The following is a 72,089-nucleotide window of genomic DNA, read 5'->3' on the forward strand; positions in this document are numbered from 1 at the left end:
GCTGTTTTTTAGCTAAATAAGCCCACAGATGACATTTATAAGCCCACATTAGGAATCGTGCAGACGCCCTGAACATCAGCATATTTTTAGCTGACAGGGGTGAAACCTGGTGACAGAATCCCTTTAATGTGTTATGTTATTTAGACACAGCTCTCAGCATGCTTAGCCAGCCTTCTATCTGACTGGCTAAGCATGCTGAGTGATGTGTCCATAAATCATAACACAGCTCTATGAAAATTACTGTTTCTAGCTGCTGTTGTCCACAGTCCACAGCAGCTAGAAAACAGTAATCTTCATAGTCATGTTAAATGATCACTATAGTGTCAGGAAAACAAAGCGGTTTTCCTGACACTATAGTGCCCTGAGGGTGCCCCACCCTCAGGGTCCCTCTCCCGTGGTCCCCCTCCATGTTGCCAAGATAGACGCCAAATGAAGGGGTAGTTGCAGGAAAAAAATACTTTAATGGTATCGATAAAATATATATGTAATTAAGACACTGAGTGCAGTTCCATAAAAAGGCCCAGCAAAATCCTCAGCACCAGGCCCATGATGCTCTTAATCCGGCCCTGCCAGCAGGATAATGCACCATGACACAAAGCTCGAATCATTTCAAATTGGTTTCTTGAACATGACAATGAGTTCACTGTACTAAAATGGCCCCCACAGTCACCAGATCTCAACCCAATAGAGCATCTTTGGGATGTGGTGGAACGGGAGCTTCATGCCCTGGATGTGCATCCCTCAAATCTCCATCAACTGCAAGATGCTATCCTATCAATATGGGCCAACATTTCTAAAGAATGCTATCAGCACCTTGTGGAATCAATGCCACGTAGAATTAAGGCAGTTCTGAAGGCAAAAGGGGGTCCAACACCATATTAGTATGGTGTTCCTAATAATTCTTTAGGTGAGTGTATATATATATTGTAGGAAAGCGCAAGGGGCCGTCATTGACGGAAGATATGTGTTCCTGGCCTCGGTGAGGTAAGAGCCGGTAATTTTAAGTGTCAGCGGCAGCTAGTGCTGACTGAGAGTATTGGTTATTTAGTGTGGCTGTAAAACCAATCCGAGCCGACTCTTACTGGGAACAGCAAAAGTGCAGGGTGAGTGGCTGTTCCCCACGTTCCAGGCCGGGTTTTGGTTAGGGATATAAAACCCAGCCAGCAGTCTCAGCTGGGGGTGGATTATTCTCCATCTGACAGTGCAGCTTTGCCAGTCTCTGTGTTGGGGCCTGAGAGTTTAGGCCCGGATTAAGGCCTGCTATCTTGTTTGGATGAAAGCATGTGGACTTCTGTTTCGCCCAAAGACTTATGTGTTTCTGCCTGGTGTGAACAAACACCAGAAGCAAGGTGACAGTTTTTTTCTTGAAACTGACTTTTTGTTGTCACTTTCCTTATGTGTGAATAAAACACTGAACTGTTTAAGTTAAAGACGTTGTTGTTGCCTCTATACTGCGTCCACAAGCCTGTCTACCAGAGCAAATCCCCACAATTGGTATCGGATGCAAGCAAACTCAGTGAGGCAGGCCTTAAGGCCGAAAATATTTTGTTTTTCCCCAGCACAAGTGCATGTCCTACATTAAGCCAGCAAGGTTACGACCCGTGTCCCCTGACAAAATGGAGGCGTCGTTTAAGCCCTCGTGGAGGCTAACTTGCAGCAGTGGGAGGCTAACAAGCAGCAACAAGAAACTAACCAGCTGCTATTACAACATGTAATGGCATTGCAAGCGGCAGGAGCGTCCCAGAACATCCACGATGCCCGGAAAGCTGTCCGCGCGGCGATTCCTAAGATAACCACCTCGGATGACGTCAAGACCTATCTGGCGGTCTTCGAAAAGGTGGCCGTGAGGGAAAAGTTACCCCGAGACCAGTGGGCTTAAGGTCGTCGCTCCGTTCCTGGCGTCTGGTCCCCAGCAAGTATTTTTTGAACTTCCCGATGATCAAGCGGCCGACTACCCGACAGTAAAAGGTGAGATCCTGGCGAGACTTGGGCTGAATGTATTGGTCCGGGCCCAGCGGGTGCATGAGTGGGAATTTAACCCGGCTGAACCCGCCAGACCACAATATTATGATCTACTGCACCGATTGCAAAAATGTTGGATCGGCTTTTGGCAGTGTGTTTTGGAGGGCTTTTCCATACCCTCTCCAGCACTGGATCGGCCAGGTGTCTCCAGATAATGCCTTGGAGATGGTCGACCTGGTGGAGCGCTACGAGGCCACCAGAAATCTGCAGGGGAGTTCTTTTGGGAGGGGCCAGTCTGTGACAATCCCACTGATTGTGTTACACTCAGGAGATAATCCCATCACATGTGTCTCCTCTCTCCATATTCATTCATTATGGAGAGGGTGAAGATGTCCGTTTGCATGTTGTTCATGGTTGATTGATTTATGTTGTTAGACTTCTTGAATTGTATATATACTGAGTTGATCTTCAATAAAGTGAGTTCCTGTTTTGGCCTACAACATTGAGCCTCGTCTCATGTGTGTGGGGATTGCTATACGCTGTATACTCCCCTGGCTATAACCCCTAGCTCTTGTAAGAGCTGTTTTCCTGTTCCTTGTTCCTATGGTGGTTACGATGTCGAGCGGAGTGCTTGGAACTCTCAGGAAGCACTAGGAGCATCCATCAACGGAGGTACCCAGTCGGGGTGCCAGGAGATCTGTTACACAGTCAAACCCCGGAAATATCCACTCCAAATCCGGCCGAGACATACCCTCTGAAGACCCAGCCCTGGTGGTCTGCTGGTTGTGTCATGAGCCTGGACAAATAAGAGCCAACTGTCCCCATAGGGGTGAACCCATGGATACCAACTATGGCTACCGCCACTCATTGTATGCCAGGAAGCTGTGCGCCACAGGTACCTCCGAGACTGTAGACAATAGTCACCTGTGCCAGGTGGAAGTGGGGGACACTCTGGTGGTGGCACTGCTGGATTTAGGGAGCCTGGTGTCCCCAGTAACAGCTGCCCTGGTGCAGCCCGCCGAGTATACTGTCCAAAAAGTTGGCGTTGTCTGCATTCATGCGGATTTAAAGGACTATCCCACCGCCCTGGTCTCTCAGTTAAAGGTGGCCGGCAGGTGGACACATGAGGTGGCTGTCGCCACAAAGTTACCGTATGAGTTAATAATTGGGAGATACTTCCCCGGTTTCCCCAACTATGGCCGCATACGAAAGTTACCGATACCCGGGAGACAGATGTAACCCTAGCAGAGTGGCCCGGCTCAGGGGGGAGACCATAACCTTGGGAACCTGAGTCAGAATGCCCAGCGGTAGGGGTGACCGCCACTTTGGAAGAGGGGGAGACAACCCCGCTAAGTGTGATGGTGGGAGACATGGAGGACTTGCCGCCGGGTCCTGAGCTGGCAGACCTCAATGTCTCTGGGTATCATTTTGGTACAGCACAGCACCAGGACCTGACTCTGTCTCAAGCCTGGGAAAATGTGGTAATAGTTGAGGGTGAGCCGCAACAACCGGTGGCCGAGTCTATGTTCCCCCGTTTTGTGGTTTAACAAGAGATGCTGTATTGGATAAATCAACTACGGGGTGAATATATTGAACAGCTGGTGGTGCCCAAGGCGTATCGCAAGCTCGTGTTGGAGTTAGCCCACCAACATGTTCTTGGGGGACACCTGGGCCAGCAGAAAACGCAGGACCGGATTCTACAGCGGTTCTACTAGCCCAGTGTGTTTAGAGAGGTGAAATAGTATTGCAAGTCTTGCCCAACCTGGAAGATAACCAGCCCCCAGCCACATTTCCATAGTCCCCTGGTCCCTTTCTCAATTATTGAGGTTCCATTCGAGCGGATCGCTATGGATCTCATAGGCCCAGTACCGAAGTCCGCTAAAGGGCACCAACACATCTTGGTCGTCCTTGACTATGCCACTCGGTACCCAGAGGCGTTGCCACTGCGTCATACATCAGCCAAACTCATAGCTAAGGAGTTAATGGAGATGTTTTCTCGAGTGGGTCTGCCTAAAGAGGTTCTGACTGACTAAGCAACCCCTTTTATGTCCAAGATCATGAGAGAACTCTGTAAGTTGCTCCACATAAAACAGCTATGGATGTGCTTGTATCACCCGCAAACGGACGGCCTGGTGGAGAGGTTTAATCAAACATTAAAAAATATGTTAAAAAGAGTGGTGTCTAAGTATGGGAGGGATTGGGACCTTCTTCTGCCCTATCTCATGTTCGCAGTGCAAGAGGTGGCCCAGGCCTCTACTGGGTTCTCGCCCTTCGAACTGCTATACAGCAGACACCCTCGTGGTCTGTTGGACGTGGCCAAAGAGGCGTGGGAACAACAACCCACACCGCACAAGAGTGTTATTGAGTAAGTCACTTAGATGCAAGGACGGATGGAAACAGTGTTTCCTCTGGTTAGGGAGCATATGGAGGCAGCGCAGCGAACCCATATTAGGGTCTATAATCTGTAGGCTCGAGTCCAGAACTTTAACCCGGGTAATCGGGTATTGGTGCTGGTACCAACCGTAGACAGTAAGTTCCTAGTTAGGTGGCAGGGGCCCTACGAGGTACTTGAAAAAATTGGAAAGGTAGATTACAAGGTACATAAGCCGGGAAGGTGAAAGCTGGAGCAGGTGTACCATGTGAATCTGCTCAAACCCTGGAAAGATAGGAAAACCTGTACAGAAGAAAGCCCACATCCAGGGTTTCTAGGGGAAGCGGATTCGATCCCTCTGTCTGAAGCAAGAAAAGCGGCTGCCACAGTGAAAATTGCTGACAGCCTCTCCTCTAAACAGGCTCAGGAAGCCATGGAGTTCGTTAGTCGGAACACAGATGTGTTCTCGGACCATTCTGGACGCACTTCCATAATCCGACATGACATTATCACTGAGCCTCAGGCAAAAGTCTGGTTAAAACCATACCGGGTACCCGAGGCTCGGTGACAAGCTATCGCGGAGCAAGTTCAGCTAATGCTACAGCTAGGTGTCATCGAGGAGTCAAAAATTGAATGGGCCAGTCCGATAGTCTTAATACCCAACTGGATGGGACATTGCGCTTTTGTAACGACTTCCGCAAACTGAATGAGGTGTCCAAGTTTGACTCATATCCCATGCCCCGAGTAGATGAGCTTATTGAGAAGTTAGGCCAAGCCCGGTATTTTTCTGTGTTGGACCTCACCAAAGGGTACTGGCAGGTGCCCTTGACGGAGGCTGCCAAGGAAAAAACGGCTTACATCACACCAGAGGGGCTGTATCAGTACAAGGCTAATGGACATTGTACTCCGTCCACATCGTCGGTATGCTTCGGCGTACCTGGACGATATCGTTATCCACAGCACTGACTGGGAAAGTCAACTACTTAAAGTACAGGCTATAGTGGACTTCCTTAGGAAGGCTGGTGTGACAGATCCATCTGTATAGACCTATATTGCTGGTTCGTCTGTTTGCCTTCATTTCACTGGATTTCCTGTCCGTAGGCCCCTGTTCGTGTGTTTCCCCAAATACCGATTGGAACTACTGAACGGACGGCCACCCAGGAGAGGGGTGTGCTGCTAGTTAACCTAAATGGCCTCATTGTTCACAAAGGACTTGAACTAACTTGAACTCCTGGTCTAATGCGTGCCATTTTGGGATGTTAAATGTCTGTGTATTGAAAAGGGTTGTGACATTGTATGTTTAAATGGTGATGTCTGTTCTGTTGTCCCCACATGTGTATTGTGGTTTCCCTCTGTCTTGAGAGATAATGGGATTACTCCTCGGGTGTCTCCAGGGCAGAGAGGAGGAGACCATGATGCATTGTGGGGATGTATTGTCTCTGTAGTGCTGCATGTCTGTACTGTGTCAGTCTCCATTCTGGTCCCCTAGGGGCGTGTCCACCAGATGGAGACCTGCATAAATACGGGCGGGTAGCCCTCAATAAAATTTTCCTGTTTGACTTTCAAGACGGAGCTTGGTCTCGTTTGTGGAGGGATTTATTATTGGGACAGCGCTTTCGTATATTGCTAGCTGTAGAAGGAGTTCGACTGAATTGCTGATCGGGAGTTGCCACTTCGTATGCTCCATTCGGGAGTTTGACGATCGGCTGGATTAAAAACTGCATTTCTGGAGAAAGGGGCTTATTCACTAAACGGCGGCTTCATCTACCTGGCGGTGAGTGTCGTAACAATTGGTGGCAAGCAACGGGATGAATCCCACCGCCCAGAAGGCCAGCTACAAATCCCAGGGTGGAAATGCAGTATGAGGAATTAAGGCGTGCTACCCTTAAAGATATATTGGAACGCAGAGGACGATCAGCGAGTAATCTCAAGAAGAGAGAGATTATTTCTATATTATTGGAGATGGATGCAGCACAGGGAACGGAGAGAGCTAATGTGCCTGGCATACTGGATTTAACACCCGAGGAGGTACAATTTAACCGGGCAGTCCAGATAAGGCTGGCACACCTTGGCCCCAACCCTGCAGCAGATATTGTGGTCCAGGTGCAAGCAGCAGTAGCAGCACAACAAGCGCTCCAGGGAAGAGGAGCTGCAGCAGCAGAGGTACCCCATAATAATAATGGAAGGAGAAAGGTACCTTTTGCTGCATTTAGACATTTTGTGGAAACGGAGGGAGAGATTGACGGGTTCCTGGCCGATTTTGAAAAGCAGTGTGCCTTACACCAGGTACCCGCAGAGGAATGGGTCACTATCCTCTCTGGGAAATTATCCGGCCGGGCCAGTGAGCCTTTTCGGGCCATCCCAGAGGAGGAAATTACAAGTTACCGGGCAGTAAAAGATGCCCTTTTGGCCAGATACGCTGTCACCCCTGAGGCGTACCGGCAGCGATTCCGGGACACTAACAAGCAGGCTGGCGATTCTTATGTGGAGTGGGCATGCAGGGTACACCGCACCGCAGCCCACTGGATGGCAGGGTGTCAAGCGGTAACTGGGGAAGAGGTGCTGCAAGTATTTTTGTTGGAGCACTGCTTTGATCGGTTACCTGCAGGAGTCAGAGAGTGGGTTAGGGACCGCAAACCCGCTACCTTACCTGAAGCTGCTCGTCTGGCCGATGAATACACAGATGCACGAAGGCTAGACCAGACAGCAGCCAAGGTCCCTACCCGAGTGGAGTACAAACTGGAAGCACCTCCAACCACTACTGTGTATCACCCCCCAGCGCAACGCACCCCCACAATACCACCAGCGAACAATTATGTTCAGCCAGCTCGGTTCAACGCCCGGGATTACTCTCAGCCTATCCGGTGCTATGGGTGCAAACAGTTGGGGCACAAGAGACCGGAGTGCCCATTGAACAATACCAACCAAGCGCAGTCGTGGAGAAAACCAGCCGGGGGACATCAGCAGCCATCCCAGCCTTCCGCTCACTGTCTTGAGCAGGAGGAATTTTGGGGTATACTACATGAGGCGGATCCAGTACAAGCAGCCCAGCAGGATAACCGGCAGCAGCACAGGCAGACCGTTAGACTAAATGGCAAAGTGGTCACTGGTCTGAGAGACACCGGAGCCACTATGACCCTGCTCCAAAAGAACCTTGTTTCGGAACACCAACACACTGGAGATACTGTGGCAGTGAGGGTAGCAGGAGGCGCCGTGTTCCGTCTACCTGTTGCCCGGGTTCATTTGGATTGGGGAGTGGGCTCTGGACATGTGAATGTGGGGGTTATGAAAGACTTGCCTGCTGATGTCTTGCTCGGGAATGACCTGGCCCCTTTGGTTTCTGCTTATGCTCCAATGGGACCTGCTGATGTCAACCCAGTGACTACCCGGGCCCAGACCCGTGCTGCTGGAACCAGCCCACCTGCTGCTGAGACCCAGGTAAGACCCGATTCCCCGACTGATACCCTAGGACAGACCTTTGCTAGCTGGGATTCCCCAGAGGAGTTTGGGAGGGAAACTCAGGCAGATCCGACTCTCCAGAAGTATAGAGACAGAGCAGATACTGGAGAGGTAGGAGTAGATGGGGAGCGGTATGAATGGGTGGGGGACAGGTTATATAGGATCCCTAAACCGTCCCAGAAAAGGGTTGCCCATCCGCCGAATCGACAGCTGGTGGTGCCCGCAAAATACCGGCAGGAGATTCTGTGGATAGGGAATGATGTTCCCTTAGCCGGACATCTAGGGTCCCGCCGCACAGCCTATAGGATCATGCAGAACTTCTTTTGGCCAAATTTTAATCAGGCTGTGCGGATATATTGTAGTACGTGTGACACTTGTCAACGGGTAGGAAAGCGGGGGGACCACCCAAGAGCTAGGCTTATGTCTATGCCTATCATTGGGGAGCCCTTTGCCCGCATAGCCGTTGACATTGTGGGTCCACTGGCCAGGGCTAGTCCATCCGGTAAGAAGTATATTCTCACCGTGGTGGACTATGCCACTCACTATCCAGAGGCAGTAGCGCTGTCTAATATAGAGGCAGAGACAGTTGCTGATGCCCTGGTTAGAATTTTTACTAGGGTCGGGTTCCCTAAGGAGATTCTCACTGACCAGGGAACCCAATTTACCGCTGTGCTCACCCAGCAACTGTGGAGGGTGTGCGGCATTAAACCGATACTTAGTTCCCCGTACCATCCACAGACTAACGGCCTCTGCGAGCGATTTAATGGCACCCTCAAACAGATGTTGATGACCTTTTCTGACACTTGCAGAGACTGGGAGCGATTCCTGCCTCATCTGTTGTTTTCTTACAGAGAGGTGCCCCAGGAATCTACTGGGTTCTCCCCCTTTGAGTTGCTCTATGGGAGGAGGGTCCGCAGACCCCTAGATCTCATTAGAGGCCACTGGGAGGGGGAGACAGAGCAGGAAGGGACCCCCATAGTACCGTATGTCCTGGAACTCCGGGACCGCATGGAGAAACTGTCCCTGATGGTAAGAGAGAATCTCCAGGTGGCCCAGGGGAGACAGAAGAGGTGGTACGATCGGGGTGCCCGGCAGCGAGTCTTCCAGGTTGGGCAGAAAGTGCTAGTGCTCAAACCTGTGAAGGCGAACAAGATGCAAGCATCTTGGCAGGGCCCGTATAAGGTGGTAGCTCAGGTGTGTGATACTACCTACCTCATAGCCAGCTGTTCAGATGAAAGGATCCAGCGATCCTTTCATGTGAACATGCTAAAGGAGTATCAGGAGAGACCGGAGGATGTCGCTGCAGTATGTGCCCCTGCTGCAGACGATACAGAGAGTTTACCCTTATCCGATTTGTTAGAGAGGGACTCCCAGACTGACCTTACTAGTCTTGTACAGCTAGGGGATAGATTAAGCCCCACAGAGAAGGGACAGGCAAGACAGCTTCTGTGGGAGAAGCAGGCGACGTTCTCCCAAGAGCCTGGCTACACTACCCTAACTGTACATAAGGTAGAGACCCCTGGACAGAACCCCCTGCGACAGCCCCCTTACCGTATCCCTGAAGCAGTCCGAGAAGGAATGCGGAAGGAGATACAGGAGATGACCCAGCTTGGGGTCATCGAACACTCCGATAGCCCTTGGGCTTCGCCTGTAGTCCTGGTGCCTAGGAAAGATGGGACCACGCGGTTCTGTGTAGACTACAGGCGGCTCAACGAGCGGACCACCACTGACGCCTACCCGATGCTCCGGGTAGACGAATTATTAGATCGTATTGCCAGGGGACGCTATCTGACCACCATAGACCTGTGTAAAGGCTATTGGCAGATTCCCCTGGCCGAGGATGCTATCCCCAAGTCGGCCTTCGTCACCCCATTTGGCTTGTACCAATTTAAGGTCATGCCATTTGGGATGAAGAATGCCCCGGCTACCTTTCAGCGTATGGTGGATAGACTTCTCGATGGATTCCAGGAATTTGCGTGTGCATACCTGGATGACATTGCGATCTACAGTGGGTCCTGGGAGGAACACCTAGTACATGTAGGGGTAGTTTTGGACAAAATTCGGGCTGCTGGCCTGACATTGAAGCCAGAGAAGTGCCATCTAGGCATGGCTGAAGTGCAATACCTGGGTCACAGAGTGGGGTGTGGGAGCCAGAGACCGGAGCCGGCTAAGATAGAGGCAGTAGCTAACTGGCCCACACCTATCACTAAGACCCAGGTGTTAGCCTTCCTAGGGACAGCAGGGTATTACAGACGCTTTGTCCCAGACTACAGCACTATTGCTAAGCCCCTGACTGACCTGACTAAGAAAAATCTCCCTAAGCAGGTCCTGTGGTCTCCGGCTTGTAAAGCTGCGTTTCAAGCACTCAAACAGGCTCTTGTAAATGCCCCTGTCCTGGCTGCCCCAGTCCCTAACAAATGTTTTCTCGTCCATACAGATGCTTCCATGTATGGACTGGGGGCTGTGCTGAGCCAGGTCGGGGAAGATGGAGGAGAGCACCCTGTCGCATATCTCAGTAGAAAGCTGTTACCCCGAGAAGTGAGTTATGCGGCAGTGGAGAAGGAATGCTTGGCCCTGGTCTGGGCATTGAAAAAGTTAAGCCCTTATTTGTATGGACAGGAATTTTCCCTTGTGACGGACCACAATCCCCTTGTCTGGCTTAACCGGGTCTCAGGAGACAATGGTAGACTGCTGCGGTGGAGTTTAGCTTTACAACCGTATAACTTCACCATCAGCTACCAACCCGGTAAGCAGAATGGGAATGCAGATGGATTGTCCCGGCAAACCGACGTTCTTGCTACCTCCTAGTCCGGTCATCCCCAAGTTGACCCGCTAAAGGGTCAAGCCGGGTCTGCCGCAGTGTCCCACAAGGGGGGAGCCGTGTGACAGATCCATCTGTATAGACCTATATTGCTGGTTCGTCTGTTTGCCTTCATTTCGCTGGATTTCCTGTCCGTAGGCCCCTGTTTGTGTGTTTCCCCAAATACCGATTGGAACTACTGAACGGACGGCCACCCAGGAGAGGAGTGTGCTGCTAGTTAACCTAAATGGCCTCAATGTTCACAAAGGACTTGAACTAACTTGAACTCCTGGTCTAATGCGTGCCATTTTGGGATGTTAAATGTCTGTGTATTGAAAAGGGTTGTGACATTGTATGTTTAAATGGTGATGTCTGTTCTGTTGTCCCCACATGTGTATTGTGGTTTCCCTCTGTCTTGAGAGATAATGGGATTACTCCTCGGTGTCTCCAGGGCAGAGAGGAGGAGACCATGATGCATTGTGGGGATGTATTGTCTCTGTAGTGCTGCATGTCTGTACTGTGTCAGTCTCCATTCTGGTCCCCTAGGGGCGTGTCCACCAGATGGAGACCTGCATAAATACGGGCGGGTAGCCCTCAATAAAATTTTCCTGTTTGACTTTCAAGACGGAGCTTGGTCTCGTTTGTGGAGGGATTTATTATTGGGACAGCGCTTTCGTATATTGCTAGCTGTGGAAGGAGTTCGACTGAATTGCTGATCGGGAGTTGCCACTTCGTATGCTCCATTCGGGAGTTTGACGATCGGCTGGATTAAAAACTGCATTTCTGGAGAAAGGGGCTTATTCACTAAATGGCGGCTTCATCTACCTGGCGGTGAGTGTCGTAACAGCTGGCTAAACCGCTAACCTAAAAAAGTGCACAATAGGGTTAGAAGAGACCAAGTACCTGGGGTATGTAATTGGGCGCGGAATTATTAAACCTCAGGTAAACAAAATTGAGGCAATTCGGATTTGGCCACGACCGGTCATTACTCGGCAAGTAAAGTCGTTCCTGGGAATGGTGGGATACTATATGAGGTTTGCCTCAGTCGCTGCACCATTGACAGGCTTTTTAAAGGGACCAATTCAGTGACGGTCCAGTGGAATGAGCAGGCGTAAAAGGCTTTCTCCGCTTTAAAGTCGGCCCTGTGTGGGTCCCCGGTGTTGGGTACGCCCGACTTAAAGAGGGAGTTTGTGGTACAGACAGATGCCTCTGAAGTAGGCCTCGGAGCTGTACTCTCTCAGGACATCAATGGGGAGGAACATCTCGTTGTTTTCCCGAGCCGCAAACTTACCCCAGCCGAGACTAGGTACAGTATAGTGGAGAGAGAGAGTGCCTGGCCATCAAGTGGGCACTCGAGTCTCTTCGCTATTGTCTGTTGGGGAGAAAGTTCTGTCTGGCAACCGACCACTCCCCTCTCAATTGGAAGAGAGGAATGCTTGGGTCACCAGGTGGTTTTTGTCTCTACAGAACTTTAAGTTTTCCGTCGAACATAGGGCAGGCAGGTTACAGGGAAATGCAGATGCCCTGTCCCAGGTACACTGTCTGGCGGGTGTTCACCCCCTCAGGGTTGAACAAAGGGGGGATGTATGTAGAAAAGCGCTAGTGGCCGTCATTGACGGAAGAAATGTGTCACCGAGGTTCCTGGCCTCGGTGAGGTAAGAGCCGGTAATTTTAAGTTTCAACGGCAGCTAGTGCTGACTGACACTATTGGTTATTTAGCGTGGCTGTAAAGCTGATCCGGGCCGGCTCTTACTGGGAACAGCCAAAGTGCAGGGTGGGTGGCTGTTCCCCATGTTCCAGGCCGGGTTTTGGTTAGGGATATAAAACCCAGCCAGCAGTCCCAGCTGGGGGTGGATTATCCTCCATCTGACAGTGGAGCTTTGCCAGTCTCTGTGTTGGGGCCTGAGAGTTTGGGCTGGGATTAAGGCCTGCTATTTGTTTGGATGAAAGCACGTTTAACTTCTGTTTAAACCAAGGACATATGTGTTGCTGCCTGGTGTGAACAAACACCACACTCAAGGAGACAGTTTTTTTTCTTGAAACTGACTTTTTGTTGTCACTTTCCTTATGTGTGAATAAAACACTGAACTGTTTAAGTTAAAGACGTTGTCATTGCCTCTATACTGCGTCCGCAAGCCTGTCTACCTGTCTAATATATTTATATATACAATTGCAAAAAAAAGTATGTGAACCCTTTGGAATGATATGGATTTCTGCACAAATTGGCCATAAAATGTGATCTGATCTTCATATAAGTCACAACAATAGACATTCACAGTCTGCTTAAACTAATAACACACAAAGAATTAAATGTTACCATGTTTTTATTGAACACACCATGTAATCATTCACAGTGCAGGTGGAAAAAGTATGTGAACCCTTGGATTTAATAACTGGTTGAACCTCCTTTGGCAGCAATAACTTCAACCAAACGTTTCCTGTAGTTGCAGATCAGATGTGCACAACGTTCAGGAGTAATTCTTGACCATTCCTCTTTACAGAACTATTTCAGTTCAGCAATATTCTTGGGATGTCTGGTGTGAATCGCTTTCTTGAGGTCATGCCACAGCATCTCAATCGGGTTGAGGTCAGGACTCTGACTGGGCCACTCCAGAAGGCGTATTTTCTTCTGTTTAAGCCATTCTGTTGTTGATTTACTTCTGTGCTTTGGGTCGTTGTCTTGTTGCAACACCCATCTTCTGTTGAGCTTCAGCTGGTGGACAGATGGCCTTAAAGGGGTTATCCGAGTTATGAAAAAAAAATATATCGCACTGAATATCTGATATATAACTGAGCTAAGCAAGTTTTATGCAAAAAAATATATATATATTTCCTAATTTCCCTGGTTCTTTTCTGGCCCTTTGTTTACATGCAATAAAAACAATCTCTGCCCCTCCCCCTGCTCTGCTAAGGGAGTGGATACAAGAGCTGCCCTGAGTGACATGTCTGCCTGCTGGGAGACTCTGCAGCTTGTTGTATGTGTAGGACTACAAGTCCCAGCTGTATAATGACACTGCTAAGGGAGTGGATACAAGAGCTGCCCTGAGTGCTGGGAGAAAACAGCAACTTGTAAGTGTAGAACTACAAGTTCCACTTATATAAGACACTGCTAATACACACAGGATCTTCCCCCTACCTGTAATGCTCTGCAGAACTTTTCTTTCAGCTCCTGTGCCCAGCATTTGTCTCCTCACTGCCTGCAGCTACACAGTAAACACTTCAGCCCTGAGTCTGTGCAGCTGAAGGGGTTAAGATTCCTAGGCTAGAGCACACAGCCGGCAGTGAAGGGGGCATGGCCAGCACAGTGACATTTCGTTTACAGGCTTGTAAACGACCTTTATCAGAGCAGAGAGAGAAGCTGACATCACAGGTCATGTGACCCTCAGTGAAATCTGAGAAACCGGCCACTGGAGATAAAGTGAGTGAATTGGAAAGCTGTTACATTTGCCCAGTTAGGAACATAGAAAGAACAAAAAAATAACTCGGATAACCCCTTTAAGTTCTCCTGCAAAATGTCTTGATAAACTTGGGAATTCATTTTTCCTTCGATGATAGCAATCCGTCCAGGCCCTGATGCCGCAAAGCAGCCCCAAACCATGATGCCCCACCACCATACTTCACAGTTGGGATGAGGTTTTGATGTTGGTGTGCTGTGCCTCTTTTTTCCACACATAGTGTTGTGTGTTTCTTCCAAACAACTCAACTTTGGTTTCATCTGTCCACAGAATATTTTGCCATTACTGCTATGGAACATCCACGTGCTCCTGTGCAAACTGTAAACGTGCAGCAATGTTTTTTTTGGACAGCAGTGGCTTCCTCTGTGGTATCCTCCCATGAAATCCATTCTTGTTTAGTGTTTTACGTATCGTAGATTCGCTAACAGGGATGTTAGCATATGCCAGAGACTTTGGTAAGTCTTTAGCTGACACTCTAGAATTCTTCTTCACCTCATTGAGCAGTCTGCACTGTGCTCTTGCAGTCATCTTTACAGGATGGCCACTCCTAGGAAGAGTAGCAGCAGTGCTGAACTTTCTCCATTTATAGACAATTTGTCTTACCGTGGACTGATGAACAGCAAGGCTTTTGGAGATACTTTTATAACCCTTTCCAGCTTTATGAAAGTCAACAATTCTTAATCGTAGGTCTTCTGAGAGCTCTTTTGTGCGAGGCATCATTCACATCAGGCAATGCTTCTTGTTAAAAGCAAACCCAGAACTGGTGTGTGTTTTTTTTAGGGCAGGGCAGCTGTAACCAACACATCTCATGTCATTGATTGGACTCCAGTTGGCTGACACCTGACTCCAATTAGCTCTTGGAGATGTCATTAGTCTAGGGGTTCACATACTTTTTCCACCTGCACTGTGAATGTTTACATGGTGTGTTCAATAAAAACATGGTAACATTTAATTCTTTGCGTGTTATTAGTTTAAGCAGACTGTTATTGTCTATTGTTGTGACTTCGATGAAGATCCATATCATTCCAAAGGGTTCACATACTTTTTCTTGCAACTGTATATGTAAAAATATGTAGTGAAACTTCCATGTCAGTTTTTGCAGTAACACAAAAGAAAATGACAGGATTAAATGACAGACCACGCGGTTCTGTGTAGACTACAGGCGGCTCAACGAGCGGACCACCACTGACGCCTACCCGATGCTCCGGGTAGACGAATTATTAGATCGTATTGCCAGGGGACGCTATCTGACCACCATAGACCTGTGTAAAGGCTATTGGCAGATTCCCCTGGCCGAGGATGCTATCCCCAAGTCGGCCTTCGTCACCCCATTTGGCTTGTACCAATTTAAGGTCATGCCATTTGGGATGAAGAATGCCCCGGCTACCTTTCAGCGTATGGTGGATAGACTTCTCGATGGATTCCAGGAATTTGCGTGTGCATACCTGGATGACATTGCGATCTACAGTGGGTCCTGGGAGGAACACCTAGTACATGTAGGGGTAGTTTTGGACAAAATTCGGGCTGCTGGCCTGACATTGAAGCCAGAGAAGTGCCATCTAGGCATGGCTGAAGTGCAATACCTGGGTCACAGAGTGGGGTGTGGGAGCCAGAGACCGGAGCCGGCTAAGATAGAGGCAGTAGCTAACTGGCCCACACCTATCACTAAGACCCAGGTGTTAGCCTTCCTAGGGACAGCAGGGTATTACAGACGCTTTGTCCCAGACTACAGCACTATTGCTAAGCCCCTGACTGACCTGACTAAGAAAAATCTCCCTAAGCAGGTCCTGTGGTCTCCGGCTTGTAAAGCTGCGTTTCAAGCACTCAAACAGGCTCTTGTAAATGCCCCTGTCCTGGCTGCCCCAGTCCCTAACAAATGTTTTCTCGTCCATACAGATGCTTCCATGTATGGACTGGGGGCTGTGCTGAGCCAGGTCGGGGAAGATGGAGGAGAGCACCCTGTCGCATATCTCAGTAGAAAGCTGTTACCCCGAGAAGTGAGTTATGCGGCAGTGGAGAAGGAATGCTTGGCCCTGGTCTGGGCATTGAAAAAGTTAAGCCCTTATTTGTATGGACAGGAATTTTCCCTTGTGACGGACCACAATCCCCTTGTCTGGCTTAACCGGGTCTCAGGAGACAATGGTAGACTGCTGCGGTGGAGTTTAGCTTTACAACCGTATAACTTCACCATCAGCTACCAACCCGGTAAGCAGAATGGGAATGCAGATGGATTGTCCCGGCAAACCGACGTTCTTGCTACCTCCTAGTCCGGTCATCCCCAAGTTGACCCGCTAAAGGGTCAAGCCGGGTCTGCCGCAGTGTCCCACAAGGGGGGAGCCGTGTGACAGATCCATCTGTATAGACCTATATTGCTGGTTCGTCTGTTTGCCTTCATTTCGCTGGATTTCCTGTCCGTAGGCCCCTGTTTGTGTGTTTCCCCAAATACCGATTGGAACTACTGAACGGACGGCCACCCAGGAGAGGAGTGTGCTGCTAGTTAACCTAAATGGCCTCAATGTTCACAAAGGACTTGAACTAACTTGAACTCCTGGTCTAATGCGTGCCATTTTGGGATGTTAAATGTCTGTGTATTGAAAAGGGTTGTGACATTGTATGTTTAAATGGTGATGTCTGTTCTGTTGTCCCCACATGTGTATTGTGGTTTCCCTCTGTCTTGAGAGATAATGGGATTACTCCTCGGGTGTCTCCAGGGCAGAGAGGAGGAGACCATGATGCATTGTGGGGATGTATTGTCTCTGTAGTGCTGCATGTCTGTACTGTGTCAGTCTCCATTCTGGTCCCCTAGGGGCGTGTCCACCAGATGGAGACCTGCATAAATACGGGCGGGTAGCCCTCAATAAAATTTTCCTGTTTGACTTTCAAGACGGAGCTTGGTCTCGTTTGTGGAGGGATTTATTATTGGGACAGCGCTTTCGTATATTGCTAGCTGTGGAAGGAGTTCGACTGAATTGCTGATCGGGAGTTGCCACTTCGTATGCTCCATTCGGGAGTTTGACGATCGGCTGGATTAAAAACTGCATTTCTGGAGAAAGGGGCTTATTCACTAAATGGCGGCTTCATCTACCTGGCGGTGAGTGTCGTAACAGCTGGCTAAACCGCTAACCTAAAAAAGTGCACAATAGGGTTAGAAGAGACCAAGTACCTGGGGTATGTAATTGGGCGCGGAATTATTAAACCTCAGGTAAACAAAATTGAGGCAATTCGGATTTGGCCACGACCGGTCATTACTCGGCAAGTAAAGTCGTTCCTGGGAATGGTGGGATACTATATGAGGTTTGCCTCAGTCGCTGCACCATTGACAGGCTTTTTAAAGGGACCAATTCAGTGACGGTCCAGTGGAATGAGCAGGCGTAAAAGGCTTTCTCCGCTTTAAAGTCGGCCCTGTGTGGGTCCCCGGTGTTGGGTACGCCCGACTTAAAGAGGGAGTTTGTGGTACAGACAGATGCCTCTGAAGTAGGCCTCGGAGCTGTACTCTCTCAGGACATCAATGGGGAGGAACATCTCGTTGTTTTCCCGAGCCGCAAACTTACCCCAGCCGAGACTAGGTACAGTATAGTGGAGAGAGAGAGTGCCTGGCCATCAAGTGGGCACTCGAGTCTCTTCGCTATTGTCTGTTGGGGAGAAAGTTCTGTCTGGCAACCGACCACTCCCCTCTCAATTGGAAGAGAGGAATGCTTGGGTCACCAGGTGGTTTTTGTCTCTACAGAACTTTAAGTTTTCCGTCGAACATAGGGCAGGCAGGTTACAGGGAAATGCAGATGCCCTGTCCCAGGTACACTGTCTGGCGGGTGTTCACCCCCTCAGGGTTGAACAAAGGGGGGATGTATGTAGAAAAGCGCTAGTGGCCGTCATTGACGGAAGAAATGTGTCACCGAGGTTCCTGGCCTCGGTGAGGTAAGAGCCGGTAATTTTAAGTTTCAACGGCAGCTAGTGCTGACTGACACTATTGGTTATTTAGCGTGGCTGTAAAGCTGATCCGGGCCGGCTCTTACTGGGAACAGCCAAAGTGCAGGGTGGGTGGCTGTTCCCCATGTTCCAGGCCGGGTTTTGGTTAGGGATATAAAACCCAGCCAGCAGTCCCAGCTGGGGGTGGATTATCCTCCATCTGACAGTGGAGCTTTGCCAGTCTCTGTGTTGGGGCCTGAGAGTTTGGGCTGGGATTAAGGCCTGCTATTTGTTTGGATGAAAGCACGTTTAACTTCTGTTTAAACCAAGGACATATGTGTTGCTGCCTGGTGTGAACAAACACCACACTCAAGGAGACAGTTTTTTTTCTTGAAACTGACTTTTTGTTGTCACTTTCCTTATGTGTGAATAAAACACTGAACTGTTTAAGTTAAAGACGTTGTCATTGCCTCTATACTGCGTCCGCAAGCCTGTCTACCTGTCTAATATATTTATATATACAATTGCAAAAAAAAGTATGTGAACCCTTTGGAATGATATGGATTTCTGCACAAATTGGCCATAAAATGTGATCTGATCTTCATATAAGTCACAACAATAGACATTCACAGTCTGCTTAAACTAATAACACACAAAGAATTAAATGTTACCATGTTTTTATTGAACACACCATGTAATCATTCACAGTGCAGGTGGAAAAAGTATGTGAACCCTTGGATTTAATAACTGGTTGAACCTCCTTTGGCAGCAATAACTTCAACCAAACGTTTCCTGTAGTTGCAGATCAGATGTGCACAACGTTCAGGAGTAATTCTTGACCATTCCTCTTTACAGAACTATTTCAGTTCAGCAATATTCTTGGGATGTCTGGTGTGAATCGCTTTCTTGAGGTCATGCCACAGCATCTCAATCGGGTTGAGGTCAGGACTCTGACTGGGCCACTCCAGAAGGCGTATTTTCTTCTGTTTAAGCCATTCTGTTGTTGATTTACTTCTGTGCTTTGGGTCGTTGTCTTGTTGCAACACCCATCTTCTGTTGAGCTTCAGCTGGTGGACAGATGGCCTTAAAGGGGTTATCCGAGTTATGAAAAAAAAATATATCGCACTGAATATCTGATATATAACTGAGCTAAGCAAGTTTTATGCAAAAAAATATATATATATTTCCTAATTTCCCTGGTTCTTTTCTGGCCCTTTGTTTACATGCAATAAAAACAATCTCTGCCCCTCCCCCTGCTCTGCTAAGGGAGTGGATACAAGAGCTGCCCTGAGTGACATGTCTGCCTGCTGGGAGACTCTGCAGCTTGTTGTATGTGTAGGACTACAAGTCCCAGCTGTATAATGACACTGCTAAGGGAGTGGATACAAGAGCTGCCCTGAGTGCTGGGAGAAAACAGCAACTTGTAAGTGTAGAACTACAAGTTCCACTTATATAAGACACTGCTAATACACACAGGATCTTCCCCCTACCTGTAATGCTCTGCAGAACTTTTCTTTCAGCTCCTGTGCCCAGCATTTGTCTCCTCACTGCCTGCAGCTACACAGTAAACACTTCAGCCCTGAGTCTGTGCAGCTGAAGGGGTTAAGATTCCTAGGCTAGAGCACACAGCCGGCAGTGAAGGGGGCATGGCCAGCACAGTGACATTTCGTTTACAGGCTTGTAAACGACCTTTATCAGAGCAGAGAGAGAAGCTGACATCACAGGTCATGTGACCCTCAGTGAAATCTGAGAAACCGGCCACTGGAGATAAAGTGAGTGAATTGGAAAGCTGTTACATTTGCCCAGTTAGGAACATAGAAAGAACAAAAAAATAACTCGGATAACCCCTTTAAGTTCTCCTGCAAAATGTCTTGATAAACTTGGGAATTCATTTTTCCTTCGATGATAGCAATCCGTCCAGGCCCTGATGCCGCAAAGCAGCCCCAAACCATGATGCCCCACCACCATACTTCACAGTTGGGATGAGGTTTTGATGTTGGTGTGCTGTGCCTCTTTTTTCCACACATAGTGTTGTGTGTTTCTTCCAAACAACTCAACTTTGGTTTCATCTGTCCACAGAATATTTTGCCATTACTGCTATGGAACATCCACGTGCTCCTGTGCAAACTGTAAACGTGCAGCAATGTTTTTTTTGGACAGCAGTGGCTTCCTCTGTGGTATCCTCCCATGAAATCCATTCTTGTTTAGTGTTTTACGTATCGTAGATTCGCTAACAGGGATGTTAGCATATGCCAGAGACTTTGGTAAGTCTTTAGCTGACACTCTAGAATTCTTCTTCACCTCATTGAGCAGTCTGCACTGTGCTCTTGCAGTCATCTTTACAGGATGGCCACTCCTAGGAAGAGTAGCAGCAGTGCTGAACTTTCTCCATTTATAGACAATTTGTCTTACCGTGGACTGATGAACAGCAAGGCTTTTGGAGATACTTTTATAACCCTTTCCAGCTTTATGAAAGTCAACAATTCTTAATCGTAGGTCTTCTGAGAGCTCTTTTGTGCGAGGCATCATTCACATCAGGCAATGCTTCTTGTTAAAAGCAAACCCAGAACTGGTGTGTGTTTTTTTTAGGGCAGGGCAGCTGTAACCAACACATCTCATGTCATTGATTGGACTCCAGTTGGCTGACACCTGACTCCAATTAGCTCTTGGAGATGTCATTAGTCTAGGGGTTCACATACTTTTTCCACCTGCACTGTGAATGTTTACATGGTGTGTTCAATAAAAACATGGTAACATTTAATTCTTTGCGTGTTATTAGTTTAAGCAGACTGTTATTGTCTATTGTTGTGACTTCGATGAAGATCCATATCATTCCAAAGGGTTCACATACTTTTTCTTGCAACTGTATATGTAAAAATATGTAGTGAAACTTCCATGTCAGTTTTTGCAGTAACACAAAAGAAAATGACAGGATTAAATGACAGACATCAGGCATTCATAATAAACAGTTTGAACTGTTCCTGCCTACACATTTCCAAGAATTTTCCTATTCATTGGCCCAGATAACAAACGTAACCATTTATTATGTACCGTGCTACAAACAGGCAAGTGAAGAATTATACAAAAAACACAATGAGGCACATTTATCAAGACCGCGTTCCCATATACCAGTTTTGGTCCCTCTGCCTTGGTGTGAGATCCGCCTAATTTATTAATATAATTTTTTTAAATTATAATTATTAATATTAATAAATTAGCCGCATCTCTGGCGGTCCATGCGCCAGAAACTGAATTCTATGCTAGCTAGGGGCTGGCTTATTCTACTGTTATAACTTACCCCAATTTCTGTCTGTAAGTTAATAGTGATGAGTAGAGTTGAGCGAACCCGAACTGTAAAGTTCGGGTTCGTACTGAACTTTAGGTTTTTCGGCACCCGGACCCGAACCCGAACATTTACGTAAAAGTTCAGGTTCGGTGTTCGGCTATTTGTTTGGCGCTTTTTGAAAGGCTGCAAAACAGCCAATCAACAAGCGTCATACTCAGGGCTGGGACAAGGCCATTTGGTGCCCAGGGCGAAGATGGCAAACTGCGCCCCCCCCCCCCCCCCCGTTTTTAAGAAAGAACCAATGTTGTTTCAAAACAAGAATATACTTAAAGCAATAGAACAAAGGACTGTGGGACTTTGAAAGTCACAGACACTATAAAGTTCCCCCCCATCATCATGTGCCAGTATAAAGTCCCCCCCATCATCATGTGCCAGTTTTGTAATAAGCCCCCCCAATGTGCCAGTAACACTATTGTAAAAAAAAAAAAAAAAAAAACACTTATACTTACCTAAGTGTCAGCGATGCGATGCAGCCTCTTCCTGTGTCCCACGCTGTAATGTAAGGCTCAGGCGGCACGATGACGTCATTGCGCCGGCCTCTGATAGGCTGCCGGCCTAGTGCCTGCAGCCAGGGGCGTACATAAAAATCACTGGGCCCCATAGCAGGAATCTAAATTGGGCCCCCATTCCCCTTTTATAGCCCCTCCCTTTGTTCCATGAACTATTCTTGCTGCTGCGTTTTATAATTTATGCCATCAGGGCCGGAATGGGATTACAAAACAGCCCTGGCACACAAAAGAGGTATAATAGATGCAGATGTATATTATATACAGCAGTGTACAGTTATGTGAGGTACGCGGTATAATAGATGCAGTGTGTACAGGTATATAGTATATTCCCTAGTGTTCTGATATGTGAGGTACAGGGTATAATAGATGCAGTGTGTACAGGTATATAGTATATACAGCAGTGTACTGATATGTGAGGTACGGGGTATAATATATGCAGTGTATACAGTATATACAGTAGTGTAATATGTGAGGTACGAGGTATAATAGATGCAGTGTGTACAGGTATATAGTAAATACAGCAGTGTATTGACACCTCGTACCTCACATATCAGTACACTGCTGTATATACTATATATCTGTACACACTGCATCTATTATACCTCGTACCTCACATATATAGTATATACAGAAGTGTACTGATATCTGTACACACAGCATCTATTATACCTCATACCTCACATATCAGTGCACTGCGGTATATACTATATATCTGTACATATTGCATGTATAATACTGTGTAATATATGCAGTGTGTGTGCATGTATGTGTGTGTGTATATATATATATATATATATATACAGAGCAGTGTATTGATGTGACACATAGAAGGTATAATACTGTAGATGCAGTGTTTATAGAAATATGTGGTCAGTTATGCATTATAGTCACTGTGAGGTACATGAGGTAGTGGTAACTGTCTGAAGTAGTATACATGAGTGAGCAATGAGTAAAAACAGGGCGTGGGGGGGGGGGGGGGTAAATGATGAAAAGTGGAGGACCTCCTCTTACCTCTCCATTCCAGTCTGTATGGATCAATACAGAGCTGCTTGTGAACTTTTAATACTTGCTGTTAGGGGTTGAAGGACCTGTGATGATGTCATCACAGGTCCTGGCAGATGTACCTTTGAAACCTAGGAACTACACCATTTTTGGTGCAGTTCCTTTGCTAGATTCTGCAGGACCTGTGATGTTGAAGATGATGTCATCACAGGTCCTGGCAGATGCACTGTTCTAACCTGGGAACTACACTTTACACTGTGCAGTTCCCTTACAGGACCTGTGATGACATCATCAAAGGTCCTTTAGCTTTAGAAAGGTAAACAGGAGTAATTAAGGGGCGGGGCCTCTCCTCCACTTCGGTGCCTGCCTGCAGCCTATCAGAGGAAAGGGAAGGGACACGCCTCTCCCTCCCCTGCACCTCCGCTGGCACAGACAGTTTACAATGGAGATGAGCGCAATGGAAGCGCTCATCTCCCTGTGCCCGGCGGCGGCTGCTCACTTGGGGGGGGGGGGGTCATTTTAGTTGGGGGGGCACAGCATGATGTAGGGGGGGCCGTGGCTGGCACTTCACCTGCGCCCCCCTCCTGTCCGCAAATGGTAGCGCCCAGGGCACCCGCTCCTTCGGCCCCTGCCTTGTACCGGCCCTGGTCATACTACTTGCCCCAAAAGGCCATCACAGCCATGCCTACTATTGGCATGGCTGTGATTGACCAACTGCAGCATGTGACCCAGCCTCTATTTAAGCTGGAGTCACTTAGCGCTGCCCGTCACTCTGCTCGGATCAGTGTAGGGAGAGGCTGCAGCTGCTGTAAAGGGAGAGATCAGGGAGCGATCTTATCAAGAACTGGTTTATGTACTCAGCGATCTACAGAGAAAGTGTTTTGTGGGTGCAGTGCACAAGTTTTTTAAGACTGCCCTGAGCCAACTACTGCTAGAAAAGAACATTTTTTTCTTCATTTCATCAATATCAATACCTGATCGGCAGACATTTTATGCAACGATAGTGCACCAGCATAGGTTATCTGCAAGTCCAGAAATACAGTTTTGGAATACTGGGGTGAAAAACCCTCTAATATACTGCACATCTGGGATTAGACAAGCGTAAGTGACTGTCACATTTAGGACAGAAACACAGCTTTTTGGTTAGGGTGAAAAAAGCCTCTAATATACTGCACATCTGTGATTACATGTGCATAAGTCACTGTCACATTTAGAAAAGAAATACAGCTTTTTGGTTACTAGGGTGAAAAAAGCCTGTAATATACTGCACATCTGTGATTACACGTGCATAAGTCACTGTCACATTTAGGACAGAAATACAGCTTTTTGGTTACATACTGCACATCTGTGATTGCACGTGCATAAGTCACTGTCACATTTAGGACAGAAATACAGCTTTTTTCTTACTGGGGTGAAAAAACCCTCTGATATACTGCACATCTGTGATTTCACATGCATAAGTGACTGTCACATTTAGGACAGAAATTGTAACGGTCACGTCCACACACACACACAGGGGGAAGGATAGTGACCACTGCGCTCCACCCTCACCCCTGGCCCTGCCTACTTGCCTCACGAGTCCTGATGACAGGGGACAACTGGACAACAGTCCCTAACTTAGGATATGTGCAGGGAAGACAGACAAGACAAAATACGGAACATGAACAGACCGGGTCAGAACCAAGAAAGCTACGCAGTACAAAGGATTAAGCAAAGAATGGTCAGGAGAAGCCGGGGTCAAATACCAGGAGAGCAGAGAAGTACAAGAGAAGTCCTAAGAGAGTAGTCAGGTGGGAGCCGAGGTCACAATACCAGGACAGATGCGCAGTACAGGAGGAGCAGGCAAAGGATCGTCAGGGAACAGGATCAGGTAAGTATTCAGTAGTCCAACAAATAGCCAGGAACCTAGAAATTAACAGGCAACCTGTAGCCAGCAGGCTGCCATAAATCCGGCTTTGGCATACTGGGGTGAAAAAAGCCTCTCATATACTGCACATCTGGGATTACACGTGCATAAGTGACTGTCACATTTAGGACAGAAATACAGCTTTTTGGTTAGGGTGAAAAAACCCTCTAATATACTGCACATCTGGGATTAGACAAGCATAAGTGACTGTCACATTTAGGACAGAAATACAGCTTTTTGGTTAGGGTGCAAAAACACTCTAATATACTGCACATCTGGGATTAGACGTGCATAAGTGACTGTCACATTTAGGCCACAAATACGGCTTTTTGGTTACTGGGGCGAAAAAAGCCTCTGATATACTGCACATCTAGGATTAGACGTGCATAAGTGACTGTCACATTTAGGTCATAAATACGGCTTTTTGGTTACTGGGGTGAAAAAATCCTCTGATATACTGCACATCTAGGATTAGACGTGCATAAGTGACTGTCACATTTAGGCCAGAAATACGTCTTTTTGGTTACTGGGGTGAAAAAATCCTCTAATATACTGCACATCTGGGATAAGACGTGCATAAGTGAGTGTTACATTTAGGCCACAAAAAACGCTGTCATATAGAGTTAAAAAAATAATAATAGAGTGCAATACCCTACATCAGGGTTTATATTGGCGGTTAATTATTTTTAACATACTTAACCACTTTTTACTTTGCTTTGTGAACGCTAACTATAAGGGCAAACATCTAATAAGGGATGCGGTCATGGTCGTGGTGGTAGTGTTGGTGGAGCCTCTGGTGCAGGGAGAGGACGTGGCCATTCTGCCACAGCTTCACGTCCTACGGAACCTATTACCTCAGGTCCCAGTAGCCGCCAGAATCGACAGCGATATTTGGTCGGGCCTAATGCCGTTCTAAGGATGGTAAGGCCTGAGCAAGTACAGGCGCTAGTCAATTGGGTGGCCGACAGTGGATCCAGCACATTCACATTATTTCCCACCCACTCTTCTGCAGAAAGCGCACAGGTGGTGCCTGAAAGCCATGCCCATCAGTCTGTCACATCACCCCTGTGCATATCGGGGAACCTGTCTGAGCCTCAAGTCATGCAGCAGTCTCTTATGCTGTTTGAAGACTCTGCTGGCAGGATTTCCCAAGGGCAACCACCTAGCCCTTTCCCAGGGGTGGAAGACATAGAATGCACTGACGCACAACCACTTATGTTTCCTGATGAGGACATGGGAATACCACCTCAGCACGTCTCTGATGATGAGGAAACACAGGTGCCAACTGCTGCATCTTTCTGCAGTGTGCAGACCGAAAAGGAGGTCAGGGAGGAAGACTGAGTGGAAGACGATGCAGGGGACAATGAGGTCCTAGACCCCACATGGAATAAAGGTCGTGCCACTGACTTTCAGAGTTCGGAGGAAGAGGCAGTGGTGAGACCGAGCCAACAGCGTAGCAAAAGCGGGAGCAGGGTGCAAAAGCAGAGCAGCCGTCGCCAAAACAGTTCGCCTGCTACTGGCCACCGTCACCAGGGACCGAGCACACCAAAGGCAGCTTCAAGGAGTTCCCTGGCATTGCACTTCTTCACACAATGTGCTGACGACAAGACCCGAGTGGTTTGCACGCTGTGCCATCAGAGCCTGAAGCGAGGCATTAACGTTCTGAACCTTAGCACAACCTGCATGACCAGGCATCTACATGCGAGTAAGCACCTTTAAAACCAAGAAAGGGCTCAGGCCCCTCCTGCTCCCTCTTCTGCTGCTGCCTCGGCCTCTTCCTCCGCCTCTGGAGGAACGTTGGCACCTGCCGCCCAGCAAACAGAGGATGTGCCACCAACAACACCACCTCCGTCACCAAGCATCTCCACCATGTCACACGGAAGCGTTCAGCTCTCCATCTCACAAACCTTTGAGAGAAAGCGTAAATTCCCACCTAGCCACCCTCGATCCCTGGCCCTGAATGCCAGCATTTATAAACTGCTGGCCTTTGAAATGCTGTCATTCAGGCTGGTGGAGACGGACAGCTTCAAACAGCTCATGTCGCTTGCTGTCCCACAGTACGTCGTTCCCAGCCACCACTACTTCTCCAGGAGAGCCGTGCCCTCGCTGCACAACCAAGTATCGGATAAAATCAAGTGTGCACTGCGCAACGCCATCTGTGGCAAGGTCCACCTAACCACAGATACGTGGATCAGTAAGCACGGCCAGGGACGCTATATCTCCCTAACTGCACACTTGGTAAATGTAGTGGCGGCTGGGCCACAGGCAGAGAGCTGTTTGGCGCACGTGCTTCCGCCGCCAAGGATCGCAGGGCAACATTCTTTGCCTCCTGTTGCCTCCTCTTCCTACTCGGCTTCCTCCTCTTCTTCTACCACTTCCTCATCCGGTCAGCGACAGACCTTCACCACCAACTTCAGCACAACCAGGGGTAAACGTCAGCAGGCCGTTCTGAAACTGATGTGTTTGGGGGACAGGCCCCACACAGCGCAGGAGTTGTGGCGGGGTATAGAACAACAGACCGACGAGTGGTTGCTGCCAGTGAGCCTCAAGCCCGGCCTGGTGGTGTGCAATAATGTGTGAAATCTCGTTGCAGCTCTGGGACTAGCCGGTTTGATGCACATCCCTTGCCTGGCGCATGTGCTGAATTTGGTGGTGCAGAAATTCATTCACAACTACCCCGACATGTCAGAGCTGCTGCATAAAGTGCGGGCCGTCTGTGCGCGCATCCGGCGTTCTCATCCTGCAGCCGCTCGGCTGTCTGCTCTACAGCGTAACTTCGGCCTTCCCACTCACCGCCTCATATGCGACGTGCCCACCAGGCGGAACTTCACCTTGCACATGCTGGAGAGACTGTGCGAGCAGCAGCAGGCCATAGTGGAGTTTCAGCTGCAGCACGCACGGGTGGGTCGCACTACGGAACAGCACCACTTCACCACAAATGACTGGGCCTCCATGCGAGACCTGTGTGCCCTGTTGCGCTGTTTCGAGTACTCCACCAACATGGCCAGTGGCGATGACGCCGTTATCAGCGTTACAATACTACTTCTATGTCTCCTTGAGAAAACACTTAGGGCGATGATGGAAGAGGATGTGGCCCAGGACGAGGAGGAGGAAGAGGGGTCATCTCTAACACTTTCAGGCCAGTCTTTTAGAAGTGGCTCAGAAAGAGGATTTTTGCAACAGCAGAGGCCAGGTACAAATTTGGCCAGCCAGGGCCCACTACTGGAGGACGAGGAGGAGGATGGGGATGAAGCATGTTCACAGCGGGGTGGCAACCAACGCAGCTCGGGACCATCACGGGTGCGTGGCTGGGGGGATACGGAGGACGCAGACGATACGCCTCCCACAGAGGACAGCTTGTCCTTATCTCTGGGCAGCCTGGCTCACATAAGTGACTACATGCTGCAGTGCCTGCGCAACGACTGCAGAGTTGCCCACATTTTAACGTGTGCTGACTACTGGGTGGCCACCCTGCTGGATCCCCGTTACAAAGACAATTTGCCCTTCCTAAATTACCTCACTGAAGCGTGATCGGAAGATGCGCGACTACAGGCGCACGCTGGTAGACGCGCTCCTGAGAGCATTCCCGACTGACGCCGGGGGACAAGTGGAAGCACAAGGCGAAGGCAGGGGAGGAGGAAGAGGTCGCCAACGCAGCTGTGTCAGCGCCAGCACCTCAGAAGGCAGGGTTAGCATGGCCGACATGTGGAAAAGCTTTGTCACCTCGCCGCAACAACCGGCCCCAACTGCTGATATGGAGCGTGTTAGCAGGAGGCAGCATTTGAACAACATGGTGGAACAGTACCTGTGCACACGACTACACGTACAGACTGATGGTTCTGCCCCATTCAACTTCTGGGTCTCCAAATTGTCCACATGGCCAGAGCTTGCCCTTTATGCCTTGGAGGTGCTGGCCTGCCCTGCAGCCAGTGTACTCTCTGAACGTGTATTTAGCAAGGCAGGAGGCGTCATTACAGACAGACGCAGCCGCCTGTCCACAGCCAACCTGGACAAGCTCACGTTCATTAAAATGAACCAGGCTTGGATCCCACAAGACTTGTCTGTACCTTGTGCAGAATAGACATTTATACCACCATCAAACATACATTCTTGTACTCAAGTCAAGTGCAATGATTCTTTGTTTTTTGTTTTTTTATTTGTCACAATATTTTGGTGGCTACCTACCCGAAAAAAAAAAAAAAAAAAACATTGTTGGCTACCTCCTCCTCCTCCATTGCTGCCTCCACCTACATCACCACATTCACCGCCTCCTCAACCTCCGACTCCATATCCACCTCCTTCTCTGAGTTGCAGGTTAATAATTTGTAATTTTTAGTTATTTTATTTCATTCCCTATCCACATTTGCTTGCAGAGCAGTTGCCATGCTCTTAAGCACATTTTACTGCCTTTTACATCCCTCTAGCATTTTCAAGGACTATTTTAGAGCCATTTTAATTTAAAAAAGTGCCAATTTTAGTGCCCTAAATTGAAAAAAAATCTTATTTTCAATTGTCGGGTGACATTTTACCATTTTTGGCGTATACAAACCCCTGCTGTGCCTGGGTGACAGGGGCTTAAATCTCTCAAAATCCTTTGTTGTATTGCTGGGTGACATGAACCCCCTTTTGCCGTAAATGAACCCCTGCTGTCCCTGGGTGACAGGGGCCTAAATCTCTCAAAATCCTTTGTTGTATTGCTGGGTGACATGAACCCCCTTTTGCCATAAATGAACCCCTGCTGTCCCTGGGTGACAGGGGCCTAAATCTCTCAAAATCCTCTGTTCTATTGCTGGGTGACAGGAACCCCCTTTTGCCGTGAATGAACCCCTGCTGTGCCTGGGTGACAGGGGCCTAAATCTCTCAAAATCGTCTGTTCTATTGCTGGGTGACATGAACCCCCTTTTGCCGTGAATGAACCCCTGCTCTGCATTGCTGACAGGAAACTAAATTTATTGAAAACATCTGCAACTGATCGGAAGATGCGCGACTACAAGCGCACGCTGATGATAGCATTCCCACCTGACAGCGGGGGCACAGTGGAAGCACAAGGCGAAGGCAGAGGAGGAGGAAGAGGTCGCCAACGCTGCTGGGGCACCGCCAGCACCTGAGAAGGCAGGGTTACCAAAATGTGGAAAAGCTTTGTCAGCCTTGGAGGTGTTGACCTGCCCTGCAGCCAGTGTATAGTGTGAACGTGTGTTTAGCACGGCAGAGAGCATTATCACAGGCCACAGCCAATGTGGACAAGCTTACGTTTATTAAAATGAACCAGGCATGGATCCCACAGGACTTGTACGTACCTTGTGCAAAATAGACATTTATACCAGCCTCAACCATCCATTCTTGTACTCAAGTGCACTTATTCTTAGTTTTATTTTGTTATATGTCCCATTATTTTGGGGGATACCCCAATTAAAAAATAAAAAAATAACACAAATCAGTGTTGGCTACCTATTCCTCCTTCACCGCCGCTTCCACCTACACCGCCACGTCAACCTACACCGCCACATCCACCCATCCACCGCCTCCTCAACCTCCTACTCCTAGATCCAGATTGTTATTTTTAATTTTTCTGTATTTTATGTTATTTTAAGTCATTTCCCTATCCACATTGGTTTGCAGAACAGTTGCCATGCTCTTAAATGGACACTGACAGGCCAAATCAGCATATATAGTTAGATATATGACATTGCAGGTCTTATACAGTCTTTTAAAAGCATATAAGTATCCCCTCTGTCCACCTTATAAAGAGCGAAATATAAAGTTTTATAACCTGCTTGTCCGGTCACCAATCTGCCCAAGGGGCGGCGTTTCATGTGAAAATGCGCCCAGCCAGCCTTCCAAACTGCCGTTCTGAAGCCCCGCCCAGCTCATCAATATTCACTTCGCTGGGCGGCGGCTAGAACTCTCCCCAGTCCCGATCCTGCACATGGGCAATTCAATTGTCCGGGCATCGCCCAATCTTCTGCGCCTGCGCCCCGCCGTGGTTAGATCGCGCCTGCGTACACACACAGCCTGCCTGCGTCTTCGAGGCAGCTGCAGCCTCAGCCTCAGCCATGCACTGTTCAGAGCAGCGCTTCAGAGCGCTGCTCACTCACATCGTCAAAGGGGTTAATTATAGACAATTGAATTGCCCATGCGCAGGATCGGGACTGGGGAGAGTTCTAGCCGCCGCCCAGCGAAGTGAATATTGATGAGCTGGGCGGGGCTTCAGAACGGCAGTTGGGAAGGCTGGCTGGGCGCATTTTCACATGAAACGCCGCCCCTTGGGCAGATTGGTGACCGGACAAGCAGGTTATAAAACTTTATATTTCGCTCTTTATAAGGTGGACAGGGGGGATACTTATATGCTTTTAAAAGACTGTATAAGACCTGCAATGTCATATATCTAACTATATATGCTGATTTGGCCTGTCAGTGTCCCTTTAAGCACATTTTTATGCCTTTTGCAGCCCTCTAGCCCTTTCCAGGACTATTTTAGATGTAATCACAGGGAACGACCTGTTTAAAACATAGCCTTTAATCCAATTTAGACATAAAATAACAAAACTCCCACAGACATACATAGAAAAGAACAAAGAGACTATTTTAGAGCCATTTTAGTGCCCAAAAGTTTGGGTCCCCATTGACTTCAATGAGGTTTGGGGTCAAGTTCGGGTCAAGAACCCGAACTTTTTTTTTAAGTTCGGCCGAACCTGCCGAACCCGAACATCCAGGTGTCCGCTAAACTCTACCTATAATGTCTCTATAAGGTAGGGATAATTGTGTCAATGGTGTCTCCTACCTGGGTACGGCTGGACTCCTGGCTCACTTGCAATAAATTTGAGTGTAGTGATAGTAGGAGTAATAGAGGAATTTTGCAGGAGAAATTATGTCCAGACCTTTAGAAGAAGTTCAAACGTTTCTTTACTTAAAATAACTTGTATCCAAGCAGTATACAGCTTTGTTCTTTGGTCCCAGCAGGTTTTAGGAATCATTGGCAGGAATAAATACTTCTGCACTTTAAATGTGAGCTTGCAGGATAATTTGTCTGCTTAGTAGCTCTGTAATTGTGGCAGGAACTAATCTTCTGCACTTTTCTATAACTTCTGCTTTGTGGGGACAGACTAGCTGAGGAGGAATGGCTTCTCCTAGGTCTCTGATTTCTCAGGGGATGCTTTCTTCCTGGAACTCTGGAGGTTGTCTGTGGTTCTCCTCATCCAGCTGAGGCTGCAGGTGCTCAGTCTGGGAATGTGATCAGGTCTCAGCCGAGACAAGATCCTTGCTGTCTTCCCTATGCAGTGGAACTCCTCACACTCACACCCTACCCCTAGCAGGGGGTGTGCTACACACAGACTCTAACTTCCTTTTCCACTCATGCTGAAGGATGTGAGAACAGTCCACACCTCCACAGAGGGGGAGCTAAGCTGGAATAATCCATTCCAGTCTAGATATACTAAACTAGGACTTGATCCTGGCCAATGCATTGCTGCCACCTGCTGGTAAACCTGGAAAATTACAAGGAACAATTTAATTTAACGTGGTTTTAGATGCATATTGGTGAAGACATAATATAAGTTACATCAGATGACAATATACAGGCTCTTAGGAGATAGTAGCGGGGTAGAGGCGTGTAGTAACACAACTCTGGGGTGTGGCAAATCCCTATCTATTTGGATTATTTGTATATTTGACCTCGGCTTACTTTTGACCACTCTCTGCCTCGTGATTTGGTACTGCTTTTCCCGTCTGGTTCTGATCTCGGCTTGGCTGTTTGACTAACCTCTCTCATTTTGATACTGTATTACCTGGTTCTGACCCTTTTCTGTCCGACTCTGCTTTTGTGTTGTTTTTGTCTCTGTGTGTCGTCTGTCTTGCACCATAGGAAATGTGACTGTAACGAGGGGACATCCTCTGTGTCTGGAGGAAAGAAGCTTTGTACACAAACATAGAAGAAGATTCTTTACGGTAAGAGCAGTGAGACTGGTAAAGGTGGTAAAGGTGAGTTCACTAAGAGTTCAAGAGGGGCCTGGATGTATTTGTGAATTGTAATAATATTACAGGTTATAGCTACTAGAGATGGGTTGTTGATCCAGGGAGTTATTCTGATTGGAGTCAGGAAGGAATTTTCTTTCCCCTAAAGTGGGGAAAATTGGTTTCTACCTCACAGTTTTTTTTTGCCTTCCCCTGGATCAACTTGCAGGATAACAGTCTGAACTGGATGGACAGAAGTCTTTTTTTAGCCTTAAAAACTATGTTACTATAAAAATGTTGACCAGTTGCGGACTTGCAGCCTAGGGATTGCGCTGCAAGTAGGCAGGGAAGGAGGGTGGGGTTCCAGTGAGGGCAAATGGGGATGAAATTTGAGAATTTCATTTTTTTACCAATTCTTCCATTTTAACCAATTATTTTCACTAACAAATCAAGGGTTAACAGTCAAACAAGACTGTATCATTATTGCCCTGACTCTGCCGTTTACAGAAACACCCCATATGTGGTCGTACACTACTGTACGGCCACACAGTAGGGCGTAGAGGGAAAGGTGCGCCATATGGTTTTTGGAAGGCATATTTTGCTGGACTGGTTTATTTACACCATGTCCCATTTGAAGCCCCCCCCGATGCACCCCTAGAGTAGAAACTCCATAAAACTGCCATTTACAGAAACACCCCATATGTGGTTGTACACTACTGTATGGCCACATGGCAGGGTGTAAAGGGAAAGGAGCGCCGTGTGGGTTTTGGGGGGCTGATTTTTATGGACCGGTTTATTTACACCGTGTCCTATTTCAAGACACCCTGATGCACCCCTACAGTAGAAACTCCCTAAAAGTGACCCCATTATAGAAACTACGGGATAAGGTGGCTTTTTTTGGGACTATTTTTAGGGTACATATGTTTTTTAGTTGCTCTATATTACATTTTTGTGAGGTAAGGTTACCAAAAATTTAAATTCTGAAATTTCATCTCCATTTGCCATAAACTGTTGAGGAACACCTAAAGGGTTAATTAAGTTTGTAAAATCAGTTTTGAATACCTTAAGGGGTGTAGTTTCTTAGATGGGGTCCCTTTTAGGGAGTTTCTACTCTAGGGGGCATCAGGGGGGCTTCTAAAGGGACATGGTGTCAATAAAAAAGGCCATCAAAATCGGCCTTCCAGAAACCATGTCGGTCCTTTCCTTTTGCACCTCCCTTTTACTGATACAGCAGTTTACAACCACAAATGTGGCGTTTCTGTAAAATGCAGTATCAGGGTAATAAATATTACGTTTTGTTTGGCTGTTAACCCTTGGTTTTTTCATCGGAAACGACGGATTGAAATGGAAAAGTGCCAAAAATAGCTGTTTTGGCACAATTAAAAATTTTTTTTTTGGACCGTGTTAATCTGAGGGATTGGGTCATGGGGTATTTTTATAGAGGAGATTATTACAGACGCGGCGATACCTAATAAGTCTATTTTTTTTACAATTATTTAGGTTTTAGACTATATTATATTTTTGGATACAAAAAAAGAATTTTTTTGTATCTCTATAGTCTAAGAGTCATTTTTTTATTTTTTTTTAGCTGATTGTATTAGGTAGGGGCTCATTTTTTGCGGGATGAGGGGATGGTTTTATTGGCACTATTTTGGGGGCTATATGACTTTTTGATCGCTTGCTATTACACTTTTTGTTATGTATGGTGACAAAAACAAACATTTTTTGCACTTTTCTTTAGTTTTTTTTTGTTTTACCGTGTTAATCTGGGGGGTTAGGGGTATATTTACAGAGGAGATTATTACCGACGCTAGAAAGTCTAAAATGTATTATTTTTAGTTCTACAAAATTTTTTTGGGGTGTCTCAAGTCTGAGAAACATAGTTTTTTTGAATAGTCCATGGAAGTGTGGTGCTCCCTAAAGCAACCAATAATGCAGAGGCCCGGATGATCGGGGCACGTGTCACATTGAGTAGTGGTGTCCTTCCGTATCCCCCTCCTGCAACACACTCTGCATTTTTTTTGTGTTCGTCCCTTCTTTCCAGTATGGGGGACCACACCTGGAAAGTGTTGGCCAGAAACGATCCGGGCATCCTCCAATTCCTTAGGTACTCCCACCTGCTCTTTCCCGGCCAGAAAAGATCAGGGTCTTGAGGACTGCCTCATAGAACTGGAGGAATGTCCCTGTGTTGCCAGCGCTCTGGAACAGTACAAAAGAGTTGTACATGGCAACCTGCACCAAGTAGACCGCAACTTTTTTGTACCATGCCTTGGTTTTGCGCATGGCATTATATGGCTTGAGGACTTGATCAGAGAGATCAACTCCTCCCATATACCGATTGTAGTCGACAATACAATCGGGCTTGAGGACCATTGCCGCGGTACCTCGCACAGGGACAGGGGTGATGCCGTTACCGTGAATTGTGGACATTACAATGACATCCCTCTTGTTCTTATTTCTGAGCAGCAGCAGGTTTCCACTGGTAAGGGCACGTGTCTCACCCCTGGGGATAGGTGGTAGCCTCATAGCGTTCCACCAGGTCGACCATCTCAAGGGCATTACCTGGAGAGACCTGGCCGATCCATTGCTAGAGAGCAGGTGGTAAAGCCCTCCAGAACATATCAGCCAATAGTCTATCCAGCATAGCCATGGGACTCAGCACCTCAGGCTGTAGCCACTTAAGGTGGAGTAAGTCATAATACTGGGGTCTCGCGGGCTCAGCCGGATGAAACCTCCACTGAAGTACCCGCTAGGCCCGGACCAACACATTCACCCCCAGTCTTGCCCAAATCTCACCCTTCACTTTTTTGGTAGTTGACCGCTTAATCGTCCAGCAAGTCGAAATACACCCGCTGGGAATCGGAAGCCAGGAACGGAGCGACAACCTCAGCCCACTGGTCTCGGGGTAGCTTCTCCCTTGTGGCCACTTTCTCGTACATCGGCAGGTAGGTTTCGATGTCGTCTGTGCATGTTATCTTAGGAATCGCCGCACGGACTGCCTTCTGGGCATCGTGGACACTCGGGGTATCTCCTGCTGTCTGCAAAGCCATCACGTGTTGTAGCATCAACTGGTTGGACTCTTGCTGCTGCTTGTTAGCCTCCCGTTGTTGCAGGTTTGTCTCTCGCTGCTGCAGATTAGCCTCCATGAGGGCCTTCACAACAGCCTCCATTTTGTAGTGGGACATGGGTTGTAATACCGCTGGTTTGGTGTATGACATACCACCGTGCCCAAAAATGCAAGCCAAAAAATATTTTGGCATTCACGCCAGCCTCACTTCTCATGCACGCATCCTCCACCAATTGTGGGGATTCACTCTGGTATTTAGGATAAGCGGGCGCAGTACAGAGGCAAAATACAAGTTCGTAATTCAAACTTCAGTGTTTATTCACACATGATGCCAAAAACAAAACATCACTTTTGCAGTGTTGGTGTTACTTCACACCCAATAATGGTAATTGGATTAATAAAACAAAAGTCACCTTAGTGGCAGTTCTGTCTCAGAAAGTTCAAATACAGGCTTTAGGCGGCCTGTTCCCCTGACACGCGGTTCTCCGCGCTCCAGTCCAGCACAGGCCCCAGATCCCAGCACACAGACCTCTTGAGCTCCACTATCAGACGGAGGTAATCCTCTCCACCTGGCAGTGCTGGCTGGTTTTTATGCCTGGCAAAACCCGGCCTGGAACGTGGGGAGTAGTCACCCAGCACTTTGACTACTCCCAGTAAGAGCCGTCCCAGATCAGCTATTACAGCCATGCTAAGTACCAAGGTGTCAAACAGCAACTGCTGCTGACACATAAAAATCGGCTCTTACTCCACCGAGGCCAGGAACCACAGTGACACGTATCTATCATCCACGATGATTCCTTGTACCTTCTTACAACCCCAAAAAGGGCTTTAGAACATATAACTGCACTGCTGAACAGCAAATAATATATCCCCCCCCCACTAATTAATACACTCCCAAAACGGCTGTAATTTTCTCACTTCAAATCACCACACAACGGCTAATAAGCCCTTTTTTTCCCAATAATACAAGCCAGTTATAGAACATATAACTGCACCGCACAAGGGCAAAAAGGACGCAGAAATATTTCCTTGTAATAAACCCTGTTAATGGCAGTATCAAACAGCACTTGCACCCCAATAACAAGAACGGTTTGCTGGAATTACAGAGCTGTATATGCATTCAGTGCAGCAAAGTGTGATAGGATTGTTCCTATTACCCAGGTTGTAACCTCCCATACTGAACTGTTCTGCTTCAAAACTGTTGTAGGATTCCTCCCTATCCTTTCCCTGAACTTCTATTCAGCAAAATAAAAGTTTTAAAGTCTTTTCTACCACTGTCCCTAGCGCTTGCTGACGTCTCTCCCTGCACTAAGTACACTGGAAAATGGGAGAATTCATGATGGCTGAGGCTATTTATAGGGCTGTGACATCACAGGGCTGGCTGCTGCATGCATGGCATTGTGGGTGATCCCTCATTCCCAAAATTCCTTGCTCCATGTTCTAACACGTGCAGCAGGCATTTTAGGAAAAAATGTGATTCATTACCACGAAGCGTGAGGGATTTTGTATTCGGTGCGATAAAATTTTTTCCTGAAATTCAAATCGAATTCCACTTCGCTCATCTCTACTGAGAACCATAGTCTTTTTTTATTTTTTGTCCGATTGTTGGGGCTCATTTTTTGTGGGATATGGTGACAGTTTGATTGGTACTATTTTTGGGGGCATACGCCTTTTTGATCACTTGGTGTTGCACTTTTTATGATGTAAGGTCAGGCCTTTTCCCGGAACGGCGTTCCGCCACCTATTTTCTGCCGACTCGCCCCGCCCCCCTTTAGTTACTGCAGGGCCGGGCAGCTGCCCGGGGCGCTGTCAGAAGGGCGGCGCCGGCAGGGCACAGCAGGAGATGAGCGCTGCGCTTCCATTGTGGAAGCGCTCACTCATCTCCAAAGTCATCTCATCTGTATCGCCGTCCTCAGGACAGCGATACAAATGTCTGTAATGCGGCAGGGCAGGGAGAGGTGTGTCCCCTCCCTGTTCCTCTGATAGGCTGCCAGCACTAGGCCGGCAGCCTATCAGAGGCCGGTGCAGGCGGCGCGATGATGTCATCGCGCCGCCTGAGCCAGCGAGGGACACAGGCCGGAAGAGGCCTGCATCGCATCCTGGAGGAGGTAAGTATAAGTTTATTATTATAATTTTTTATATGTAAAAATGACAATCCTGGCACATAAGGGGGGCTGCTGGTCTGGCACAGACATAAGGGGGGCTGCTGGGCTGGCACAGACATAAGGGGGGCTGCTGGCACATAAGGGGGGATACTGGCTACTGGCACATAAGGGGGGCTGCTGGCACATAAGGGGGGCTGCTGGCACAGACATAAGGGGGGCTGCTGGGCTGGAACAGACATAAAGGGGGCTGCTGGCACATAAGGGGGGCTACTGGCACATAAGGGGGGCTGCTGGCACAGACATAAGGGGGGCTTCTGGCACAGACATAAGGGGGGCTGCTGGGCTGGAACAGACATAAGGGGGGCTGCTGGCACATAAGGGGGGCTACTGGCACATAAGGGGGGCTGATGGCACATACATAAGGGGGGCTGCTGGCACAGACATAAGGGGGGCTGCTGGGCTGGAACAGACATAAGGGGGGCTGCTGGCACATAAGGGGGGCTACTGGCTACTGGCACATAAGGGGGGCTGCTGGCACATAAGGGGGGCTTCTGGCACAGACAGGGGGACTGCTGGCACAGACATAAGGGGGGCTGCTGACACATAAGGGGGGCTACTGGCACATAAGGGGGGCTACTGGCACATAAGGGATAAGGGGGGCTACTGGCACATAAGGGGGGCTACTGGCACATAAGGGGGGCTGATGGCACATACATAAGGGGGGCTGCTGGCACAGACATAAGGGGGGCTGCTGGGCTGGAACAGACATAAGGGGGGCTGCTGGCACATAAGGGGGGCTACTGGCTACTGGCACATAAGGGGGGCTGCTGGCACATAAGGGGGGCTTCTGGCACAGACAGGGGGACTGCTGGCACAGACATAAGGGGGGCTGCTGACACATAAGGGGGGCTACTGGCACATAAGGGGGGCTACTGGCACATAAGGGATAAGGGGGGCTACTAGCACATAAGGGGGGCTACTGGCACATAAGGGGGGCTACTGGCACATGATGGGGGGCTACTGGCACATGATAGGGGGGCTACTGGCACATGATAGGGGGGCTACTGGCACATGATAGGGGGGCACTCAGGCTACTGGCACATGATGGTGGGGGGCTCTTATTACTGGCACATGATTGGGGGGCATCTATGGGGGCACATCTTACTGGCACATGATATGGGGGCACATCTTACTGGTACATGATTGGGGGGCATCTATTGGGGCACTTATTACTAGCACATTATTGGGTGGCACTATAGGGACATCTACAGAGGCTAAAAAGAAGGAGTATTTTATATGGGGGCTCTGTATAGGGGCATTTTATACTGGGAGGGAAGGAAGGGGCCAGGCCAGGCTGCGCTGCCCATGTGTGGACTAGGGCGGCGGCGGCCGCGGGCACTGGCAGCCTGGCTGTCACGACCGTCACTGGCAATTTTACTTGCATCCCTGTTCTCTAAAGGGGTAGTTTTAGGGGGCGGTCCTAGGGGTGTGTAGGGGCGTGGCCAGGGGAGGGGGGTGGTGAGTTCCACCACCTTTTCTCTGAGAAAAAAAGCCCTGTGTAAGGTAACAAAAAATAGTTGTTTTAGCACAGTTTATATTTTCTTTTTTGTACAGCCTTCAAGTGAGGGGGTGGATCATGAGATATTTTTATAGAGCCGATTGTTACGGACGCGGCAATACCCAATATGTCTGTTTTTCTTTTTTTCTCTTTATTTTGGGAAAGGGGCTTTTTATTTACTTAGAACTTTTTTATTATAAAAAACACTTTTGTTTATTTTTCATTTTTTTACCACTCTGGGACTTCATCTTCTGGGGTCTGATCCCCTCTACAATGCATTACAATACATCCTGTATTGTAATGCATTGCTTGTCAGCTTTTATGCTAACAGCTTGCCTGTGAGACCCAGCCTAAGGGGCTGGATCTCACAGGCTTCTGTAGAAGGCAAGCCCCGATCCCTATGGAAGGCATCAGGCTGCCTTCTCTGCCATCGGGTCCCCATCACTGCAGCGCCTGATGGGGAAGCGGAGGGAACCCTTACCCTCCGCAAACCCCCTGCATGACCACGGCATACAAGGGGTTAATACATCGGTATCAGTGTTTTCATCAATGCCAGCATATGCAGCAGGGGCCCAGCTGTCAGTGACTGCTCGGTCCGTGCCGCTGATCGGCAGGCGCAGCTCCTGCACCCGCCCGATCAACCCGCAGTACATGTATGGTGCTGGTCCTTAAAGAGGACCATTCATTACAATAAAAAATCTAAACTAAGTATACAGACATGGAGAGCGGCGCTCAGGGATCTCCCTGCACTTACTATTATCCATGGGCGCCGCTCCGTTCTCCCGGTATAGGCTCTGGTATCTTCCGATTTTCGGCTCAACCGGGAGGAGCCTGCTCTTGTTCTCCTGGGCTTCCAGTATCCGTAGTTTCAGGTGCTGCACATCTCGTATCATCTGAAGGCAATCGTCTATGCTGTGAAGATACGAGATGTGCAGCACCTGAAACTACGGATACTGGAAGCCTGTGCTAGCATTTCTCCTGCGGTGTTGCTATCAGTGTGTGAAGAGTGGGAGAAAAGGGTTGCATTGACAATCCAACACAATGGGCAGCACATTGAACACATTTTGTAAGTGGTCAGAAACTTGTAAATAACTCATGAAAGAATAAAGTTACGTTAAAACCAAGCACACCATTGTTTTTCTTGTGAAATTCCCAATAAGTTTGATGTGTCAAATTACCCTCTTCCTATTAAAAAAACAAAAGTTGGATTCAAAATTGCCGACTTCAAAATGGCCGCCATGGTCACCACCCATCTTGAAAAGTTTCCCCCCTCACATATACTAATGTGCCACAAACAGGAAGTTAATATCACCAACCATTCCCATTTTATTAAGGTGTATCCATATAAATGGCCCACCCTGTACAGTACAGACCAAAAGTTTGGACACACCTTCTCATTCAAAGAGTTTTCTTTATTTTCATGACTATGAAAATTGTAGATTCACACTGAAGGCATCAAAACTATGAATTAACACATGTGGAATTATATACATAACAAACAAGTGTGAAACAACTGAAAATATGTCATATTCTAGGTTCTTCAAAGTAGCCACCTTTTGCTTTGATTACTGCTTTGTACACTCTTGGCATTCTCTTCATGAGCTTCAAGAGGTAGTCTCCTGAAATGGTTTTCACTTCACAGGTGTGCCCTGTCAGGTTTAATAAGTGGGATTTCTTGCCTTATAAATGGGGTTGGGACCATCTGTTGCGTTGAGGAGAAGTCAGGTGGATACACAGCTGATAGTCCTACTGAATAGACTGTTAGAATTTGTATTATGGCAAGAAAAAAGCAGCTAAGTAAAGAAAAACGAGTGGCCATCATTACTTTAGGAAATGAAGGTCAGTCAGTCAGCCGAAAAATTGGGAAAACTTTGAAAGTAAGGGCTATTTGACCATGAAGGAGAGTGATTGGATGCTGCGCCAGATGACCTGGCCTCCACAGTCACCGGACCTGAACCCAATCGAGATGGTTTGGGGTGAGCTGGACCGCAGAGTGAAGGCAAAAGGGCCAACAAGTGCTAAGCATCTCTGGGAACTCCTTCAAGACTGTTGGAAGACCATTTCAGGGGACTACCTCTTGAAGCTCATCAAGAGAATGCCAAGAGTGTGCAAAGCAGTAATCAAAGCAAAAGGTGGCTACTTTGAAGAACCTACAATACAACATATTTTCAGTTGTTTCACACTTGTTTGTTATGTATATAATTCCACATGTGTTAATTCATAGTTTTGATGCCTTCATAGTCATGAAAATAAAGAAACCTCTTTGAATGAGAAGGTGTGTCCAAACTTTTGGTCTGTACTGTATATATATATATATATATATATATATATATATATATATATTTGTTTATATTATATTGTTATATGTTACGAAGACAAAATGTATCCAGTATATTGCATATATTTCTCATTAGGAGAATATCTGTCTCTAAAAGAGTGTCTGTAAAGATGTGTGTTTTGTAACAATTAATCACATCTTTGGCATGACAGGAGGTACTGATATCTCTGTGAGAAAACAAGGCCATTCACTTCATCATGGTTCATAAATCAACAGTGTGAGAAACATTCAAAGAGACGCCTAGAGGTCTGTCTCTAATTGCTACAAGTGTCAGAATTAATCCCTATAGCTTTGAATTAAAGCTTCTAAGGTCAAATGTTTAGAATACGTTTTATTCAGACTTACATAAGTTAACCCTTTATACTATAATGCAAACAGCTTACACAGCAGTGCCACCTAGCTATGAGTAGGTGACATTACAACAGTAACAAAAGTGCATTCTGGGTAAGGTTATGATGTCACATTTTTATCAATGGTCACGCCCATCCGACAATGATTGGAAAGTTCCAAACTAGGAAGGTGTGTCTAACTGATAAGTTTGTGATCATAAACCAAACACAGAAGGTAGAAGGTGGAGAGGAGAAAAAAAAAGAGAGGAAAACAAGTGGAGCTCTCTAGAGGGGTCTATCAAGATGAAAGCCATGGTGAGATGCGCTATGATGGACCACCCAGCTTTCCTAGGAGCAGAAGTGAGATTCCTACTAGGACTTGGTAAATAAAACAGAAAATTATATTTCATTTTATTAAGACTAATTTGATAGTGTGGGTGAAATTATACCATCTAGATTGGCGAGTAAATAAATAATTAAATTAATTGATCATCTCCATATTGAGATGTAGTCTTAGGATATTGTGAGGCTTCATTCTACCTGCAGAAGAATCTAGACTCATAATCTAGCAAAGCATTAAATAATTGCGTATATATATACACTGCGTGCAGAATTATTAGGCAAATGAGTATTTTGACCACATCATCCTCTTTATGCATGTTGTCTTACTCCAAGCTGTATAGGCTCGAAAGCCTACTACAAATTAAGCATATTAGGTGATGTGCATCTCTGTAATGAGAAGGGGTGTGGTCTAATGACATCAACACCCTATATTAGGTGTGCATAATTATTAGGCAACTTCCTTTCCTTTGGCAAAATGGGTCAAAAGAAGGACTTGACAGGCTCAGAAAAGTCAAAAATAGTGAGATATCTTGCAGAGGGATGCAGCACTCTTAAAATTGCAAAGCTTCTGAAGCGTGATCATCGAACAATCAAGCGTTTCATTCAAAATAGTCAACAGGGTCGCAAGAAGCATGTGGAAAAACCAAGGCGCAAAATAACTGCCCATGAACTGAGAAAAGTCAAGCGTGCAGCTGCCAAGATGCCACTTGCCACCAGTTTGGCCATATTTCAGAGCTGCAACATCACTGGAGTGCCCAAAAGCACAAGGTGTGCAATACTCAGAGACATGGCCAAGGTAAGAAAGGCTGAAAGACGACCACCACTGAACAAGACACACAAGCTGAAACGTCAAGACTGGGCCAAGAAATATCTCAAGACTGATTTTTCTAAGGTTTTATGGACTGATGAAATGAGAGTGAGTCTTGATGGGCCAGATGGATGGGCCCGTGGCAGGATTGGTAAAGGGCAGAGAGCTCCAGTCCGACTCAGACGCCAGCAAGGTGGAGGTGGAGTACTGGTTTGGGCTGGTATCATCAAAGATGAGCTTGTGGGGCCTTTTCGGGTTGAGGATGGAGTCAAGCTCAACTCCCAGTCCTACTGCCAGTTTCTGGAAGACACCTTCTTCAAGCAGTGGTACAGGAAGAAGTCTGCATCCTTCAAGAAAAACATGATTTTCATGCAGGACAATGCTCCATCACACGTGTGAGATTTACAAGGAGGGAAAACAGTACACCTCTCTGAACAGTGTCTGGGAGGCTGTGGTTGCTGCTGCACGCAATGTTGATGGTGAACAGATCCAAACACTGACAGAATCCATGGATGGCAGGCTTTTGAGTGTCCTTGCAAAGAAAGGTGGCTATATTGGTCACTGATTTGTTTTTGTTTTGTTTTTGAATGTCAGAAATTTATATTTGTGAATGTTGAGATGTTATATTGGTTTCACTGGTAAAAATAAATAATTGAAATGGGTATATATTTGTTTTTTGTTAAGTTGCCTAATAATTATGCACAGTAATAGTCACCTGCACACACAGATATCCCCCTAAAATAGCTAAAACTAAAAACAAACTAAAAACTACTTCCAAAAATATTCAGCTTTGATATTAATGAGTTTTTTGGGTTCATTGAGAACATGGTTGTTGTTCAATAATAAAATTAATCCTCAAAAATACAACTTGCCTAATAATTCTGCACTCCCTGTATATATATATATATATATATATATATATATATATATATATTTATATATTGATAGAACATTCTTCGCCAAGCTAAGTGATGGATTCCCACGGGAAAGACTTGTTTCAAGTCCTTCCCATTTAAGATCCTAGATCCCTGTTACCGTATTTTTCGCCCTATAAGACGCACCGGCCCATAAGATGCACCTAGGTTTTTGGGGAGGAAAATAAGAAAAAAAATTTTTTAACCAAAAGGTGTGCTTTTGGTGGGTTTGGAACTAATGGTGGTCTGTGGATGACGGACACTGTTATGGGGGGATCTGTGGATGACGGACACTGTTATGGGGGGATCTGTGGATGACGGACACTTATGGGGGGGATCTGTGGATGACGGACACTTATGGGGGGATCTGTGGATGACGGACACTTATGGGGGGATCTGTGGATGACGGACACTTATGGGGGGATCTGTGGATGACGGACACTTATGGGGGATCTGTGGATGACGGACACTTATTGGGGGATCTGTGGATGACTGACACTGTTACAGGGGGGGGGATCTGTGGCTGGCACTGTTACAGGGGGGGATCTGTGGATGGCACTGTTATTTATGTGCTGTCCACAGACCCCCCCAGCCCATAACAGTGCCATCCACAGACCCCCACCCCTTAACTGTGCCATCCACAGATTCCGTGTGCCCCCCCCCCCGCCGCCGCCCCCCCAGTATACAAATATAAAATGTATTATTGAATTAAAAGGTATTAAACATGCCCCCCTCACTCCTAATAGTACCGTATGTCCTAATTGCTTCTGTATAATGCCGGCAGGCGGGCCGGGCTCCGGCGCATCACTTACTGACGTCACTTGCCTGCGCCACCTGCTTCATTCATAAAGGAGGTGGCGCAGGCACGTGACATCAGGGAGTTACGCTACCGTATAGTATATACGGTACTATTAGGAGTGAGGAGGGCATGTTTAATAACTTTTAATTCAATAATACATTTTATATTAGAATACCGGAGCGGTGGGACGGGGCTTTAGTACAGTGACCGCACCGCCCCGCCGCTATTGCCGGCCCCCAGCTCCTCCTCCCAGTCCCTCCCCCGGCCCCCGCTCCGTACATCGCATCTAGCGATGTTAAACTGTCAGCATTTGCCCCATAAGACGCAGGGGCATTTTCCTCCCATTTTTGGGGAGGAAAAAGTGCGTCTTATAGGGCGAAAAATACGGTATTTGTCTTAATAGTCTTACCAAAGTTATATATGTGAAAATAGTCTAGGATGGGGCGGAAGGATACAGTTGTCTCTTCTAAGTTATATCCTTGAATGGATTTGCCCATCTTGAAGTCATGTGATGTGTAGTTGGTTAGAGGGGGGCAGAATGTATTTAGCATTCTATAATGATGTCTAGGATTAGACATGCCCATCTTGATATCATGAGGTTTTCTCTGAACAGAAGTGATGTATATAACTTATGTTCATATTTTGATATCCTAACTAGGGATGAGCGAACCCGAACTGTATAGTTCGGGTTCGTACCGAATTTTGGGGTGTCCGTGACACGGACCCGAACATTTTCGTAAAAGTCCGGGTTCGGGTTCGGTGTTCGGCGCTTTCTTGGCACTTTTTGAAAGGCTGCAAAGCAGCCAATCAACAAGCGTCATACTACTTGCCCCAAGAGGCCATCACAGCCATGCCTACTATTGGCATGGCTGTGATTGGCCAGTGCAGCATGTGACCCAGCCTCTATTTAAGCTGGAGTCACGTAGCGCCGCACGTCACTCTGCTATGATCAGTTTAGGGAGAGGATGCAGCTGCTGTTAGGGAGAGATTAGGCAGGGATTTACTCAGCAAAAACACTTAATTCAGTGATCGATCTACAGCTGTGGATCATTGAACTGCTGCTATTTAATTGCTCACTGTTTTTAGGCTGCCCAGAGCGTTTTTATGTCACTTTTTTCTTGGGTGATCGGCGGCCACTTTGTGTCTTGTGGTGCGCTAGCACAAGCTGCCACCAAGTCCATTTAACCATCAATAGTGTGGTTATTTTTTTGCTATATCCTACATCAGGGGCTTGGCTGTGCTTGCTATTTTATTGAGGGGTAAAATACAATTGGCCAAAATAGCAGTACCCTAAATCTGGTGTTTCAGCTGTGGCTAGCCAATTGTAATACTGTCTGCTGTCTGCCGAAGCACAGTTTTTGTTCTGGGTTGAATACAATTCCCAACTTAGCAATCCCCTAAATATTTTTTTTCTGCTGTATCAGGCCAAGTTTAAATTGATCCATAAAAGGGTATATCAGATTGAAGGTGCGGATAGTGTCATCCTCAATAACTTCACACGCTACCGTGCATTTCCAAGGCTAATTCTGTCCGTAAACGTATACCTGTCACCCAGCGCCTAAATAATAGGCCTAAAATTTATATTCAGCTAAATCTGTGTTTATTGCTGAGGCTGGTCAATTTATTTAGTGTCCGCCAAAGCACAGTTTTTGTTCTGGGTTGAATACAATTCCCAACTTAGCAATCCCCTAAATATATTTTTTCTGCTGTATCAGGCCAAGTTTAAATCTATCCATAAAAGGGTATATTAGATTGAAGGTGCGGATAGTGTCATCCTCAATAACTTCACACGCTACCGTGCATTTCCAAGTTTAAATAATTCTGTCCGTTAACGTATACCTGTCACCCAGCGCCTAAATAATAGGCCTACAATTTATATTCAGCTAAATCTGTTGATACTGCTGTGGCTGGTCAATCTATTTAGTGTCTGCCAAAGCACAGTTTTTGTTCTGGGTTGAAATACAATTCCCAACTTAGAGCAGAAACCACAAATTTAGGGAATTACTATCAGGCCAAGGTTAAATCTATCCATAAAAGGGTATATTAGATTGAAGGTGCGGATAGTGTCATCCTCAATAACTTTACACGCTACTGTGCATTTCCAAGTTTAAATAATTCTGTCCGTAAACGTATACCTGTCACCCAGCGACTAAATAATAGGCCTAAAATTTATATTCAGCTAAATCTATGTTTATTGCTGAGGCTGGTCAATTTATTTAGTGTCCGCCAAAGCACAGTTTTTGTTCTGGGTTGAATACAATTCCCAACTTAGCAATTCCCTAAATCAGTGGTTTCTGCTGTATCAGGCCTACTTTAAATCTATCCATAAAAGGGTATATTAGATTGAAGGTGCAGATAGGGTCATTCTCAATAACTTCACGCACACGCTACCGTGCATTTCCAAGTCTAATTCTGTCCGTAAACGTATACCTGTCACCCAGCGCCTAAATAATAGGCCTTAAATTTATATTCAGCTAAATTTATGTTTATTGCTGAGGCTGGTCAATTTATTTAGTGTCCGCCAAAGCACAGTTTTTGTTCTGGGTTGAATACAATTCCCAACTTAGCAATCCCCTAAATATATTTTTTCTGCTGTATCAGGCCAAGTTTAAATCGATCCATAAAAAGGTATATTAGATTGAAGGTGCGGATAGTGTCATCCTCAATAACTTCACACGCTACCGTGCATTTCCAAGTTTAAATAATTCTGTCCGTAAACGTATACCTGTCACCCAGCGCCTAACTAATAGGCCTAAAATTTATATTCAGCAAAATCGATGTTTATTGCTGAGGCTGGTCAATTTATTTAGTGTCCGCCAAAGCACAGTTTTTGTTCAGTAGCCAGCAGAATTTACAGCAATATTTAGTGGGGCCCAATGCCGTTCTAAGGATGGTAAGGCCTGAGCAGGTACAGGCATTAGTCAATTGGGTGGCCGACAGTGGATCCAGCACGTTCACATTATCTCCCACCCAGTCTTCTGCAGAAAGCGCACAGATGGCGCATGAAAACCAAGCCCATCAGTCTGTCACATCACCCCCATGCATATCAGGGAAACTGTCTGAGCCTCAAGTTATGCAGCAGTCTCTTATGCTGTTTGAAGACTCTGCTGGCAGGGTTTCCCAAGGGCATCCACCTAGCCCTTCCCCAGGGGTGGAAGAGATAGAATGCACTAACACACAACCACTTATGTTTCCTAATGATGAGGACATGGGAATACCACCTCAGCACGTCTCTGATGATGACGAAACACAGGTGCCAACTGCTGCGTCTTTCTGAAGTGTACAGACTGAACAGGAGGTCAGGGAGGAAGACTGGGTGGAAGACGATGCAGGGGACAATGAGGTCCTAGACCCCACATGGAATGAAGGTCGTGCCACTGACTTTCAGAATTCGGAGGAAGAGGCAGTGGTGAGACCGAGCCAACAGCCTAGCAAAAGAGGGAGCAGTGGGCAAAAGCAGAACACCCGCCGCCAAGAGAGTCCGTCTGCTACTGGCCACCGCCATCTGGGACCGGGCACCCCAAAGGCAGCTTCAAGGAGTTCCCTGGCGTGGCAGTTCTTCAAACAATGTGCTGACGACAAGACCCGAGTGGTTTGCACGCTGTGCCATCAGAGCCTGAAGCGAGGCATTAACGTTCTGAACCTTAGCACAACCTGCATGACCAGGCACCTGCATGCAAAGCATGAACTGCAGTGGAGTAAACACCTTAAAAACAAGGAACTCACTCAGGCTCCCCCTGCTACCTCTTCTGCTGCTGCCGCCCTCGGCCTCTTCCTCCGCCTCTGGAGGAACGTTGTACCACCAACACCACCACCACCTCCGTCACCAAGCATCTCAACCATGTCACACGGAAGCGTTCAGATCTCCATCTCACAAACATTTGAGAGAAAGCGTAAATTCCCACCTAGCCACCCTCGATCCCTGGCCCTGAATGCCAGCATTTCTAAACTACTGGCCTATGAAATGCTGTCATTCAGGCTGGTGGACACAGACAGCTTCAAACAGCTCATGTCGCTTGCTGTCCCACAGCCTTCCCTGCACAACCAAGTATTCGATAAAATCAAGTGTGCACTGCGCAACGCCCTCTGTGGCAAGGTCCACCTAACCACAGATACGTGGACCAGTAAGCACGGCCAGGGACGCTATATCTCCCTAACTGCACACTGGGTAAATGTAGTGGCGGCTGGGCCCCAGGCGAAGAGCTGTTTGGCGCACGTCCTTCCGCCGCCAAGGATCGCAGGGCAACATTCTTTGCCTCCTGTTGCCTCCTCCTCCTACTCGGCTTCCTTCTCCTCTTCTTCCACCTGCTCATCCAGTCAGCCACACACCTTCACTACCAACTTCAGCACAGCCCGGGGTAAACGTCAGCAGGCCATTCTGAAACTCATATGTTTGGGGGACAGGCCCCACACCGCACAGAAGTTGTGGTGGGGTATAGAACAACAGACCGACGAGTGGTTGCTGCCGGTGAGCCTCAAGCCTGGCCTGGTGGTGTGCGATAATGGGCGAAATCTCGTTGCAGCTCTGGGACTAGCCGGTTTGATGCACATCCCTTGCCTGGCGCATGTGCTGAATTTGGTGGTGCAGAAGTTCATTCACAACTACCCCGACATGTCAGAGCTGCTGCATAAAGTGCGGGCCGTCTGTGCGCGCTTCCGGCGTTCACATCCTGCCGCCGCTCGCCTGTCTGCGCTACAGCGTAACTTCGGCCTTCCCGCTCACCGCCTCATATGCGACGTGCCCACCAGGTGGAACTCCACCTTGCACATGCTGGACAGACTGTGCGAGCAGCAGCAGGCCATAGTGGAGTTTCAGCTGCAGCACGCACGGGTCAGTCGCACTGTGGAACAGCACCACTTCACCACCAATGACTGGGCCTCCATGCGAGACCTGTGTGCCCTGTTGCGCTGTTTCGAGTACTCCACCAACATGGCCAGTGGCGATGACGCCGTTATCAGCGTTACAATACCACTTCTATGTCTCCTTGAGAAAACACTTAGGGCGATGATGGAAGAGGAGGTGGCCCAGGAGGAGGAGGAGGAGGAGGAGGAAGAGGGGTCATTTTTAGCACTTTCAGGCCAGTCTCTTCGAAGTGACTCAGAGGGAGGTTTTTTGCAACAGCAGAGGCCAGGTACAAATGTGGCCAGCCAGGGCCCACTACTGGAGGACGAGGAGGACGAGGATGAGGAGGAGGTGGAGGAGGATGAGGATGAAGCATGTTCACAGCGGGGTGGCACCCAACGCAGCTCGGGCCCATCACTGGTGCGTGGCTGGGGGGAAACGCAGGACGATGACGATACGCCTCCCACAGAGGACAGCTTGTCCTTACCTCTGGGCAGCCTGGCACACATGAGCGACTACATGCTGCAGTGCCTGCGCAACGACAGCAGAGTTGCCCACATTTTAACGTGTGCGGACTATTGGGTTGCCACCCTGCTGGATCCCCGGTACAAATACAATGTGCCCACCTTACATCCTACACTGGAGCGTGATATGAAGATGCGCGATACAAGCGCACGTTGGTAGACGCGCTACTGAGAGGATTCCCAAATGTTACAGGGGAACAAGTGGAAGCCCAAGGCGAAGGCAGAGGAGGAGCAAGAGGTCGCCAACGCAGCTGTGTCACGGCCAGCTCCTCTGAGGACAGGGTTAGCATGGCAGAGATGTGGAAAAGTTTTGTCAACATGCCACAGCTAACTGCACCACACCTGATACGGAACGTGTTAGCAGGAGGCAACATTTCACTAACATGGTGGAACAGTACGTGTGCACACCCCTCCATGTACTGACTGATGGTTCGGCCCCATTCAACTTCTGGGTCTCCAAATTGTCCATGTGGCCAGAGCTAGCCTTTTATGCCTTAGAGGTGCTGGCCTGTCCGGCGGCCAGCGTTTTGTCTGAACGTGTATTCAGCACGGCAGGGGGCGTCATTACAGACAAACGCAGCCGCCTGTCTACAGCCAATGTGGAAAAGCTGACGTTCATAAAAATGAACCAAGCATGGATCCCACAGGACCTGTCCATCCCTTGTGCAGATTAGACATTTATAACTACCTCCCCTTAACCATATATTATTGTACTCCTGGGCACTTCCACATTCAATCCTTTTTTTATTTTCATTTTACCATTATATTGCGGGGCAACCCAAAGTTGAATGAACCTCTCCTCTGTCTGGGTGCCGGGGCCTAAAAATATCTGACAGTGGCCTGTTCCAGTGTTGGGTGACATGAAGCATGATTCTCTGCAATGACATGAAGCCTGATTCTCTGCTATGGGACCTCTCTCCTCTGTCTGGGTGCCGGGGCCTAAAAATATCTGACAGTGGCCTGTTCCAGTGTTGGGTGACATGAAGCCTGATTCTCTGCTATGACATGAAGCCTGATTCTCTGCTATAGGACCTCTCTCCTCTGTCTGGGTGCCGGGGCCTAAAAATATCTGACAATGGCCTGTTCCAGTGGTGGGTGACATGAAGCATGATTCTCTGCTATGACATGAAGCCTGATTCTCTGCTATGGGACCTCTCTCCTCTGTCTGGGTGCCGGGGCCTAAAAATATCTGACACTGGCCTGTTCCAGTGTTGGGTGACATGAAGCATGATTCTCTGCTATGACATGAAGCCTGATTCTCTGCTATGGGACCTCTATCCTCTGTCTGGGTGCCGGGGCCTAAAAATATCTGACAATGGCCTGTTCCAGTGGTGGGTGACATGAAGCATGATTCTCTGCTATGACATGAAGCCTGATTCTCTGCTATGGGACCTCTCTCCTCTGTCTGGGTGCCGGGGCCTAAAAATATCTGACAGTGGCCTGTTCCAGTTTTGGGTGACATGAAGCCTGATTCTCTGCTATGACATGAAGCCTGATTCTCTGCTATGGGACCTCTCTCCTCTGTCTGGGTGCCGGGGCCTAAAAATATCTGACAGTGGCCTGTTCCAGTGTTGGGTGACATGAAGCCTGATTCTCTGCTATGACATGAAGCCTGATTCTCTGCTATAGGACCTCTCTCCTCTGTCTGGGTGCCGGGGCCTAAAAATATCTGACAATGGCCTGTTCCAGTGGTGGGTGACATGAAGCATGATTCTCTGCTATGACATGAAGCCTGATTCTCTGCTATGGGACCTCTCTCCTCTGTCTGGGTGCCGGGGCCTAAAAATATCTGACAATGGCCTGTTCCAGTGGTGGGTGACATGAAGCATGATTCTCTGCTATGACATGAAGCCTGATTCTCTGCTATGGGACCTCTCTCCTCTGTCTGGGTGCCGGGGCCTAAAAATATCTGACACTGGCCTGTTCCAGTGTTGGGTGACATGAAGCATGATTCTCTGCTATGACATGAAGCCTGATTCTCTGCTATGGGACCTCTCTCCTCTGTCTGGGTGCCGGGGCCTAAAAATATCTGACAATGGCCTGTTCCAGTGGTGGGTGACATGAAGCATGATTCTCTGCTATGACATGAAGCCTGATTCTCTGCTATGGGACCTCTCTCCTCTGTCTGGGTGCCGGGGCCTAAAAATATCTGACAGTGGCCTGTTCCAGTTTTGGGTGACATGAAGCATGATTCTCTGCTATGACATGAAGCCTGATTCTCTGCTATGACATGAAGCCTGATTCTCTGCTATGGGACCTCTCTCCAATTGATATTGGTTAATTTTTATTTATTTTATTTTTATTTTAATTCATTTCCCTTTCCACATTTGTTTGCAGGGGATTTAACTACATTTTGCTGCCTTTTGCAGCACTCTAGCCCTTTCCTGGGCTGTTTTACAGCCTTTTTAGTGCCGAAAAGTTCGGGTCGCCGTTGACTTCAATGGGGTTCGGGACGAAGTTCGGGTCGGGTTCGGATCCCGAACCCGAACATTTCCGGGAAGTTCGGCTGAACTTCTCGAACCCGAACATCCAGGTGTTCGCTCAACTCTAATCCTAACCTAATAATAGCTTGGTTATAATGTGACAAGTAGAGTTGAGCGAACACCTGGATGTTCGGGTTCGAGAAGTTCGGCCGAACTTCCCGGAAATGTTCGGGTTCGGGATCCAAACCCGACCCGAACTTCGTCCCGAACCCCATTGAAGTCAATGGGGACCCGAACTTTTCGGCACTAAAAAGGCTGTAAAACAGCCCAGGAAAGGGCTAGAGGGCTGCAAAAGGCAGCAAAATGTAGTTAAATCCCCTGCAAACAAATGTGGATAGGGAAATGAATAAAAATAAAAATAAAATGAATAAAAATTAACCAATATCAATTGGAGAGAGGTCCCATAGCAGAGAATCAGGCTTCATGTCAGCAGAGAATCAGTCTTCATGTCATAGCAGAGAATCAGGCTTCACGTCACCCACCACTGGAACAGTCCATTGTCATATATTTAGGCCCCGGCACCCAGACAGAGGAGAGAGGTCCCATAACATAGAATCTGGCTTCATGTCAGCAGAGAATCAGTCTTCATGTCATAGCAGAGAATCAGGCTTCATGTCATAGCAGAGAATCAGGCTTCACGTCACCCACCACTGGAACAGTCCATTGTCAGATATTTAGGCCCCGGCACCCAGGCAGAGGAGAGAGGTCCCATAGCAGAGAATCTGGCTTCATGTCAGCAGAGAATCAGTCTTCATGTCATAGCAGAGAATCAGGCTTCACGTCACCCACCACTGGAACAGTCGATTGTCAGATATTTAGGCCCAGGCACCCAGGCAGAGGAGAGAGGTCCCATAGCAGAGATTCAGGCTTCATGTCAGCAGAGAATCAGTCTTCATGTCATAGCAGAGAATCATGCTTCACGTCACCCAACATTGGAACAGTCCATTGTCATATAATTTAGGCCCCGGCACCCAGACAGAGGAGAGAGGTCCCATAACAGAGATTCAGGCTTCATGTCAGCAGAGAATCAGTCTTCATGTCATAGCAGAGAATCAGGCTTCACGTCACCCACCACTGGAACACTCCATTGTCACATATTTAGGCCCAGGCACCCAGGCAGAGGAGAGAGGTCCCATAGCAGAGAATCTGGCTTCATGTCAGCAGAGAATCAGTCTTCATGTCATAGCAGAGAATCAGGTTTCATGTCACCCACCACTGGAACAGGCCACTGTAGGATATTTTTAGGCCCCGGCACCCAGACAGAGGAGAGAGGTCCCATAACAGAGATTCAGGCTTCATGTCAGCAGAAAATCAGTCATTATGTCATAGCAGAGAATCAGGCTTCACGTCACCCACCACTGGAACAGTCCATTGCCACATATTTAGGCCCAGGCACCCAGGCAGAGGAGAGAGGTCCCATAGCAGAGAATCTTGCTTCATGTCAGCAGAGAATCAGTCTTCATGTCATAGCAGAGAATCAGGCTTCATGTCACCCACCACTGGAACAGGCCACTGTCAGATATTTTTAGGCCCCGACACCCAGGCAGAGGAGAGAGGTCCCATAACATAGAATCTAGCTTCATGTCAGCAGAGAATCAGTCTTCATGTCATAGCAGAGAATCAGGCTTCATGTCACCCACCACTGGAACAGGCCACTGTCAGATATTTTTAGGCCCCGGCACCCAGACAGAGGAGAGAGGTCCCATAACAGAGATTCAGGCTTCATGTCAGCAGAGAATCAGTCTTCATGTCATAGCAGAGAATCAGGCTTCACGTCACCCACCACTGGAACAGTCCATTGTCACATATTTAGGCCCAGGCACCCAGGCAGAGGAGAGAGGTCCCATAGCAGAGAATCTGGCTTCATGTCAGCAGAGAATCAGTCTTCATGTCATAGCAGAGAATCAGGCTTCATGTCACCCACCACTGGAACAGGCCACTGTCAGATATTTTTAGGCCCCGGCACCCAGAAAGAGGAGAGAGGTCCCATAACAGAGATTCAGGCTTCATGTCAGCAGAGAATCAGTCTTCATGTCATAGCAGAGAATCAGGCTTCACGTCACCCACCACTGGAACAGTCCATTGCCACATATTTAGGCCCAGGCACCCAAGCAGAGGAGAGAGGTCCCATAGCAGAGAATCTTGCTTCATGTCAGCAAAGAATCAGTCTTCATGTCATAGCAGAGAATCAGGCTTCATGTCACCCACCACTGGAACAGGCCACTGTCAGATATTTTTAGGCCCCGGCACCCAGGCAGAGGAGAGAGGTCCCATAACATAGAATCTGGCTTCATGTCAGCAGAGAATCAGTCTTCATGTCATAGCAGAGAATCAGGCTTTACGTCACCCACCACTGGAACAGTCCATTGTCAGATATTTAGGCCCCGGCACCCAGGCAGAGGAGAGAGGTCCTATAGCAGAGAATCTGGCTTCATGTCAGCAGAGAATCAGTCTTCATGTCATAGCAGAGAATCAGGCTTCACGTCACCCACCACTGGAACAGTCGATTGTCAGATATTTAGGCCCAGGCACCCAGGCAGAGGAGAGAGGTCCCATAGCAGAGATTCAGGCTTCATGTCAGCAGAGAATCAGTCTTCATGTCATAGCAGAGAATCATGCTTCACGTCACCCAACATTGGAACAGTCCATTGTCATATAATTTAGGCCCCGGCACCCAGACAGAGGAGAGAGGTCCCATAACAGAGATTCAGGCTTCATGTCAGCAGAGAATCAGTCTTCATGTCATAGCAGAGAATCAGGCTTCACGTCACCCACCACTGGAACAGTCCATTGTCACATATTTAGGCCCAGGCACCCAGGCAGAGGAGAGAGGTCCCATAGCAGAGAATCTGGCTTCATGTCAGCAGAGAATCAGTCTTCATGTCATAGCAGAGAATCAGGCTTCATGTCACCCACCACTGGAACAGGCCACTGTCAGATATTTTTAGGTCCCGGCACCCAGACAGAGGAGAGAGGTCCCATAACAGAGATTCAGGCTTCATGTCAGCAGAAAATCAGTCTTCATGTCATAGCAGAGAATCAGGCTTCACGTCACCCACCACTGGAACAGTCCATTGCCACATATTTAGGCCCAGGCACCCAGGCAGAGGAGAGAGGTTCCATAGCAGAGAATCTTGCTTCATGTCAGCAGAGAATCAGTCTTAATGTCATAGCAGAGAATCAGGCTTCATGTCACCCACCACTGGAACAGGCCACTGTCAGATATTTTTAGGCCCCGACACCCAGGCAGAGGAGAGAGGTCCCATAACATAGAATCTAGCTTCATGTCAGCAGAGAATCAGTCTTCATGTCATAGCAGAGAATCAGGCTTCATGTCACCCACCACTGGAACAGGCCACTGTCAGATATTTTTAGGCCCCGGCACCCAGACAGAGGAGAGAGGTCCCATAACAGAGATTCAGGCTTCATGTCAGCAGAGAATCAGTCTTCATGTCATAGCAGAGAATCAGGCTTCACGTCACCCACCACTGGAACAGTCCATTGTCACATATTTAGGCCCAGGCACCCAGGCAGAGGAGAGAGGTCCCATAGCAGAGAATCTGGCTTCATGTCAGCAGAGAATCAGTCTTCATGTCATAGCAGAGAATCAGGCTTCATGTCACCCACCACTGGAACAGGCCACTGTCAGATATTTTTAGGCCCCGGCACCCAGAAAGAGGAGAGAGGTCCCATAACAGAGATTCAGGCTTCATGTCAGCAGAGAATCAGTCTTCATGTCATAGCAGAGAATCAGGCTTCACGTCACCCACCACTGGAACAGTCCATTGCCACATATTTAGGCCCAGGCACCCAAGCAGAGGAGAGAGGTCCCATAGCAGAGAATCTTGCTTCATGTCAGCAGAGAATCAGTCTTCATGTCATAGCAGAGAATCAGGCTTCATGTCACCCACCACTGGAACAGGCCACTGTCAGATATTTTTAGGCCCCGGCACCCAGGCAGAGGAGAGAGGTCCCATAACATAGAATCTGGCTTTATGTCAGCAGAGAATCAGTCTTCATGTCATAGCAGAGAATCAGGCTTCATGTCACCCACCACTGGAACAGGCCACTGTCAGATATTTTTAGGCCCCGGCACCCAGACAGAGGAGAGGTTCATTCAACTTTGGGTTGCCCCGCAATATAATGGTAAAATGAAAATAAAAATAGGATTGAATGAGGAAGTGCCCTGGAGTACAATAATATATGGTTAAGGGGAGGTAGTTAATGTCTAATCTGCACAAGGGATGGACAGGTCCTGTGGGATCCATGCCTGGTTCATTTTTATGAACGTCAGCTTGTCCACATTGGCTGTAGATAGGCGGCTGCGTTTTTCTGTAATGACGCCCCCTGCCATGCTGAATACACGTTCAGACAAAACGCTGGCCGCCGGGCAGGCCAGCACCTCCAAGGCATAAAAGGCTAGCTCTGGCCACGTGGACAATTTGGAGACCCAGAAGTTGAATGGGGCCGAACCATAAGTCAGTACGTGGAGGGGTGTGCACAGGTACTGTTCCACCATGTTAGTGAAATGTTGCCCCCTGCTAAAACGTTCCGTATCAGGTGGTGGTGCAGTTAGCTGTGGCGTGGTGACAAAGCTTTTCCACATCTCTGCCATGCTAACCCTGCCCTCAGAGGAGCTGGCCGTGACACAGCTGCGTTGGCGACCTCTTGCTCCTCCTCTGCCTTCGCCTTGGACTACCACTTGTTCCCCTGTGACATTTGGGAATGCTCTCAGTAGCGCGTCTACCAACGTGCACTCGTACTCGCGCATCTTCCTATCACGCTCCAGTGCAGGAAGTAAGGTGGGCACATTGTCTTTGTACCGTGGATCCAGCAGGGTGGCAACCCAGTAGTCCGCACACTTTAAAATGTGGGCAACTGTGCTGTCGTTGCGCAGGCACTGCAGCATGTAGTCGCTCATGTGTGCCAGGCTGCCCAGAGGTAAGGACAAGCTGTCCTCTGTGGGAGGCGTATCGTCATCGTCCTGCGTTTCCCCCCAGCCACGCACCAGTGATGGGCCCGAGCTGCGTTGGGTGCCACCCCGCTGTGAACATGCTTCATCCTCATCCTCCTCCACCTCCTCCTCATCCTCGTCCTCCTCCAGTAGTGGGCCCTGGCTGGCCACATTTGTACCTGGCCTCTGCTGTTGCAAAAAACCTCCCTCTGAGTCACTTCGAAGAGACTGGCCTGAAAGTGCTAAAAATGACCCCTCTTCCTCCTTCTCCTCCTCCTGGGCCACCTCCTCTTCCATCATCGCCCTAAGTGTTTTCTCAAGGAGACATAGAAGTGGTATTGTAACGCTGATAACGGTGTGCGGTGTGGGCCTGTCCCCCAAACATATGAGTTTCAGAACGGCCTGCTGACGTTTACCCCGGGCTGTGCTGAAGTTGGTGGTGAAGGTGTGTGGCTGACTGGATGAGCAGGTGGAAGAAGAGGAGGAGGAAGCTGAGTAGTAGGAGGAGGAGGAGACAGGAGGCAAAGAATGTTGCCCTGCGATCCTTGGCGGCGGAAGGACGTGCGCCAAACAGCTCTCCGCCTGGGGCCCAGCCGCCACTACATTTACCCAGTGTGCAGTTAGGGAGATATAGCGTCCCTGGCCGTGCTTACTGGTCCACGTATCTGTGGTTAGGTGGACCTTGCCACAGATGGCGTTGCGCAGTGCACACTTGATTTTATCCGATACTTGGTTGTGCAGGGAAGGCACGGCTCTCTTGGAGAAGTAGTGCCGGCTGGGAACAACATACTGTGGGACAGCAAGCGACATAAGCTGTTTGAAGCTGTCTGTGTCCACCAGCCTAAAGGACAGCATTTCATAGGCCAGTAGTTTAGAAATGCTGGCATTCAGGGCCAGGGATCGAGGGTGGCTAGGTGGGAATTTACGCTTTCTCTCAAATGTTTGTGAGATGGAGAGCTGAACGCTGCCATGTGACATGGTTGAGATGCTTGGTGACGCAGGTGGTGGTGTTGGTGGTACATCCCATGTTTGCTGGGCGGCAGGTGCCAACGTTCCTCCAGAGGCGGAGGAAGAGGCCGAGCCGGGGGCAGCAGCAGAAGAGGCCGAGGCGGCAGCAGCAGAAGAGGTAGCAGGGGGAGCCTGAGTGACTTCCTTGTTTTTAAGGTGTTTACTCCACTGCAGTTCATGCTTTGCATGCAGGTGCCTGGTCATGCAGGTTGTGCTAAGGTTCAGAACGTTAATCGCTTCAGGCTCTGATGGCACAGCGTGCAAACCACTCGGGTCTTGTCGTCAGCACATTGTTTGAAGAAGTGCCATGCCAGGGAACTCCTTGAAGCTGCCTTTGGGGTGCTCGGTCCCAGATGGCGGCGGTCAGTAGCAGGCGGAGTCTCTTGGCGGCGGGTGTTCTGCTTTTGCCCACTGCTCCCTCTTTGTCTTTTGCTACGTTGTTGGCTCGGTCTCACCACTGCCTCTTTCTCCGAACTGTGAAAGTCAGTGGCACGACCATGTAGGGTCTAGGACCTCATCGTCCCCTGAATCGTCTTCCACCCAGTCTTGATCCCTGACCTCCTGTTCAGTCTGCACACTGCAGAAAGACGCAGCAGTTGGCACCTGTGTTTCGTCATCATCAGAGACGTGCTGAGGTGGTATTCCCATGTCCTCATCATCAGGAAACATAAGTGGTTGTGCGTTAGTGCATTCTATCTCTTCCACCCCTGGGGAAGGGCTAGGTGGATGCCCTTGGGAAACCCTGCCAGCAGAGTCTTCAATCAGCATAAGAGACTGCTGCATAACTTGAGACTCAGACAGTTTCCCTGATATGCATGGGGGTGATGTGACAGACTGATGGGCTTGGTTTTCATTCGCCATCTGTGCACTTTCTGCAGAAGACTGGGTGGGAGATAATGTGAACGTGCTGGATGCACTGTCGGCCACCCAATTGACTAATGCCTGTACCTGCTCAGGCCTTACCATCCTTAGAACGGCATTGGGCCCCACCAAATATCCCTGTAAATTCTGGCGGCTACTGGGACCTGAGGTAGTTGGTACACTAGGATGTGTGGCTGTGGCAGAACGGCCACGTCCTCTCCCAGCACCAGAGGGTCCACTAACACCACCACGACCATGTCCGCGTCCCTTACTAGATGTTTTCCTCATTGTTACCGTTCACCACAATAAGAAAAATATTATTCGGGCCAATGTATTGAATTCAAATTAAGGCCATTTTTTTACAGACACCTAACACTATCTGGCTATCTATTTAGGTACCGTATTACACTAATACAGGCACACCAGTAATGACAGATTTAGCTGAATATAAATTTGAGGCCTATTATTTAGGCGCTGGGTGACAGGTATACATTTACGGACAGAATTAGACTTGGATCTGCACAGTAGCGTGTGTGTGAAGTTATTGAGAATTACCCTATCAGCACCTTGAATCTAATATACCCTTTTAGGGATAGATTTAAAGTAGGCCTGATACAGCAGAAACCACTAATTTTGAGAATTGCAAAATTGGGAATTGTATTTCAACCCAGAACAAAAACTGTGCTTTGACGGACACTAAATAACTTGACCAGCTAAAGCAGTAATGACATATTTGGATGAATATAAATGTGAGGCCTATTTTTTAGGCGCTGGGTGACAGGTATACGTTTAATCACAGAATTAGACTTGGATCTGCACTGTAGCGTGTGTGTGAAGTTATTGAGAACTACCCTATCAGCACCTTGAATCTAATATACCCTTTTAGGGATAGATTTAAAGTAGGCCTGATACAGCAGAAACCACAAATTTTGAGAATTGCAAAATTGGAAATTGTATTTCAACCCAGAACAAAAACTGTGCTTTGACGGACACTAAATAACTTGACCTGCTAAAGCAGTATTGACAGATTTGGATGAATATAAATGTGAGGCCTATTTTTTAGGCGCTGGGTGACAGGTATACGTTTAATCACAGAATTAGACTTGGATCTGCACTGTAGCGTGTGTGTGAAGTTATTGAGAACTACCCTATCAGCACCTTGAATCTAATATACCCTTTTAGGGATAGATTTAAAGTAGGCCTGATACAGCAGAAACCACTAATTTTGAGAATTGCAAAATTGGGAATTGTATTTCAACCCAGAACAAAAACTGTGCTTTGACGGACACTAAATAACTTGACCAGCTAAAGCAGTAATGACAGATTTGGATGAATATAAATGTGAGGCCTATTTTTTAGGCGCTGGGTGACAGGTATACGTTTAATCACAGAATTAGACTTGGATCTGCACTGTAGCGTGTGTGTGAAGTTATTGAGAATAACTTGGTGACAGGCTCAGCTTGCCCCTGATGTAGTATATGGCCAAAAAATAACCACACTATTGATGGTTAAATGCACTTGATGACAGCTTGACCCTGATGTAGTATATGGCCAAAAAATAACCACACAATTGATGGTTAAATGCACTTGATGACAGCTTGACCCTGATGTAGGATATAGCCAAAAAATAACCACACTATTGATGGTTAAATGCACTTGGGTGACAGGCTCAGCTTGCCCCTGATGTAGTATATGGCCAAAAAATAACCACACTATTGATGGTTAAATGCACTTGATGACAGCTTGACCCTGATGTAGGATATAGCCAAAAAATAACCACACTATTGATGGTTAAATGCACTTGGGTGACAGGCTCAGCTTGCCCCTGATGTAGTATATGGCAAAAAAATAACCACACTATTGATGGTTAAATGCACTTGATGACAGCTTGACCCTGATGTATCAGCAGAGTGACGTGCAGCGCTACGTGACCCAAGCTTATATAGAGGCTGGGTCACATGCTGCACTGGCCAATCACAGCCATGCCAATAGTAGGCATGGCTGTGATGGCCTCTTGGGGCAAGTAGTATGATGTTTGTTTATTGGCTGCTTTGCAGCCTTTCAAAAAGCGCCAAGAAAGCGCCGAACACCGAACCCGAACCCGGATTTTTACGAAAATATACAGTTCGGGTTCGCTCATCCCTAGTGACAAGGCATTTCCACTCACATGTATTGTTAAGCTTGTAATGCTTTATATTAACGCTATATATATTCATTTGCATGTATCATTGTGTTTTTTTTACTTATATATGTTTATAACCTTGTAACCAAAAAACCTGTGTATTATTGTATACTGCAGAACTACATGTTTATCATTAACGTCATCTCAAGTCAAAAAGAACTTATTTATCTGAGGAAATAGTCGGACTCAGATGTGAATTGTATCAATTAGGTTGTCTACAATTCACCAGGTCATGATTTTAAGAATTTATGACAAATTTTATAAATTTTATTTTTTTATGGTTAATTTTTTTATGACCATAATTAATAATTCTTAATTGAATTATTACCCCCCGACAGTACCAAACATGCCGATTTTTCTCACGCGCGTGCAAAACGCATTACAATGTTTTGCACTCGCGCGGAAAAATCAAGCATTTTCCCGCAAAACACCCGCATCTTATCCGTGCCAAAAACATGACACCCGTGTGAAAGAGGCCTTATAGGAATGGTAGTTTCACCAGAGCTTCTCATTCTATATTTGCGATATGAAAGAAAACTGGGAACACTCAAAAAAATAAAAAAAATCGGAGCACCTGCAGTGACTGAGAGAACATGCTGACTTAACCAAGATACTACCCTGGTTGAATTCAGACTCGTGGCACTAGTATAAGAAGGCAGCTTTGCATTGAGACACCTATGTTGATAATTCAGTTTTTCATGAAGGCCCTGAGAAGGCCTTTCTCTGTTTAGCATGTCACATTTCAGAAGGATCAGTAACCAGTTGTCAGGGCAGCGGTCCTCCTACCTTCCATGACACCTGGCGACCGCTGCTATCTACATTGTTCCAGTCTACAGTATGTTCTCCTAGGGCTCACATGCTCACATGTGGCCTCTTAAAGGGCCAGGGCGTGCATCTGCAAATCCTTTGCTAGCTAATGGCTGAGGTTCCTTTGGTATATAAGGCAACCTAACCAAGGAGAAGTTGCCTAAGCTTTAGGTTCTCTAGTCTAGTGTCACGGCGGACGGGGAACTCAGACACACAGATAAACCAACAACCAGGCTCTAGGCGAGAAGCAGGGGAAGGGTCACCTCCTAGCTAAACCCTGACCTCTTTCCCTGCACTGCTCAGCCCACATTCAGACCTTGAAGGTAGGAATGATGTGTTCTCGTGCCTGGGCTAAAACACCCTAGATTCCCTGGGATGGTGAAAGGGGGAAAAGGAGCAGCCTGCTCGCACAGAACCTGGATGGGAAAGATGACACAAACACAACCTAGACAGCAATCAACAAAAACTGAATCCACACTTATCTTTTCTGAGCTGGAACAGACAACCTTCCTTCCTTGCTTCCAAGGCCAGACTGATTTCTATAACCCGCTCAGAACACTGGACTAGAGTGATATTTAAACCAATGACCCCACCCAGTGCACCTGATGGGAGGCGGGTCCAGCACGACTCCAAAACAAAACAAAACTAAACACGTGCTGCTATTCTGGCCGACCTCCGCACATAGTCAGAGCAGGGCATGACAGTACCCCCCCTTCTACGGGTGACCTCCGGACACCCCGGACCAACCTTATCCAGATGGGATCTATGAAAAGCCCTTACCAATCGGCTGGCACTGACATCCAGCGCCGGAATCCACGTCCTCTCCTCAGGGCCGTATCCCCTCCAGTGTACCAGGTACTGAAGGGAACCCCGAAGAACTCTAGAGTCGAGAACCCTAGAGATCTCGAACTCCAAATTTCCATCGACCAGAACAGGAGGAGGAGGCAATGGCGATGATTCCACCGGTTTCACATATTTTTTTGGTAAAGACATGTGGAACACATCATGGATCCTCCAAGTCTGCGGAAGATCCAGCCGAAACGCTACTGGATTGATCACCACAGATATTTTGTACGGACCGATAAATCTTGGACCCAGTTTCCAAGATGGCACTCTCAATTTAATATTTTTAGTGGACAACCACACCAGATCACCCACACACACGTCCAGACCAGTCACACGTCTCTTGTCAGCCATTCGCTTATACCTCTCACCCATCTTCTCCAAATTCCCTTGGATCCTCCGCCAGATAGAGGACAAGGCAGAAGAAAATCTCTCCTCCTCTGGCATCCCAGAGGAACCAGTCCCAGAAAAGGTACCAAACTGAGGATGAAAACCGTAGGCACCAAAAAATGGCGACTTACCCGTGGACTCCTGCCTACGGTTATTCAAAGCAAATTCTGCTAGGGACAAGAATGAGGACCAGTTCTCCTGATTCTCAGCCACAAAGCACCTCAAGTAGGTCTCCAGGTTTTGATTAGTACACTCTGTCTGTCCATTCGACTGTGGATGAAAAGCCGAAGAGAACGAAAGTTGAATGCCCAGCTGAGAACAGAACACCCTCCAAAACCTGGAGACAAACTGCGTGCCCCTATCAGAGACCACATCCGAAGGAATACCATGCAATTTCACAATATTATCCACAAAAATCTGCGCAAGAGTCTTGGCGTTAGGCAGACTAGTTAAAGATATAAAGTGACCCATTTTACTGAAACGGTCAACTACCACCAAAATTACTGTTCTCCCGGAGGAACTCGGCAGATCCATAATAAAGTCCATAGACAAATGCGTCCAAGGACGAGACGGAATTGACAATGGAAGAAGTGAACCAGCCGGTCGAGTATGAGCAACCTTTGACCAAGCACAGGTCTCACAAGCTGCCACGTAATCATCAATGCTCTTACGTAACCCTGGCCACCAGAACCTCTGAGACACCAGATCACAGGTGGACTTACCACCAGAATGTCCAGCAAGGACAGTATCGTGATGTTCCTTGAATACCTTGTATCGCAGGCCTTCAGGAACAAACAACCTCTCTGGGGGACAAGAACCAGGAGCCCCCTCCTGAGCTCCCAACACCTCCATCTCCAATTCGGGGTACAGAGCAGAGACCACCACCCCATCAGCTAAAATCGGAGCAGGATCCTCTGAATCACCTCCCCCAGGAAAGCTGCGAGACAAGGCATCCGCCTTGACGTTCTTAACCCCTGGGCGAAAGGTAACCACAAAATTGAACCTGGTAAAAAACAGTGACCATCTGGCCTGTCTAGGGTTCAGACGCTTGGCAGATTGCAAGTAAGCCAAATTCTTATGGTCTGTATATACCGTAACGGGGTGAGACGCCCCCTCCAACCAGTGACGCCATTCCTCAAAGGCCAACTTGATAGCCAGCAACTCTCTATCTCCAACATCATAATTCCTCTCGGCAACCGAGAGCTTCTTGGAGAAAAAAGCACACGGGACCCATTTGCCAGGAGATGGACCCTGCGACAGCACCGCTCCAACCCCCACTTCAGATGCATCAACCTCCACTACGAATGGCTGAGACACATCGGGCTGCACTAGAATGGGAGCAGACGCAAAACGCTCCTTAATAGCCGAAAAGGCCTGCAATGCCTCATCCAACCAGACAGAGACGTCGTTGCCCTTCTTAGTCATATCAGTGAGAGGTCTTACAATGGTAGAATAGTTCGAAATAAATTTTCTATAATAATTAGTAAACCCCAGGAACCTCATCAAAGCTTTCTGATTCTCTGGTCGGTCCCACTCCAGAACCGCCCGGACCTTTTCGGGGTCCATACGAAAACCAGAGTCAGAAAGCAGATATCCCAAGAACGGAAGCTCCTGCACTGAAAACAAACATTTCTCCAATTTAGCATATAATTTATTCTCCCGAAGGATCGTCAAGACCTGTCTCACATGATCCTGATGGGTCTTCAGATCAGGAGAGTAAATTCAAATGTCATCCAAATAAACCACCACGAATCTCCCCACCAAATGATGAAAAATGTCATTGACGAATCGTTGAAATACTGCTGGTGCATTCGTCAACCCAAAAGGCATAACCAGATTCTCAAAATGACCCTCATGCGTATTGAAGGCCGTTTTCCACTCATCCCCCTCCTTGATTCTGATCAGATTGTAGGCCCCTCTCAAATCCAACTTGGAGAACACCTTGGCTCCAACAATCTGATCAAAAAGGTCAGAGATCAAAGGCAGGGGATATGGATCCTGTACCGTAATACGGTTCAATTCCCGGAAATCCAAACACGGTCTCAGCAATCCATCCTTTTTTTTTTACAAAGAACAAGCCTACTGCCACCGGAGACTTAGATGGCCTAATATGACCTTTTGCCAAACTCTCGGCGATATACTTTCACATAACCTCTCTTTCGGGTTGAGAAAGGTTGTAAAGCCGAGACTTTGGCAACTTAGCCTCTGGGATGAGATTAACTGGACAATTATAGTCACGATGAGGGGGCAATTCCTGAGCCCCACCCTCCGAAAAGACATCCGCAAAATCTGAGAGATACTGAGGTAAAGCAAGCCGTAGTGGACACACCAGCGATAGATGTGCCAAGACAATTATCCGAACAAAACTCACTCCAACCTAATATTTGTCTCGCTTGCCAATCTATAATTGGGTTATGTTTAGTCAACCATGGTAACCCCAAAACTATAGGAGCTGGCAAATCCTTCATGACAAAACAAGACATAATCTCAACATGTGAATCACCCAACCTTAAGTGAATACCATGAACTATGTGAGTAAGACTCCTTTGAGAAAGAGGGGAAGAATAAATTGCAAAAACCCGAATCTCTTTTTCTAAAGTGCAAGTACTTAGACCCAGATTCTGAAGAAAAAGAGAGTCAATTAGGTTTACCCCAGCACCACAGTCAAGGAATACTTCAACAAAAATCTTTCTTGACTCTAGCGCCACCACAGCTGGAAGGAGAAAACGGGAACTGCAGGGAGCTTGAATACCTGCCTGCTCCACCACACCATTCACGCCACCAAGAGTCAGGAAAGTTTTTATTTCTTTTTCTCTTCCACCTGCGGTTTAACAAAAGGACAAGCAAAAATAAAATGACCACTTTTTCCACAGTAGTAACACAGTTTGTGCAATTTCCTAAAGTCTCTACTATCAGAACGGCAAGAAACCTGACCCAGCTGCATGGGTTCCTCCGCTACCCCAGAGCTACCTGTAACATCACCCTGGGAAGCAGTAGAGACGAAACCACTCACAGAAGGGATCCCTAGCGCGGAGGGAGCCCTACACCTTTCTCTAATACGTCTATCTAACCGTACTGCTAAAGACATTGAATTCTCCAAAGAATCTGGGTACTCATGAAAAGCAAGGGCATCATTCAATCTCTCAGATAACCCCTGACAAAACTGACTACGTAACGCGGGATCATTCCACTCTGATTCGGTAGCCCATCTCCTAAACTCAACACAGTAAGCCTCTGCAGTATGTTCACCCTGAAATAAATTACGTAATCTCGATTCCACCATCGAGACCCGATCTGGGTCATCGTAGATTAATCCCAGGGCCTTAAAAAATTCCTCCACCGATCGGAGGGCCCGAGAACCGGACGGCAGAGAAAAGGCCCAGAATTGCGCGTCCCCTTTAAGCAGAGAAATGATTATACCTACTGTATCTTCTGACTCTCATCACCTGACGACGATGGACGCAGCCGAAAATACAATTTGCAAGACTCTCTAAAACGGAAAAAGTCATCCGCACACCCTGCAAATCGATCAGGAAGAGCCACTTTTGGCTCCACACAAATTTGACCTGCACCTGATGCCAGAGCATTCTGACACCGTGTGACCGAACTACGCAGATCCGCAACCTCTATGGATAATCCCTGCATGCGGTCAACCAGTGCATCAATTGATGCCATCACAAAACCGCAAAGTAATGGCAGTCACAGTATGGCGGGTTATAATGTCACGGCGGACGGGGAACTCAGACACACAGATAAACCAACAACCAGGCTCTAGGCGAGAAGCAGGGGAAGGGTCACCTCCTAGCTAAACCCTGACCTCTTTCCCTGCACTGCTCAGCCCACATTCAGACCTTGAAGGTAGGAATGATGTGTCCTTGTGCCTGGGCTAAAACACCCTAGATTCCCTGAGATGGTGAAAAGGGGAAAAGGAGCAGCCTGCTCGCACAGAACCTGGATGGGAAAGATGACACAAACACAACCTAGACAGCAATCAACAAAAACTGAAACCACACTTATCTTTTCTGAGCTGGAACAGACAACCTTCCTTCCTTGCTTCCAAGGCCAGACTGATTTCTATAACCCGCTCATAACACTGGACTAGAGTGATATTTAAACCAATGACCCCACCCAGTGCACCTGATGGGAGGCGGGTCCAGCACGACTCCAAAACAAAACAAAACTAAACACGTGCTGCTATTCTGGCCGACCTCCGCACATAGTCAGAGCAGGGCATGACATCTAGTTACCAGGTCACGAAGTTGTGACTTCTTGTCTGAGAACCCGGGTACTGTCTACTGGTTCTGCTACTTGCTGCCTGTCCTGACCCTGGATTTTCTATTTGAAATATGCACATACTCAGTCTTCCATGACTTTGAACTGTGTTCATACTATGTCTTGCTTAATCCTTTGGTGGTACAGCTATTTTCTTGCATCTTGCCTGCATTATCTCTGCATTATTCCCCACCTGTGTTCCTGTGAATTTTCCAATATTTGTCTGTTGCACCTGTGTGTTCCAGTACCTCTAGTCTACCATTCCCCTGTATTGTCCATGCTCCTGCCCAAGAATCAGCCTGTTTGACTTGCTTGAGTCTGCTTATCACCCTGCCTGCAAGCCTCTACCTGTGTCTTCGTGTTTCTCTACAGCCAGGACTCCAGGTGACCTGTCTAAGTGCTTGTTAACACATACTTGTGGATTTGGTGAGTTTTCTGCTCCCTGAGCTCCTGGTGCTTGTATTGGAGTCCTTGACCTCAGTGGGTCAGCTGCCAACCACACCAGGATTATCCCAGGATGTAAAAGCCTGGTTGTTTCCCCACAGCAAAGTCCAAATCCCTGTATAGGGGTTAAAGGGTGAATACCAGGGAAGTGCAAGGAGATCTCCCTTAAAGGGACACTGACAGGCCCAATAAGCATATTTAGGTATATATATGACAGTACAGGTCTTATAAAGTCTATTAGAATCATCTAAGTATCCCCCCTGTCCACCTTATAAATACAGTAAAATGAAGTTTTATAACCTGCTTGAATCGTCTTCAATCTGCCCAAGGGGCGGCGTTTCATCTCCACTTGCGCCCAGCCAGCCTCCCCAACTGCCGTTTTGAAGCGCCGCCCAGCTCATCAATATTCACTTCGCTGGGCGGCTACTACTGTCCCCGACTCAAGATCCGGCGCATGCCCAATACAATCCTATGGGCATCGGCCTCCGGCTCATCTTCAGCGCATGCGCCCGGCACCCTCACTGGCTGGGATCACATCGCGCCTGCGCACAGTCTGCATCTCAGAGGCCGATGCAGCCTCTGCTTTATGCGCATGCGCCGGGCACAGTTCAGAGCAGCGCTTCAGAGTAGCCGCCCAGCGAAGTGAATATTGATGAGCTGGGCGGCGCTTCAAAACGGCAATTGGGGCGAGGCTGGCTGGGCGCAAGTGGAGATGAAACGCCACCCCTTGGGCAGATTGAAGACGATTCAAGCAGGTTATAAAACTTCATTTTACTGTATTTATAAGGTGGACAGGGGGGATACTTAGATGATTCTAATACACTTTATAAGACCTGTACTGTCATATATATACCTAAATATGCTTATTGGGCCTGTCAGTGTCCCTTTAAGGTTAGCCATAAGTCACAGTGGATCCAGAAACTCTGACCCGTAACACCAATGAGACAGAGACAGAGAGACCAAGAGACAGAAACTGTTCAAAAAGTGGGACAACAATGCAGTAGTACAGATACATTTAATGCAATTAGAGCAATAACTAAATAAGTACATGACGTGTTAAAGTGAATATCCACTTTTTATAATCCTGTCATTTTTAGGTCTGAAAATCTGTACTGATTAATAGCTTGATATAGCTTTAGTGGTCAGACATCCATTTTATTGACACAGGGCTCCAAATCCCCTGCATAGTTAAAGATTTAAAATATAACAATGTGGTTGGCTGCAGACACCACTAGCGGGAGCTAAACAGTTTACTGCATACTGTGTTATTATTGCATTCAATGTATACCAGTATGTCGTAAGCTCGCAAGATCGCTCTAGTTCGCTAGCATGTTATCTTTTAATCTACGGATACAGAGTATTTGGAGCTCTGTATGTAAAAAAACAGCAATCTGCCTGCTATAAAGATATATAAAAAAAATTAATCAGCACATAATTTTAGATTTAGAATAAAAAAGGTGATTAATTGCACTGTCAATGTGTTCATATCATAAGTGGATAACCTTAGACACCCAGATAATCTTTCCATATAGACATATAGTTCTCAAGTATAACGCATTTAACCTGTTTATGACATGGAGGTGATGTACAGTATTTGTAAACCTTACCCCTCCCTGCTGCAGAGCAGAGAGTTAATAATGTAAGTGTTTTTGCATCTGATTTCCTATTCAGAATAAAAAAAACTCCCATTCTATACCCTGTTATGAGACGTTGTTCGCCATAGCAACAAGAAATGAAAGAGCCTCTTTTTTATGTAGGCCAAATTGCTGTCTCCTCTTGTACAGCATTGCATTTCAATCACAATATTATCACATCACTGCATCGAGGCTGCCTCTTTCTATATAACTGTTGGCGTGCTCCCTGTACTAGCAAACACTTTGGATCCCGTTCCCTCCAGATGCAGCAATTGAAGAATGAAAGAAAAGGTGTCAGGTTTAACGAATCCATGTAAGACAAACAAAAATTAATTTGGTGAGGAGAAAAACAGGCAGCTGGGAAGTGAAAGCCTCCTGTTCTGTAGGATGCAATTACCCATCTCTTGTGTGGGAATATTTCTATTTCATCTACAGTATCAGGGCTGAAAACACTACCTATCCTCTGGGTTCTATAGCTCTGAGTTCATCACTCTTTCTCACAGATAAGAGAGTCAATCGATAAACCGGGGATCCTCGAGCAAGGATCCCATCATTTTCTATAGTCTTTTTGCTCTTCTGCATAAAGTTCCTTAAAGAGCAAAAAAAATAAACCAATCAGGAATTAAAACTCAATGGGAAAATCTTTGCAAAAGATTACAAGGTATCAATAGCACATTCAAAATAGAAGACGTGTGTTTATAAAATAAGTCAATAAATAATAAATATATTTTTACAAAATGGTGACATTGGCAATATCCAAAATCAAACATTCAGAATAAAATTCACACAGAATAAAATATATAAACCATGTGGGAATTTTAGGAATTTTATTCATTGAACTACTACTACTCCCATTTTTACCACCACTACCTTCCCCTCCTGGCTCTGTGTGCAGTTGCACAGCTGCTTCTAATTGTTAATCAGCTTCTGCTATAAATGCAGATCTGCCCTCTCGGTCCTTACCTGAGCTTATTTCGCTAGTTTACTAGTTGAACTAGTGAAGGTGCGCTATTCTGATTGTCTGCCCATGTATAGAACTTCTTCCTGTTAACCGACTATGATATTCCTTTGTCTGCCCTGACCTTACCCTGTCTACCATAGTAACTAGAGGTGAGCGATGTGAGCTTCGGATCCAAGATCCGAAGTCGCTTCACTCCAAATGTCATTTTAATGCTGTACGGAGATCCGTTTCTGTACAGCATTAAAATGTATGCGCTCCGACGAGGCAAAGTGAGTAATCACAGAAGTCTCGAATAACTTCGCCATTTGATTATTAAACTTGAAAACAATTTTAAAACAGGTATCCAAAGTCGGCTTCCGATTGGTACCTTGATACTGAAGCTGACTTCGGAACCAAGTTTTAAAATGGTTTTGAAGTTCAAAAATCAAATCCCGAAGTTATTCACTCAAGTCCCACGAGACTTCAGTAATAACGAATTTGCCTCGCTGGAGCACAGAATTTTTAAAGCTGTACAGAGACGGATCTCCATATAGCATTAAAACAAAGTATTCCTTATGTGCCTGCTCTGTTTAATTTCACAGAGGTGCACAAACTCTGCCTGACTATGAATATCACCTAACTCCTCTGTGCTTAGTGCCGCTGTATCTGACCCCTTTGGATCAGTTGCCAACTACACCAGGACTATTCTAAGAGGTAGTGGCCAGGTGATCCCTGTATACGGGTTATAGGGTGAAAACCAGGGAATCATGAGGGAAGTCCTAGCCCTTGGGTCCACACCCATGACTTTTGCAATATGCCAGGTTTGAATATATAGTAAAGGTAGGGTAGTATTTCACATGACAAAGGTAGGTCAACTCCCCGACATGGTGCCCAAATAGATTGAGTTTAAACATAATAGGGGGGGAATTATAAAGAAATGTATCAGTCTTTCTCTCCCTGCGTTGGAGTAAGATGCAC

Source organism: Bufo bufo, chromosome 6, assembly GCF_905171765.1.
Source record: "Bufo bufo chromosome 6, aBufBuf1.1, whole genome shotgun sequence".
In the NCBI taxonomy this organism is placed as follows: domain Eukaryota; kingdom Metazoa; phylum Chordata; class Amphibia; order Anura; family Bufonidae; genus Bufo; species Bufo bufo.